The 62153-nt window shown below is 47.6% G+C and overlaps 3 protein-coding genes and 1 long non-coding RNA gene across 4 annotated transcripts; 2 read left to right on the top strand and 2 right to left on the bottom strand.

Annotated features, from left to right (window-relative positions):
- Window positions 1–2187: 2187 nt before the first annotated feature.
- On the bottom strand, window positions 2188–27192 carry SF3A3 (splicing factor 3a subunit 3). Its single transcript, XM_058718008.1, has 17 exons — window positions 26973–27192; window positions 26639–26686; window positions 24156–24208; window positions 23945–24050; window positions 21132–21204; window positions 20679–20770; window positions 19170–19252; window positions 18355–18493; window positions 17786–17854; window positions 17061–17128; window positions 16793–16900; window positions 15514–15583; window positions 13187–13351; window positions 12985–13095; window positions 11710–11800; window positions 3492–3547; window positions 2188–2482 (listed from the first exon to the last, which is right to left on the bottom strand). The coding sequence occupies exons 1-17, from the start codon at window positions 27066–27068 to the stop codon at window positions 2405–2407; spliced, it is 1506 nt and encodes a 501-aa protein (XP_058573991.1). The 5' UTR covers window positions 27069–27192; the 3' UTR covers window positions 2188–2404.
- LOC131504999 (uncharacterized) lies at window positions 4307–4888 on the top strand. The gene is made up of 2 exons (XR_009258230.1): window positions 4307–4514; window positions 4752–4888. It is a non-coding gene; the product is annotated as an uncharacterized LOC131504999 (long non-coding RNA).
- A 4706-nt stretch (window positions 27193–31898) lies between the features above and the next one.
- FHL3 (four and a half LIM domains 3) lies at window positions 31899–40322 on the bottom strand. The gene is made up of 6 exons (XM_058717997.1): window positions 40160–40322; window positions 34551–34724; window positions 34288–34462; window positions 33103–33272; window positions 32823–33009; window positions 31899–32696 (listed from the first exon to the last, which is right to left on the bottom strand). The coding sequence occupies exons 2-6, from the start codon at window positions 34704–34706 to the stop codon at window positions 32542–32544; spliced, it is 843 nt and encodes a 280-aa protein (XP_058573980.1). The 5' UTR covers window positions 34707–34724; window positions 40160–40322; the 3' UTR covers window positions 31899–32541.
- A 4812-nt stretch (window positions 40323–45134) lies between these two features.
- UTP11 (UTP11 small subunit processome component) lies at window positions 45135–56893 on the top strand. The gene is made up of 8 exons (XM_058717996.1): window positions 45135–45295; window positions 49584–49645; window positions 51092–51194; window positions 51833–51946; window positions 52434–52527; window positions 52615–52745; window positions 54792–54902; window positions 55640–56893. Exons 1-8 carry the CDS (start codon window positions 45233–45235, stop codon window positions 55721–55723), a joined length of 762 nt encoding a protein of 253 aa, XP_058573979.1. The 5' UTR covers window positions 45135–45232; the 3' UTR covers window positions 55724–56893.
- Window positions 56894–62153: the final 5260 nt, after the last annotated feature.

Raw genomic sequence — 62153 nt, 5'->3', positions numbered from 1 at the left:
AAGTTGACCCCAGCGAGAGGAACAGAAAGACAACTGGAGGAAAGGGATGGCCCGTTGGGGCTGGACACAGACCAACTGGCTTTCTTCTGAGGTGGGAGTGAGGAGACTCCTGTTTCTGGGAGTTTCATCCCAGGATCAGCCGCTAGGTTCGGCAGCACCCATCTGGGGGGCAAGCCCGGAACGAGTCTCCAGCCTGACCTTCTCTGATGAGCAGCCTCCCTCCTTAAAGAGGGAGTTGAGTCACCTGTTCTCAGCAGGAAGTACCCTGGTAGAGGTTCAGACTCCACGTCTAAGGGAGAGATTCTCCTAAGACTCGGGAACCAAGAATGGGATTCCGGGGATTCGTGAACCCTTTTACCTATGCACATGTATTTTCCTAGAGAGTCCACAGTTTTTATCTTCGTATTTCAGAAGGAATCTATGATCCTGGAAAGATTAAGGACTACTGGTGTAAGCCAAGAGGGAGCAACCACGCTCCTTCCCGAGCCTGGTCAGGGAGCTGAGATGAAGTCCAGATTCCAGGGAGTCCCCTGTGGGAGAACCACTTCTGATGGTTTGTGCTAATAGCTCTGTGCCCTCAGGGCTGGAGGTCGGCTGTAGGACTTTCTCCCTGTCCAGGAGGTTGTTATTGGGCCTCCGTACCTCTGGTTCTGGTTCTGCTCCCGTTCATGGTCTCACCTTCACCTAATTCTCAAGGTTTGTAAACCTAGCTGGGACACAGAAGGCGCTAAAAATATGTGTTTGGATGAAAGAAAAGAATCCTTTGCTGCCGTGACAGGGAAGCGGCACATTTCCGCCAAGGCCTCTCTGGTGCAATTTGCATAAGGACCGCAGTCACCTAGGCAAAGGTGATAGCAGGACTCCCCAGGACCTGGCCCCACCTCCCCCCCCCCCCCCCCCCAACGGTAAAATACAGGTTGTACTGACCCTGGAATCCAGGTACCCATTCCTAAAGAGGAGGCTCTGAGGGATGTGACAGTTGAAATGCAGCAGGTATATCCCCTGGGGGCCCCAGTGCTGCTGTCGCTCCAGCGGGAAGGCTGGAGGGACGGTCCCACCTGTTTCCCAGTGCCAAGGTTTTGTTTAACTCCCTTCCCAAACGGCAATGTCTGCTTGCACTTTGGGCCGGTTTTCAGTATTCGAGGTTTCTAGTTGCTCGATTAGGTTTAATTACCATGCATTCTGCTTCAGCAGCTCGAGCCCTGGAGAGGCTGTCTGGCTCGGGTTCTAAGCAACAAAGGAACGAACAAAGGAATGCGTGAGGACTTGCCTGAAGAGACAGTTGAACCAGGAAGGACAACACCAACCCAGAGCAACAGGTCAGGTCTCAGGGGCAGGGGCGGTGAAACCCTATTGCCATGGAGAGGACGAGGGCAACAGAGGAGTGTGACAGGAAGGGCCAGTTCTAGAGTTGGGATTTTTATAAGCAGATACATTACAGACAGACAAACTGAAGGTCTGAGTGCTGAGGGCCAAAGGAGCTCTCTGGAGAAATCCTGTTCTGCAGCTGGCTCTGGCCTTCAAACAACTGTGCCTGTGGGCAGATCATCGCCTCCTCGGCTCTCCTAGTTCTTTCCATTTGGGAAACCAGGTTCGGATCCGAGGGCGGCTGCCAAATGCCACCCAAATCTTGGCTACCTGGGGCTGGAGTCCACAAGAATATTAGCCACCTCTTAGTCAAGTAGGGATTTTGCAGAAGGAGGATCACCAAAGACTTGCTGTGAGCTGGCAAGCGGGTGAAGTCACAGCTTGTCTTAGACCCACTGTGTGCCAGGCTGCTGAGGCTTAGGGACGGGGCAGGGCTGCAGGCCCATTCCACAACAGCCCAACTTCTTCCTTTATGCAAATACAAAAGGCAAACCGTGGTTCCGCAACCTTGTCCTGAGGAGAGGCCCTGGCTCGTCTTCGCCACCTTTCCGTAGTATGTGCATAAATGGCTGACTCAACTAAGGGCAGGGCTTATCCTGCAGTAATGTGCATTTGGGGAAATGGCAGCAAACGGGAGTGGGGAAGAAGTTAGGTTAGACCTACCTAACATAATAAATGTAACATTAACCAGTGCTCATCAAACCTCAGTTGCTGCTTAAGTTGATGAGAAAGAGGTAGGGAAGTGTTAAGAACAAAAGGATTAGTTAGGTTAGTCCATAATCCTGGGCTTTAGAACAAGACACATTCGGAAGGGCTGGGTTTATTTTCTGACAGAATCTTTTAATATAAAACAAAGATAAAACACATCTTAACCCTGCAATCTGCCAGCATGCCTTGCTTTTTTTTCCCCCAAGATGCACACTAGACCTTAAGACTAAGTAGCAGAGTCTTTAGGAGCATTTGGTTGGGAGAAATAGAAAAGGCAGATTTCAGGTAAGCCTGGACAAGCCCGAAAGCCGAGATACGTCCCTGAACACTAGAGCAGTCCTTGTCTCTTCAGATCCTCATATGTCTTCTTATTCACAACATTCCCACTGGAGTCTTCATATTCTTCCTGAAAGGACAGGGGCACATTGTTAGCCATACCTCCTGGGAGAAATGCTTGGAACTAGCCTCTGGGCACCTGACCTCACCCTGGCTTGATTTCATGGCATTCAGCTGAGACGGCCTTTCTCACCTGGGGTTCTGGGGATCTGCAAGGCCACTGAACCCGACTGTCCTAAGGCTTCCATTGTGTGTCATAAACTAACACATCCTAGGTGACTAGAATGGTAGCAGTTCCCAGGGTTACCTGAGAAAATAGTTCATTCAAATCACCCTGTGTGTCTAAGATGATGAACCCTGGTTGAGAAAGGGTGACCTAAGACAACAATTCGCAAAGGATCCCCAAGAACCCTCAGTGTCTGCCCAAGAGGCCACTGGGTGGGGTGGGGGGGGGGGGGGAGGGGGGGTTGCTGAAAGGGAGGCCAAGAAGGCTGAGCTTCCTCATTTCCAGTGCAGTTCTCCTTTATTTTATCTTATGTATTGGAATTCTACGTTACAGTCTGAAGATGGCTTTGCTGCTACCAAAAAAAAAATAAAAAAAGGAATATTGGAAACCAGTGACCTCAGAGAAAGGGAACAGCTACCTCACTTCACACACACATCATTCCTCATCCCTGAACTGTGCTCTGTGGGAGGACTATCTCGAGACCAACAAGGGTGCCTCCTCACCCCGCAAGCACGAGAGAGGGTCATCTCTCATTAGATGCTTTCCTCGAAGGAGACCTAACTTACGATATGGGTTCACAACTTCTTAGCTTATGAATCTTCACAGCAGGGCAAGACATTGGGTGCTCGTGCTTGCCGCTTCAAAATTTCAGAAGCAGAATACAACCCGCCTTGGGACACACATTTAATATCACAAATAAATTAGGTTTACATATGAAGAGCCAATTTACAGATATTGGCACTTCGGGCCAATACTCGCTACTACGGTGAACCGGGGACCACCTTTCGCCTCCCTTCCACAGGGTGAGGGAGCTGTCACCTGATGCTATCCCCAATGCCACGTTAGCACCCACCTCAGTGTCAGGCTGCCATCTCTCTGATGCCTTCTGCAGTTTCAGCTTGGCCCACACTGCAGGATGAAAAATGAACAGCAATCAAGAGTGGCCTGAATATCCATCAGGCAGACAACATCATGATGCTACAAAATTCCTGTCCCCATTAAGATTCCCCTGGATGAGACTTTTTGCCTTCCCCGGACTAGAATTTCAGTTCTGGACCACCCACAGACGAAAGCTCCTCCGTGGCAAAACTTACCATGATCTTTGCTTTGCTGTAAAAGACAAGTTGGATCAAACAAAACCATAGCCCTCTTACAATAGAGAACTGATACACCCTCCAAAGAAGAAGTTAATGTGGTACAACCTATGAGAATCATCGGAGAAAGTGACCTTATGGTCTTAAAGTTCATTACAGAAGAGAAAGGGAACACCAGGCATGGTCAAGTATGTTCATTTAAAGGCTGGTTTGTAGATCCGAGAAGCTTCAGAGGAGGAAAAAAAGGTGAAATATCATGGCCAAAGAATCTGAACGATAAGATGGCTCACCAAAACTGGAGATATGAAAATAAGAATTCTGACAGTTCAAGAACAAGTTATCTTAAAGAAGATCAACAGCAGCAAACATTTCCAGAAACTATCACAGCTTCTGAGGGAGGAAGCACGCGTGTACATACAGCAGGACAGGTACTAACCCAGAAGAGAGAGCTGTAACTCTGTTAAGATTGTTGCCAGAAGGTGCCTTCTCAGAACAGAGGTCTACATGGGACAGCTAGGACAGGTCCACTGAGGGAGAGGACAAAATATTACCGAGGGGGCAGAAAAGGCACAACTATCTGATACCTGTATGCTTTCACATCTCCCAAGCAGAGCTACTCTAAAGTTGACAAGATTAAAAGAAATACCACATAGAACAAATTGAAGCCTTATATGGGGAATGAGACAGACAACAAAGGAGAAAGTGCTTAGCTCTGTGCCTGGTATACAGATACCGACCTCATCATCTTTTCCCTCCTTGCTAGTTGCTTTAAATTAACTGAAGTCTGGGGCGCCTGGGTGGCGCAGTCAGTTAAGCGTCCGACTTCAGCCAGGTCACGATCTCGCGGTCTGTGAGTTCGAGCCCCGCGTCGGGCTCTGGGCTGATGGCTCGGAGCCTGGAGCCTGTTTCCGATTCTGTGTCTCCCTCTCTCTCTGCCCCTCCCCCGTTCATGCTCTGTCTCTCTCTGTCCCAAAAATAAATAAAAAACGTTGAAAAAAAAAAATTTAAATTAACTGAAGTCTTCAGGCTCAGATAATAAGCATATCATAAATGAACAGAAAATTTATCATGTGCTACAAGGACCCAGGGCAGGGTCTTGTCAGGTTCTATTCCAGGCCATTCAGGAATCCAACCCAGAAGACAGTGAAATATTGGAGATTAGAAATGCTATGGTGATTTTTCTCTCGGCTGTCATGATTTTTTTTTTCTCGAGAAAGAAAAGAAAAATGGATGTAGGAAACTATGGAGCAGTAAGGGGGATATTACTCTTCAGAGTCTTCTAAAAACAATTAGAAAAGAATGAGGTCACCTTTCGGAACCAGTATGGATTCGCTAATAGGTGAACAAATTCAATTTCCTATTTTTGAGGACATAGCCCACTCAATAAAAAGGCAGAGACAGAATATCATGATCTAGCAAAGCAACTGCTCTCATAGGCAATGTCCACAGAGGTCATTACGGCTTTTAAATTTCTTATGCTATTACCATAAACAACATGATAACTGAACCTGATGCTGTTAGTTTCTCAGGTAGAGTTATATCCAGTGAATACTGGTCAGTGGTGACCACCCACCTAAATAATGGAGACCTCTGGGGGCAATTTGACAGGGCTCTTTCTTGGCCGTTTTTTTCTTCAACTTAAAAAACAAAAATAACTGTAATTTATTTAAAAAAATTTTTTTTTAATGTTTACTTATTTTTGAGCATGAGCAGGGGAGGGGCATGAGCAGGGGAAGGGCAGAGGAGAGAGGGAGACACAGAATCTGAAACAGGCTCCGGGCTCTGAGCTGTCAGCACAGAGCCCGACGCGGGGCTTAAACCCACGAACTGTGAGGTCATGACCTGAGCCGAAGTCGGATGCTTAACTGACTGAGCCACCCAGGTGCCCTAAAAATAACTGTAATTTAAATGACGGTGCTGAATCCCTCTCTCCTGGCTAAAAACTCCAGAAGAAAAATGTCAACAGAATGATATAAAACAAAGATCAGCAAGTGGATCCAGTGTAAAAGCTATGCCAACGGTTACTTCCCTGACCACCACCTTATTAGGGAACACATCTTCTTGGTGTATCTAACAAGTAACCACTTTTGCTAACTACCGGAGACCCAGCTGACTGGACTACAGATGGCACAAGACCCGGCTGCATCCATCTATTGTCTCTCTCCGTACTAGAAATGGGGACAATTAGACGCCGACCAAGCTGGGCGATGGCAGGCTGAAGGAGGGCATCGGAGCAAGGGCTACAGTTGCCCTCATATGAACTCAGGTTAAAAAATACAAGAAAAAGGAGAAGGTGTATGTACAGAGAAAGGCATATTCAGGGTGGGGGGCATGGAGTTCACTTTTATAGGCTCTCTTCCTTATAACCAAAAATTCCTGAAATGTCTACTTCAGAATCTTAAAAAAAAAAAGGATAACCCAGGTTTAATAAAACTGCCAGCAGGAAATGAAGAAAAACTGCAGAAACCCTACACAATAATAGAATTAACCTCAATTCAATAATTGCTTACTACTAGTGAGACACCAGAGATAAAGCCTGTCACGATCCTGTGAGAGCCAGTATGTATCCAGTCATTGATCTGTTCCTGCAAGTCTGAAAGGAAGCCAGAGAGTTAACCTGGGATACTCAAAAGAAGGAACAAATACCTGGGGGAAAAAGGAGAAGGGGAGAAGTGATGATAAATTTGTAATAAATCTATGAATGATCAACAGAGGGTGGGGGAAAAAGTGAAAAGACAGTGATATTGGGACAGAGAGAACACTATTCATGTCATACACAGAACCTAAAAATATCAAGGGAAGTCATGATGGATGGAAATGATACAACAAATCAAAGAAATGCCAGTAATAAAAACGTGTATGAGAGAAATTGAGTAAGCAGACATTTGAATAAAGAGATAAATTCTGAAAATAATTCAGGCAACGGAAGCATCATGAACCTCCCAACCATATTCTAGAAAAAAATAAATTTTTCTGAAAATCTAGTATGGCCACAGAGAGAATTCATGGCATTTCTTTCTGGAATCAACTTAATGATCAATTCTTAATTTCTAAAAAATTTTATTTATTTAAGTGATCTTTACACCCAAAATGGAGCTCGAACTCATGACCCTGAGATCAAGAGTCACATACTCTTCCAACTAAGCCAGCCAGGCGCCCCAATGATCAACTCTTTAAAAAAAAAAACCCTACTTGAAGGTGACTGGAAGGAGGCAGTTTTGGCAGTGTGGAAAGGGGGTTTGATCCCTGGCTTTTTTTCCACTTCTAAACTACGGGGCCTTGAAAAAGTTACTTAACTTTCCTCGTCTGAAAATGCGGCTGACCTACTACTTCACCGGTTGTTCTACAGATTAGGGAGTGTAAAACATCTCCCATTTACCCAGCATACAGCAAGCACTTGATAAACGGTAGTTAGCAATAGCAAAATCAAACCCTGAGTGAAAAGACGGAGGTGACTGGACCCCTCTCGTGGGACCTGCAGAGGAGCCCCCGCAAGTGGAGATGACGGGGGCGGTTTGTGCTTCCTCACTGGGTAGGCTCGGCACGGCCATCAGCCATGGTTGTAAGCACCGTACCTGTGTATCTGGCTCAACCTTCAAGACGACTCTGTCAAGTAGACATACTATTACCAGCCATGTTTTATAGATAAGGAAACTGAGGCACTGAGAGAGGTAACCTGCCCAGTGTCCCACAAGCTAGCAAGTGGCGGAGCCACGATTTGAACACTTACAGGCTGCCTTCCAGAGTCTGCATTCTTAACCACCACACAAAACTACACTAGGAATGTGGTTCTGAACCAACTTTACCCTTGAAACAGAACGTATCAAAATGTAAAGAACCTGACGGAATCCGTCAACCAAGTTCTAGGGTAAAAGATCATGACAAGAGAGGACATGAATCTGAAAGCAGAAAAGCCACTTTTTATAAATGAGGTGGTAAAAACATTGATAAACAGGGTACGATTAAGAACACAGAATATATTCTACTGACTGAATCACAGAGTAAGAAATAAGTATAACATTTTCAGTGTTTCAGGTCATCAAGATATGATCACTCCTATAATTCAACCAAATAATATATGCTAATAATAGCTAATAAAAATAATAGAAATAAACTTAGTTGAAACCTGAAAGTTAGAAATATTAGAAGAATATGTATCTAAAAGGAATAGATATAAGTCTACTATTTAATCCACGTAAATGAGAAATCTAACAAAAAAACAAGGTAACCTTTCCAGCAAAGGACCTAAGTACAAACAGATCAATTAATACAATGAAGCATAAAAGACTTAATATTCCTATGCCTATACAATGATGAGTATTGGTGACTAGGGTAAAAAATGGCCCACATTTGCTGCTAAAATTCTGATAACTGGGAAATGGTCTAAGTCCATCACAAAAGAACAAAGAAGCCATCAGATAAAGGGAATTTCCAGAAAAAAAAAAAAAAAGAGAGAAGTAATCAGTAAAGTTATAATACAATTTGAGTTTATGTGGCTCAAACAACATAAAATACATACAAAATCGGTATAAATGCAGGAGACAAATTTAATTATAACTGAGAATGTCAACATATCCCTATCAGAATGTGAAATAAATACAATTATGAAATTTAAGGACCTGAACATTGCAAGATTAAACAGCCTACAGATGGAGAGAAGCATTTCTTGGGTCTATAGAAATCTTTAACAAATCAGACTACACACTTGAACACAAAAATACAATACATTCTAATGGCAGAAATTCTCTATCTTACTGCATGGGCCAGGAAATACAGGAATAAATAAAAGGGAGTTAAAAGGTACTCAATCAAATACAATTAAAAATACTCTAATCAGAAATTACAACTTCAAAAAATAAAAACAAGCAAACGTATCATTAATGGATATTCCTAATGGATTCCTAAAAGAACGACATCGAGTTCTAAATGCCTGTTTGAGAAAGAATAAAGAAACAAAGAGAAGAAAATTCTTGTCTAAAGACTTAAAACAATAAAAAATATATGTAACATTACCGAAAAGTATTGGCAGGAAAAAGAAAATAAAACAGAAGAGAAATAAAGCACTTGTTTTCCACTCTGTCATAATAAATCAAGGAGTTGTACAGGTTATTAACTGAAGAATCTTCTCTGGCTGCCCCTTTGTATGAAGAAGTAACCTCTATTTAAGTATAAAGTTTCAAATGACAAGAGAATGTAGTGTGTAATCCCACCCACTTTATGTTACAAATACAGTTTTGATCCCTGAATCTGACAAGTGATTCAAAGGAAAACAAGAAGCACATCTTTTACTGAACGTAAATACAAAACTTCTAAACAGAATCCTAACAGGATAAATAAGTGTATTACAAGAATATCCACCACCAGTATGAAATAATCCAGGAATGTGGTTTAATCCAATGCCCATAAAAGAAAAAGTGGGAAAAATGTTGTCATCTTTCTTTTGCGGAATGTGGTAATAAAACCATGAGCCAATCTTAAAAATCAGTGTGGATGTGCAGCATCATTTCCTTTAAAAACAGCAACCAGTTATGAGCACCTAGGTGGCTCAGTCAGTTGAGTGAGCATCCCACTTGGGCTCACATCATGATCTCACGGTTCAGGGGGGCTCCCTGGGTCAGGCTCCACGCTGACAGTGTGGAGCCAGTTTGGGATTCTCCCTCCCTTCTATTTCTGCCCCTTCCCTCTCGTGCTTTCTTACTCTCAAAATAAATAAAAACTTACAAAAAAACACAACAGCCAGCAGGTAAGAATGGCTTATCACCTTTTTAAAAAAAATTTTTTTTAATGTTTTTTAAATGTTTACCTATTAATTTTTAAAAAATGTTTATTTACTTTTCAGAGACACAGCATGAGCGGGGGAGGGGCAGAGAGAGAGGGAGACAGAATCTGAAGCAGGTTCCAGGCTCCTCAAGAGGTCAGCACAGAGCCCGATGCGGGGCTCGAACTCACGAACCCCATGAGATCATGACCTGAACCTAGTCGAGATGCTTAACTGACTGAGCTACCCAGGCACCCCTCACCTACTTCTATTTAACATAAGACTTGAAGAGATTGCTTAGGATACATACTATCTGTGACACAAACAAACATGGAACAAAATAAAAGTCTCACTTTTGTTTTAGCAGTTCGTATGAACCTAAGCTTAAATAATGTCAATGTCAATCTCAAGGTATCAGAAATAATAGATTAACTCAGGCAAATTAAGGGACATAAAATACACAGGGGCACCCTGGGGGGCTCAGTCAGTTAAGTGTCCGACTTCGGCTCAGGTCATGAACTCGTGGTTCGTGAGTTTGAGCCCTGCATCAGGTTCTCTGCCGTCAGCATGGAGCCACCTCTTCCCCCTCCATCCCATCCTCCCCCACTTATGCTCTCTCTCTCTCAAAAATAAACATTAAAAAAAATACACAAAAAATTAACTGTGATGTATTTATTAGTGGTGCACAGCCAAAAAATACATCTAAAAATGAGACTGCATTCAAAATGCAGTTGTAATTCTATGAGATTCTGTTACTATTTTAATTTCATCCCAACAAAGTAAAGGGCAAAAATGAAAAGCAAATTAGAAGCTAATGTGATGATCTGCTAATGAGGCACTTCATAATTCTGGAGAGACTGTATGATCCTGACTTGTAAACGAATAAGGAAAAATGAGACAGTGAGAAGTCCCCAAAGCTGACTGCACATAAAACACTAAACAAAAAAGTCCCCAGAATCTACAGGCTAGGCAGGATCAGGGAGGGTTTTGGGGTTTTTTTTGTACTACTGAAATATAATTGTATAATTGATATACGACGTTCTATTAGTTTCAGGTGTACAAAATACGTTTTTGACAATTATATTTGTCCTTCAATGCTCACTGGGGGTAAGTGCAGTCGCCACTGTTCAGGGAGCTCTTTAGAAGGTCATTTCTATTTTTTTTTTTTTTTTAATGTTTATTTTTGATAGAGACAGCGAGTAAGCATGCATGAGGGCATGAGCGGGGAGGGGGCAGAGAGAGGGGAACAGACGATCTGAAGTGGGCTCTGCTTTAACAGCAGAGAGCCCAACGTGGGGCCCGAACTCACAAACTGTGAGATCATGACCTGAACCAAAGTTGAATGGATGCTTAACTGACTGAGTCACCCAGGTACCTCTAGAAGGTCATTTCTAATGTGTCTCTGCAGTGGATGTGAACAACTCCAGGTATGCGGCCAAAGGAGTCAGCTGGCCAAGCAGCTGAGTGGTGTGACGTGATCCTGAGGGGGACTACCAGAACTTTCAGAGTGGAGGGGGAGTACCCCTTCCTTTGTGAGTGATGCTAATGGCAGGAAAAGATACCACTGCCAGGCAAAGCAAGGAGCATGACTAAGGTTAACAGCACATCTCCTGACATGCACTTTACTCCATTCTTTCTGCAAAAGGTATTTTGCTACCACTTTTCTGTGTATCTGCCCTGTCACCTCAGGAATACGCTGGGACCATTTCTATTTGTCTTTCATATCTGTAGTTTTTTTTTTTTTTTTTTTTTTTTTTTTTAATTTTTTTTTCAACGTTTTTTATTTATTTTTGGGACAGAGAGAGACATAGCATGAACGGGGGAGGGGCAGAGAGAGAGGGAGACACAGAACCGGAAACAGGCTCCAGGCTCCGAGCCATCAGCCCAGAGCCCGACGCGGGGCTCGAACTCACGGACCGCGAGATCGTGACCTGGCTGAAGTCGGACGCTTAACCGACTGCGCCACCCAGGCGCCCCCATATCTGTAGTTTTCAACACATTAAAACGAATTCAGAAAAAGATACATACCCATTCACTCATATTACATACAGAGGAGTTCAAAGGCCACAGTCAAAAATGTAGCTATTGTGTCACTGTAGGAACTTCTCCATGTCCACAAGCTGTTAACCTTAGACCTGGACACACCAGGTACTGGGGCAGGGAAGTGGAGGGGTGGCCACTTGGTGTGGCCTAGGGAACAGTCAATAAAGCATACTCACAGGAGACAGCATCTTCAATCTGTGTCACGTTAGCAAAGTGGGCAGTGTTTGGGATGCCCAGACACCTCATGCCATGAGCGTGACGCCACTCCTGGGAGAAGAGAGAAGTGGAAGGACAATGTGAAATGGGAATAAATGAACACAGAATACAAACTCCATTCTATTCAGAAGCCCCAACGTGACCCCATGTAAAAGACTCCACGTAATGGCAGCACTCCTTCTGCAGTTTGCGTTTGTAAACAGCTGCCTATGACTGAGAAGAGGAAGTTATTTCAAAGCAGCATTGCATTGTTTTCCCCACGGGGTTGATATATAAAACCGACATTCTAGATCCAGATCCAATAGTAGTCCAGATAAAACCTGTGTCAAGACCACAGAGAACAGCACAACTCTAATTAACCAGCCATCTCCCACACACTCCCACCACCAGCATGAGTAAGCGTTACTGATGGCGGGTCAGCGTCACCTTTGTAAGCAAAGAAGGCTGCTTACCAGGAGTAAGCAAGGATGTGAAGGAGAACAGGGAGAGACGATGACAATTTGGGCTCGGGGACAGCAAATGGCACGGGCTTTATCCTGGGTGTCAATTCCAACGCATTGAAGGTAATATTGAGAAAGACTCAGAGACTACTCGGGCTCAACAGAAAAGACCCAGGATCAATTAGTATGGATGTCTGAGGGAGGGAGAGAGGAGTTCATATGAATTCTCTAACCTTGGCCTAGCAAATCTTTTCCATTTATAAGATTTCCTTCCAAGTACTAGAAACCAAAGACAGAAACAAAACAAGGGTGAATCCACTCACTGGAGTACCATCCAGATAATGCCCTGTCTCAAAACTTGCTTGATAAATGTTATCCTCTTAGTTCTTGTTTTTCAAAGACGCAAAAGCCCATTTAAGACACAAAAAAGGAGGCGGTCAGTCCTTTCTCTGGTTTTGTATACTAGCAGTGGGTAGAGAAATGACCAAAGAGTCAGAGGATGGCCTAAGGTGCTGGCAGAAAGATATGAGGAGAGAAGTATAAGAAACAGCAAGGGAAAATGGAAATGAGGTTCAAAGAGCAGAGTGGCAGAATGCCTCCAGAAACCATCTGAGGTGTAATGCTAGGCTAGTGTGGTGCCAAAGGTCAAATGCCACACGCTTGACTTTAGATCCACTCCTTCTTGCTTCCCTTAAGCTCTGGATGCTAATGCTTCTCTCCGGCTGTTCCTATCCTCTTTGAAAGTTGCATATTTCATACTTCAATTTCCAGGAGAAACGGCTCTGAATTCCTTACAGCAAAGTGTCGCTGGAAGGCCTTGGGACCTCGGTAGGTGTAATTTCCACATATCTCGCAGTTATAGTTGATGTTTAGACCGTGAAGCTTATACAACCAGTAGGGAATGGGCTGAAAGAGACCAGATAAGAATCAGTATTAGACTAGTGTCTGCGTCTGCTTCCCGAATGGGCAACAGGAAGGGGGTAGTGCCGGAACTTACTTTGCCATCCCAGCCCAGGGGCAGGTTTTTAGGGTTGTAAATGATCTCATTCTCTTCATCCTCACTTTCACTCTCACTGATCTGCTCTTCCTCTTCTTCTTCTCGCTCTTCTCCTGTCCTTGCCTGCTTGCGCTGCACATTTTCATGAGTAAGATGTCGCTGTTCCTAAGTCAGGTCCAGAAATGAAGAGGGAAGTGAGAGAAAAGTAGTGCAGAACAAGAAGGGCAATTTCCTAATTTCCTACAACCTTGTTGATCCCTCACATCCAAGGATACGGTTTTCTTGCTCGTACAATAACGGGCAAGTCCTGCCTTCAGATCAGAACTCTTTACCAATAGGCTCTCCTGATCCTGAAGGAAAAAGTCAAAGGTCTTATGTCACTTGCCTCAGCTACTCAATGCGGCCACAGCTGATCACAGAACAGAAAGAGAAGTCTTTTCTATATCTAAAAATATTACCTTACCCAGTCTTTTCTTCTCCTTCCTCATCAAGATGACAACCTTCTAACTTGCCCTCTCTCCTCATTCCAGTCCAAATTCCATTTGTTCCCAGATTTTTGTGCTTAAAAAACAAAACCAAAACCAAAAACACCTGGGGTGCTTGGGGGGCTCAGTCGGTTAAGCGTTGGACTTCGGTTCAGGTCATGATCTCACCGTTTGTGAGTTCGAGCCCCTGTCAGACTCTGCTGTCAGCATGAAGCCTGCTTCGGATCCTCTGATCCCCTTTCTCCCTGCCCCTCCCCTGTTCACACTCCCCCTCTCTCAAAAATAAACAAACGTTAAAAAAAGAACCTAATGGTACACTCTGCTTAAAAAAAACTTTTACTGGCTTCTTACTGTTTAAAGAACAAAGTCCAAATTTCCAACATAACTCTCCAAATTATTCCCTGACCACTCCCTCCCTTATAAGGCACACTCCATGCACACTGATTTTCTCATTATTTCTTAGCATCTAGTTCCTCTTTGTGATATTTTACCTTCATCCTTACTGTTTCCTCTTCCTAGAACATTTTTTCTCTTTCTAATCAGAAAATGCAGTCTCAATGTGTTGCAGCACACATCACATCACGCTGCAGTTACTCGTCTCCCCCAAGCACAAAGTGGGCTTTTCAAGGTCAAGAAGCCATGTCATATTCACTATTGTACGCACGGATTTAGTACAATGTCTGGAAACCAACAAGTATCGATAAATGCTGAGATAACTGTAAAAATCATACCACTACATACTGAGAGCAACTTCTGAAAACCATTCTGACTGGAAGTCTAGAGAGTGGTGCCATCTGCCGGCAGGGAAACCAAAGTGCTCTCAAAGGAGGGAGAAAGTGAAAGTCGTGTGTACACCTTATGTCATGGGTACAAATTAGCCTCCCAATCATCTTCGGAGGACTGGCAACCCAGACCGCTGACCATACTAGCACAGCCCAAGTTCACTGCGGGGAATAGCAGTGTCCCAGGCTCCAAGACCTAGCCACCCTTTTACTGAAAGCGGCTGAGAACCAACAGGTGACTCTAGTTTTACAGCTATTACATGCAAGGTCCTCAAACAAGAGCATAATGAAAACATCCATGGCAACAAAGACATATAAACAAGCTACTGAGTCAGAGCCACCTGTTCAAAAGGCGATCTGAGCATCTGTATAGGGAAATGCTCTGAGAGCAGCTGAAAATTATACAAAGCAGACACTATCCAAAAGGCTGGTCTTCTGCAGGACTCCCAGAGATCCTGACCTTCTCTGGATGAGTGCTGCCCTTTTGTCTACCTTCTCTTCTCTGAAAGAGTCATTTCCCTTCTCCTCCTTTCTGAGAAAAGCATTCTGGGTTTGATTAGGGCTTTTTCTACTCCAACTCACCCTTCAGCCCTTTCTTGAAAGAATATTCAAGACGCAGTTCACAGCCAGCTTTGTACCACTAACATTCTAACCCTAGCAAATTCCTTATAATCTTCTAAATATGTAAGTAACGCCTTTTCATAGTAAAATCATACCTAAACTGCTATAAATAGATTTTTCTCCTACTTGCGTTCTGTTTCCTGGGTCATCTTCTAGGTATATTCTGGAATGCAGGCAAAGAACCTGCAACATTCTAGATACTATACTGAGGGGGAGTCTCTTCTCTCTGCTTGGCCTTGGAAATAGCACTTAACAAAAGGCACTTAAGAACAGAGGGGACTTCAGTAAAGGCCCAAGTACCCTGAGAGAACCCTATTTTCTGCTGAAGTAGTTTAACATCTACCCTTTTCTCTTTCGATCCTAAAAAAACAACTAAGAATTCACATTTCTGACTGCTATATCTTGTATCTTATAGCTCTCAGCAGAGTCCATTACTTACCCCAAGAATCTCTACATATTCGTAGATCTGGGCTTCTAGGAAGGCAATGTCTTTGTTCCTCTCAGTGTCGCTGGAAACAAGAAACAAGCCATATCACTCAAGGGTTCTTTTGCCCAATGCCTTATCCCCTGTATCTGGGAACATTTATTCCAAGGGTGCATTAAAAACTACAAGCATGTGACAAATGTCATGCTGTGAAAGCAAATGTTCTATTCAACTTAGGACTTGCTGACAGAAGTATTAAGGTTCTTTCTTGGAATGCTCAGAAGCTTCCTCTTTGACCTCATTCTAGAAGGTAAAAAACACATGGAGACATTTAAATTTCCATCATCATAATCTACAAAAGAAATGTGGTGTAGGAGGCAAGCTCTGGGATTGGCAGACTTGGGCCCAAATCCTGACCCTGCTACTTAGTAACTGTGAGATAGTGGGCACATTCCATTACTTTTCTGAGTCCTTATCTGCAAAAAATCGGGATAACTACTTTTCAGAGTTGTTGTAAGCATTACGAAAAACTCATTATTTAAAAAATACCCTGTACAAGCATGTGGCTCGAGAATAGATTCAACTACAGGAATGAAAGGTACAGCATAAGGAATATAGTCAGTGGCATCGCAACAGCGTTGTAACGTGACAGACAGTAGGTACGCTTGTGGGAAGCATGGCATAGAGCAGAGAGCTGTCGGGGCGCCTGAGTGGCTCAGTTGGTTAAGCGTTGGACTTCAGCTCAGGTCATGACCTCACAGTTTGTGGGTTCAAGCCACACGTTGGGCTCTGTGCTGATGGCTCAGAGCCTGGAGCCTGCTTCGGATTCTGTGTCTCCCTCTCTCTCTTGTGTGTCTCCCCCTGCTTATGCTCTCTCTCTCTCTCAAAAATAAATAAACATTAAAAAAAAAAATTAAAAAAAAAGCAGAGAGCTGTCAGATCACTAGGTTGCACATCTCAGACTAATGTAACATAGGGTCAACTATACTTCAATTCAAAGAAAAAGATTCAATTGTCAAGAGCCAAAATAAACTTAGAAGAGTATTTCCCGACCCTGTTCAGCCTCCATCTCCTCCTGAGGTGACAAAAAGTACTGAGAACGGTTTCACCTACTCTCAATCAGTGGAGTACGGACTGTCCTTGGTTTACAATGACAGCACTGCCGTTTGCAGGGAAAAAAGGGCAAACTAGACCTCTCTGAATCAATAATGGTGATAAAACAGGCTGCTGTGGTAAAAATTCTGCATGGGAAAATTTTAAAACTATCCACCGAGGTGCCACACCAGCTACTTACCGCTTGGTGCCTTTTGACTTGGGGTTTTTGGCAAACAGGGAGGTGTCGAGTGACTCCAGGGACTTTCCTTTGGTGCTGAAGAGCCTCTGGGCTCGCTCTTCTAGGGTCCTAAGGAGACGGGAGGAGCAAAAGATTTCAGAGTTCTTTTATCATATAGGCCTGCATATTTCTGCAGTGCGCGGTGACAGGAAAGAATGGAATCAGAGCCAGTTATTATGCAAACACACAGTAAAATGAGACAGTTCTGATAGAAAAAGCAGTTTCTTACCCACCGCACTTCAAGCCTAAAGCTAAGAGTGCAGATTTCAATCTGTCCAGACCCAGGGAGGCCAACTCCTACATAAAAAAGAGACAAGTTACAATTTTATATAAATAGATTCTGAGAAACGACAAAAGGCTCAAACTTAGATGTTTGCAGGCTCGTGTGCGGGTGTTCTTGAAGCTGTGGCAAAACCACACATTCCATAGCCAAAACCTAGCAGTAAGTTCAAATTCTCCAAAGGACTGAGTCTGTGGTCAAGTTCATATGTAATCATATTGGTAGTGATTACCTCCGCTATAGTTTAATATAGTTAGAATTATTTTATTTTACACTTTCAAAGTCATTGCCTTAATTTTTTTTCTTTCTATCGTTATCTTTCCACATTCTTCGTAGATGCCTGGTTCCAGGAACTGGTGTCTTATCATAATAGGTTCATGGCATTAGAGAAGACGACTGAGTGGCTCTTCTGAGGAGTGAACAGGCGAGACCAGTACAGTTGCTAAAGAAAACAGGGGCGCCTGGGTGGCACAAGTGGTTAAGTGTCCAACTCTTGATCTTGGCTCAGGTCATGATCTTGCAGTTGGGGAGTTTGAGCCCCACACTGGGCTCTGTGATGATGGTGCAGAGCCTGCTTGGGATTATCTCATTCTCTCTGCCCCTCCCCCATTTGTGCATGCTCTCTCTCCAAATAAATAAACAAACTTAAAAAAAAAAATAAAAAGAAAACATACTTCCCAGGAGGAGAATGCAGACAGGTCAAGATGGGCTCCAGCATGGGTCAGGGCACTGCTGGTCTCTTTCTAGCAAGAAGAACAGGAAGATCCACGTTTAGAATGAAGGCAAGGGAGACACCTATCTAAATTACCAGGTGGTGGATGGTCCCCTCCTTGTACACATGTGTGACTAAGAATCAAATTTCCATAAGAGCAGAGTCAAAGAAAGATGGTCATTCTCTCCCTGAGAGTTCAGGAAAACTCAAGTTTATCATCAGGAGTGAAAATACATGGTACAGACTTCTAGCATATAATCTTTTCAGTTTCTGGGCAACAGGAGCCACCCAGCAGTAATGACATAGTTGGTGAAAATCCTGAGCTCAGCCAATGGCAAGGAGGCCCTGACAAATCTCATTCCCAAAGTATGCATGGAAAGAAAACCTGACATAACTGGCAAAGGACACCTCATAGTTACAACTGATCCTGAGGGATCGGTATCTAATGCCCTAAGATAGAGGCTCAATATTAAAGTATAATAATTAATTCAATGCCTGCGCCTGTCCTCTCCCAACCCCACTGAAGCTCACCGGCCATCCAGGAAAGGTACCATTCTCCCACTTCTTCTCAAACTCGTTCTGAATCTTTCCAAAAAGTTCATTTTGATCTTGCAGGGGCTTCACTCGATCTGTGTAATCTTGAAGGTATTCAAGCAGCATCTCCAGGTATCTACAGAGGAACAAGCAATACAGAGAAAGCAGTGAGAGTTTTTATGTTTTGCATAGATTTTTTATGTCCTGTAAAATACAATCATAATTCTAGTAACACCAGTTTTTAAAAACAATAATACTAAATTTTAGAAGGGGCTTGCAATGGACTTTTTTCCTGTAATCTTGATTCTGACTTTTCTGACCTCATTTCATTCTCATGATATAATTTCAAACACTAAAATCTTAACTCACAAAAGATTTCAGGTAAAAAGAAAAGAACAAGAGAGGAAGGAGTACAGACCACTAACCCGGGGCATAAAACCACAAACAAAATTTTCCATCTATACATCAGAACCAGGCACCTCACTTCAGTCACAATGAGAAATTCTCATCTTTTTCTTATTAAACTCCAAAGACCCAGATCCCTGAATGATACTTCCTTCCACAATGAAACAAATTTAAGAACAGCATGGGCATAAGATCCCAGATGTGCCAACAAATGCATCTTTTTCTAGAGCCAGAGTATGACAAATGCTTAAAAAACTATGTCATTCAAAATCCATATCCTCCAATAAACCTGGAAGTCGTTTGTGTCCTTGTTCCAGGCAATAAAATGCAAAACTCTGCCATCCAATCTTTACATGAAATAACCTCCTAATCAAACCCAGTAGAGCCTAGCAGCTGGCAAAGCCCACCTTTTATATTCGGCATTCTTCCTTTCTTTAGGAATGTCAAATAATTGGTCAAAGATGGATAGATATGTGATATAATCCAGTTTCTGAAAGGAGAAATGACAAGAGATTCAGTTAGGTATCTGCACCAAGTTATGCTATAGTCTCCAATAAATGAAGATCAAAACTGAGTGCTAACAAAGTAACAAGGCCCGGCTCATCTTTGTCTTTTTCCTCCCCATCATTTAATTCCTGCACTAGTGGGCTGTTAATTCCACAGCACTGAGTAGACTACCAGACACGAAATGAACTCTGCAAAATAAAGATCAAATCAACAAACAGTAAACTAAAGAAACATTTGTCAAACACTAACTATATGTGAGGCACTTGAAAACTGACACCCACTACAGCCTCAACTAAGGTCCTGAAGGTGACATTTGTGCATTCATACAGTCACTTATTAAGCATCTTTGGACCAAATACATGGATACAAATGAGAACAAGATAGGCACAGGACCTGCCCTCACGGAGCTTAAAGTACAGTCCCTGAACTTTTGGGACATTTCCTCACAACCCCATGAGGAACTTAATCATATGCTTCCTTGTGAACGTTCTGAGATTGTCACATTCAGTCTCAACTCTTGTGATAAAAGACACTAAGTAACCTTTTACTGGCACAGATTATGTTTTTATATTTTTCATATACCTAGTACTATGTGCATCTAACACAGGAGCTCAGTATGTGTTTGAGGGTTTTTTTTTTAATGTTCATTTTAGAGAGAGTCTGTGTAAAGAGGAGAGGGCAAGAGCGAGAGGGAGAGAGAGAATCCCAAGCAGGCTCCACACTCAGCATGGCGCCCAATGTGGAGCTTGATCTCATGACCCTGAGATCGTGACCTGAGTGGAAATCAAGAGTCAGACGCTTAGCCGACTGAGCCACCCAGGCACCCCTGTTTCAGTTTTTTAAAAAAATATATTTTAAGGGTGCCTGGGTGGCTCAGTCAGTTAAGCATCTGACTCTTGGTTTCGGCTCAGGTCATGACTTCACAATCATGATCTCATGCTGGGTGTGAAGCCTGCCTAAGTGTCTCTCTCTCCCTCCCCAACTCACAAACGCATGCATGCGTGCTCCCTCAAAAAGTTTTTTTTTTTTATATTTACAAAAGCAAAACATGCTTATATTAAGCAATAAAATTCATTAATAAAATACTATGCTTGGGGCGCCTGACTGGCTCAGTTGGTAGAGCACGCGTCTCTTATTTCAGGGTCATGAGTTCAAGCCCCAAGTTGAGTGTAGGGCGTACTTAAATAAAAATAAATAAAAATAAAATAAAATGCTCGTTGTTTTCACTATAGAAACTTTTCATTTTGAATACTATTTCATTCCAAGAAAGCACATCACCTCTTTAAGATTTAATGGTTACAAAACACAAGGCAGATAATCTAATTGCTTTCTGTCCAGGAGCCCCAGCCTGATGTCCTGACTCCCCCCTAGAATCAGAACCACTCTCCCTGTAACCCCCCAGGTCCTACCTCTGAGGCCTTCAGGTTAATGTATTTGAGGTAACAGTCATGGAGGTCAAGGTAACGACCATATCCCTCTTCATCTGTGAACTCCACCAAATCTGAAAGCATCAAAGATACCAGTGATTCAGACATTAAAGACCACTTTCTTGGACCTGGTTTTTCACACGGACTGCTAGTTCTTTGTTTCATGACACAGCCCTTCACCCAAATGTCCTCCCTATACTCATGAAGTGAACAAACTTCAATTTTCCAGGTCAGCGAATCTGAGCTAGGGTAGCGCAAAATCAGTATTTTCTCCAAGGCCAATTCAGGATGCTAGTACAGCTCAGAAACCAGCAAAGAGAAAACCGGCAAGAGAACCTGGCTATAAATTTCTCTGGGGCTTTGGGTGAAAATCTGAGCTCTGTCATTAACCTGCACTTTTGTTAGTGCTAGAGGGAAAGGGTAAATCCTACTTACTTTGTGCCTCTTCACTTGGATTCTCTCGAGCCTTCAGAAGCTCTTCAAATTCCACTGACATTGGCACACAGATCTGAGGGGAGAAAAGAGAAAAATTCACGTGGATTTTTCAACAAAAAAACTGCAACGTCACAGAAATGGGCTGTACAGAAAGTTGGACTTCTTACACTTTAGACTTGAGTTTTCATTATGTGTCTACTACTATTCTCCAATTACCTTGCTTTGTCTTTTGTTTGACTAAAAACTGCTAAAGTAACACTTGCTCACAAAAAATCAAAATGAAGGGGTGCCTGGGTGGCTCAGTTGGTTAAGTGTCCAACTTCGATGCAGGTCATGATCCCACAGTTTGAGTTCGAGCTCCGTGTTGGGCTCTGTGCTGAAAGCTCAGAGCCTGGAGCCTGCTTCAAATTCTGTTATCTCTCTGTGTGCCCCTCCCCCGCTTATTCTCTGTCTCTGTCTCTCTCTCTGAAAAATAAACATTAAAAAAAAAAAAAATGAAAACCCCAAATCCCCCTTTAATTCTGCTGAAAATAGGTAAGCACTATTAAGAGATGTTTCCTTTTTTTTTTTTTTTTTAAACGTTTATTTATTTTGAAAGACAGCGAGTGAGGGAGGGAGGGGCAGAGAGAAAGACAGAGAATCCCAAGCAGGCTGCACACTGTTAGTGTGGAGTCTGACATAGGGCACGAACTCATGAACCGTGAGATCATGACCTTAGCAGATATCAAAAGCTGGATGCTTAACCCACTGAGCCCCCCAGGAACCCCAAGAGACCTTTTTCTTTTTTACTGTTTATTCATTTTTAAGAGAGAGATAGAGCACGAACGGGGGAGGGGAAAAGAGAAGAAAGGGAGACACAGGATCCAAAGCAGGCTCCAGGCTCTGAGCGGTCAGCACAGAGTCTGACTTGGGGCTCGAGCTCACAAACCGTGAGATCACGACCTGAGCTGAAGTCTGCCGTCCAACCGACTGAGCCACTGGGGAGTCCCTCCCAAGAGGCCTTTTTATAGGTTTCCAAACTTTGCTGAACATTTAGGATCACCTGGGGAGTGGTTTAAAAAAATCTTGATGCCCCTGACACCAATTAAATCAGAAGGGTGGGGAAGGTAGCAACACTTTTTCAAGATCCCCAGAGGATTCAAATATATCCACCAAAATTTGGAAATCCCTGTTCCATATATTTAAATATACACATTTGTACAAGCACACACAGGCGTGTGCAAGGTTTGTTTTTCACATAATTGGACCTTTTCTCCCTCCACTTAGTGTATCTTGGGCATCCTTCCGACATTTTTTGAAACTATGTATTCCTTATCATCTTTCTACCAGGGCTGGAATAAGGTTGATACATCAGAATGGTACTCGTGTCTTGTCTCTTGGATGGCAAAACACTTTACATCCTATACTTCAAAAGGGTGGGAAGACATATGTTGGTGTGAGAAAGCACCTTCATCTCCTACCCCTGAACTTCAATGTCTTCTTTCTGGTACTTTCGGTCTTCTCCTTGCTCTACCTGCTCCTTTAAAACATGCACGTCTTCCTTATGACCCTCCTGTCTCTCCTCTTTTTTTCTGTCAGTCTTTTAAATGCTTGTTCCCCAATCCATACTTCTGCTTCTCCGTGATCCACTTTTGGCCCCTGTGACCAGATATCCATTCCCACTACTTCGAAGAAGCAGCAATCCTGGCACTTACCGGTCAACAACAAGTGATGCCAGTGGCCTCCTTTCTGAAAGTCTTTTGCTTAGCTTTTCAGTAAGACACACTACCTAGAGCTGTTGTTTGACCTCTGTGATAGAAGTGTTCCCAGATACGGTTCATTTAGGTACCTTATTGTCATCGGTATGCCCTCAAGGCACGTGGAAAAGCTTGGCCTCTACCTTCACACTGTGTCTCTTTCTCAGAACTCTATGATTCATGGCTTCAACCATCATATCTAAGATAATTCTCAGATCTAAATCACAAGCTTTTATCTCTTGCCTAAGCCCCAGTCACCTAACTTCTACTACTCACGGAACACTCCTACCTATATACACTATCACCTGAAAAGCTACATATACGAAAACCCATTTTCTACTGCATATGAGTTACCTCTTTCTTCTTTATTTCCATCAAGGGAACAAACAACTTAACTGACTGAGCCACCCAGGCACTGCCCCCCCACCCCCCGTTCTTAAACAAAACAAGGGGCGCCTGGGTGGCGCAGTCGGTTAAGCGTCCGACTTCAGCCAGGTCACGATCTCGCGGTCCGTGAGTTCGAGCCCCGCGTCAGGCTCTGGGCTGATAGCTCAGAGCCTGGAGCCTGTTTCCGATTCTGTGTCTCCCTCTCTCTCTGCCCCTCCCCCGTTCATGCTCTGTCTCTCTCTGTCCCAAAAATAAAATTAAAAAAAAAAAAACAAAAAAAACAAAAACAAAAAACAAAAAAAACAAAACAAAACAAAGCATGATTGGGCAGGGAGAGCCTACACCGTGATTGAGACAGGACAAAGTCTTTAACCTCCCAATGGGGAGCTGTGGAGCAAAGACTACTCATTCCAAGAGTTTCTCAGTGGATGGAAATAGCCAGGCCACAGTACCCTCACTGTGCTCAGTCACTGGCTGGGGCTATCCAGGAAGAGTATGGCTTTGGTCTAAAGATGAGGGGGAGACTGAAAGCACTGGAGTTGTAGGATGTCAGCTAAATATCTGCTTGCAGCTAAATGGCAGGTTCTTTTTTGAAGGGACATCTAAATGGCACATCGCTATTCTCTTTACACCTTGCCTTTAGTGTGCTTTTCGGGCAGGTTTGGAAAAAATACTTTCTAAGTACCATACCTCGTTTGGGTGTTTACGATGGAATTCTTTTATTTGCTTGAGTCTGTTATAAAATTCGGCAAATTCATTGGGTCCTGAAATGGCATTGAGTTCCTCCTTCCGTAACCTACAATTTCAGGAAAAATCCAAAGAGCATAGTACACAAAATCAGTCCTTTAATCGTGGCTCCTCAGAGGCATGAACTTCTGGACTAGCTGGGACTAGCACTTACCCATCCTTATCATCGTATAAATCCCGCAGGTTCCCACTGACTTCCATATACCTCTGAAAGGCAAACACAAAACCCATCAGAACAAAGTAATCTGGAAATATAGGGCTCAGCAACCAACAGGGCCCACTAGTCAAAGGTCAGGGAAACCTTGAGAGATGTGGTGTTAAAAGTTCCTGCGCTTTCTGGTACCCTTAACTGACAGCGCTGTGAAGTCTTCAAGGTGAAGACTACCTAAGTGACACGTTTTGAAGGGTGGAATGTTCCTATATTTACATCCGACTGATACTTAACTTTCCCTGGAAGAGTCAGAGAATCACATAAGAGAGTCACCCTCTAAACAGCAGTTCCCACCCTCAAAAATAAAAGTTCCCTACCTCTTGAGAGTAGCTCAAGAGGACTTTCACTACTTGACAAAGCTTGACTGAGTGCACAGGCTAAATAAAAATCTCACAGCTTACTTTGGATTCAAACTCAAGATAGCACAGTTCCCTCTTCAAAACTTTTGGGACCAGATTTCACTTCAGAATTTGGAAATTTTAAGTTGGAAAATGATTATATATTATGCAACATCCCTACTGGCATCTGGAACACATATTAGTAATCCCGCAATGAAAATGATGCATTATTTACTAAGTGATAAAGGCCATAAAAAGCCTTTTATCTGTTCAGGTCAGATTTTGCCACCAAGTAATTAAAAAACAAACAAACAAAAAAATACTGTCCCCATCCCCACCCAAAAAACATAGAAACTCTTTTGTTTTCACAGTATTTTTTGTAAAGTTTATTTTCTTTTTTTTTTAACGTTTTATTTATTTTTGAGACAGAGAGAGACAGAGCATGAACGGGGGAGGGTCAGAGAGAGGGAGACACAGAATCTGAAACAGGCTCCAGGCTCTGAGCGGTCAGCACAGAGCCCGGCGCGGGGCTCGAACTCACTGACTGCGAGATCGTGACCTGAGCCGAAGTCGGCCGCTTAACCGACTGAGCCACCCAGGCGCCCCAAGTTTATTTATTTTCAAAGGGAGAGGGAGAGGCAGGGAGAAAACCAAGCAGGCTCCATGCTATCAGCGCAGAGCCCTACGAGGGGCTCGACCCCATGAATTGTGAGATAATGCCTGAACCAAAAGCAAGACTTGGACACTTAAACTGACTGAGCCACCCAGGCGCCCCCATTTTCACAGTATTTTTGATTTGAGAATTTAGATAAGGAACTAAGAGCTAATAATACTAATCATTTCCTGCACTGAGAAACTCTGATTAGGTCTTTCAATCTTTTTTTTTTTAAGTATTTATTTAGCGGCACCTCGGTGGCTCAGTCAGTTGAGCATCCGACTGCAGTTCAGGTCATGGTCTCACAGTTCGAGCCCCCATTGGGCTCTGTGTTAACAGCTCAGAGCCTGGAGCCTGCTTCAGGTTCTGTATCTCTGTCTCTCTCTCTCTCCCCCCCCTCCCCTGCTCGTGCTCTGCCTCTCAAAAATAAATAAATGTTCACACACAAAAAAATGTTTTAAGTATTTAAAATTATTTAATTTTTTTTTTTTTTAATTTACTTTTGAGAGAGAGAGAGAGACAGAACACAAGCAGGGGAGAGGCAGAGAGAGAGGGAGACACAGAATCCGAAGCAGGCTCCAGGCTCTGAGCTGTCAGCACAGGGCCCTACGTGGGGCTAGAACTCACGGACCGTGAGATCATGACCTGAGCCAAAGTCGGACGCTTAACTGACTGAGCTACCCAGGCGCCCCATAAAAAAAAAATGTATTCATTTAGAGAGCAAAAGAGTACAAGTTGGGGTGCAGGGGGAGAGGAGAGAATCCCAAGCGGGCTCTGCGTTGTCAGTGCTGAGCCCTATGCAGGGTGTGAACTCATGAACCAAACCGTGAAATCATGATCTGAGCAGAAGTCAGATGCTCAACCTACAGAGCCACCCAGGCGCCCCAGGTCTTTCAATCGTTTCTAAACAGATTTCAAATACATGCAAGAGAAGAAAGCACAGTATAATGAACCTTCATTTACCTATCACTCAGCATTAAAGGAGCAACTAAGTTGCATTAAGTTAATCAACATTTTGATTTTGATCCACTTTCTAAAAGTAAGAAACTGAACGAAGTAAATGCAATCTGATAGGGAAAAACACTTCAAATACTTCAAAACAATACCTTGAGGGGAAAACACTAACATTGAGGATTCTTTTGGGGGGAGAAGGGATAGTACCTTTTGTGCCTGGGCCACTGACTTAACTATTCTTTGCACATCATGGGACACGGGATGCTATGAATAAAAGGTCCCCATTCACAGAAGTGAGGAAGCGCAGTTCAGTATCCTCGGGTTTGGCAGCCGCGAGGACATCTCCAGACAGACAACCCACGACCGGTCAGTCTGGTGGTTACCTTCGGCCAAGGTTCATGTTGGGACCCCGCACCCCGCCTCCCCTCTCTCTTCCAGCTCATCGCGACCCAAAGAGAAGCGAACAACGCAGTACTCACATCTTGCATGGCCCGCGTGCGGTGGTCGGAATTGATCTGGTCCCGGAGCTGAAGAAAAGCAAACGGTGACACAGATGCCGTTAGTCGGAATTCTGAAGGTGGAAAGGCCGCCGGAGGGCGGAGCTTACCCGCCCAGGTCCCAGCGGCTGCAGCCCAGGCCTCGGGGAGCGCGGCGCCTCCGGGGGCGGTAACCATGGCGGAGCTTGGAGAGGGAGCCCCGGAGGGAGCAGGAGGCCCGGAGCGGGAAGGGTCTGAGGGCCAAAGAAAGCTCCCCGAGGTTAAACACCGGAACGGGGCCCAGCCTCGACGTAGCCCTTGCCCAGGCCCCACTCACCGTGGACTTCTTAGTGAGCATCTCTTTGGCCATGACATCCATGAGCCGTTCCTTTTCCTCATGATACCGCCGCTGCTGCTCTAGAATTGTCTCCATTTTTCCTCCGCCGCTGCACCTCGATTCACACCACCGACACGGCCGGAAACGACTCCCGCCGCTTTGCGCGCCCGCGCCCCGCGCTGAGCGTCCGGCTGCACCAAAGTTCCGCGGGTGCCGGAAGTGCCTCTGGGACTCGAAGAAAAGGGAGCCTCACAAGGAGAGCACCGTGCTTTCGAGATCGCCGCAGTGCCCCCTGCTGGCCGGAGGTGTGGCGGAGCGAGGCCGAGCGGTTTGCAGGTGCCTCTAGAGGGCGTCCAGAAATTCAGGAATCTGAGGTTAAGAGGCCGGCTTTCTGGGCTTTTATGAGGCGGGCAGGGCAGGCAGGGACATGGTGGACTGAGTAGTTGAAGAACGTGGATGGGAGCTGGGAGACCGGAACTTGAGTCTTTAGCTTTCATCGTGACCTCTGACAACGTTTTTCCCTTCAATGGACCTCAGTGTCCTTGTCAGTAAATTTTTTTTTTTTTTAAGAAATTCGCATGTGGAGGACACCTAATTGTCTGTAAGCAGGGGGCTCGTAAAAGAAAATACGGTGGGGCGCCTGGGTGGCTCAACTGGTTAAGCCTTTGACTCTTGATTTCGGCTCAGGTCCTGATCTGGGATGGAGACCCACCCGTGGGGCTTCCTGCTAACAGCAGGGAGCCTGCTTGAGATTCTCTCTCTCCCTCTCTCTTCCCCTACCCCCTGCACACATATGCTCTCTCTCTCAAAAATAAATAAACATTTAAAAAGTAATTGTCAAAAAAATTGAATTTATAAAAAAATAAAATATGGTACATCCGAGCAGTGAAATGCTATACAGCTTCATAAAAAAAGAATGAAGCAAATTTCTAGGTATGGAAATTAAGACATATTCCCATAGAGTCAGACGTTCATAGCAGCATTATTTATAATCAACAAAAACTGGTTGCAGCCCCAACATCCATTAACTGGTGAATGGTAAACAAAATATGGGACATTATTCAGCAGTAAAGGAATGCTACAATATGAACGAACCATGAAAATATCACATTCACTAAAAGAAGCCATATACAAAAAATGTCATAGGGTATATGCAGATGAAATGTCCAGAAAGGCAAGTCTATGGAGATGCGTGGTTGTCGCTGGAGGTGAGAGCGGAGTGACAGTAAATTTGGTGGCGATAGAAATGTTCTCAAATTGGATTATGGCAATGGTTGTTCCACAACTGTATTAAATTTGCTCAAGGTAATTGAACTGTACACTCAAAGTGGGTGAATTTTATGGTATGTAACTTATCCCTCAATCAAGCTGTTAAGGGGATGCCTGGGTGGCTCAGTCGGTTAAGCATCTGATTTTGGCTCACGTCATGAGCTTGCAGTTCATGGGTTCCACACGCACATCGGGCTCTGGGCTGACAGCTCAGAGCCTGGACCCTGCTTCAGATTCTGTGTCTCCCTCGCTTTGTGCCCCTCCCCTACTCATGCTCTCTCTCTCTCTCTCCCTCTCTCTCTCAAAAATAAATAAATATTAAAAAATAAAAAATAAATAAATCTATTAAAAGAATCTAGGGGCGCCTGGGTGGCGCAGTCGGTTAAGCGTCCGACTTCAGCCAGGTCACGATCTCACGGTCCGTGAGTTCGAGCCCCGCGTCAGGCTCTGGGCCGATGGCTCGGAGCCTGGAGCCTGTTTCCGATTCTGTGTCTCCCTCTCTCTCTGCCCCTCCCCCGTTCATGCTCTGTCTCTCTCTGTCCCAAAAATAAATAAAAAACGTTGAAAAAAAATTTAAGAAAAAAAAAAAAAAGAATCTATATGAACTCAATGAAGTTCAACACTAATTGTTAATGAGGAGACAGCCTGGAAGATCTGATACAGGAGGGAAATTTTTCTTTGTATATACCCAGCATGAAAAGTTTTTTTTCTTAACTTATACATGCATTATTTTTTCAAATTAAAAAATAAACTAAAAACTAAAAATGGAGAGGGGTGCCTACGTGGCTCAGTCAGTTGAGTGTCCAACTCTTGGTTTTGGCTCAGGTCATGATCTCTCAGTTTCATGGGTTTGAGACCTGCATCGGGCTCTGAGCTAACAGTGTGGAGCCTGCTTGGGATTTTTGCCTTCCTCTCTTTCTGTTCCTCCCTGACCTGCATTTTCTCTGTCTCTTAAAATAAATAAATAAACTTAAAAAAAAAAAACAACCTAAAAATTAAGGGACGCCTAGGTGGCTAGGGTGATTAGGTGTCCAACTTCAGCTCAGGTCACGATCTGAAGATTTGTGGGTTTGAGCTCTGCATTGGGCTCTCCACTCTCAACTCAGAGCCTGCTTCAGATCCTCTGTCTCCCTCTCTCTCTCTGTCCCTCCCCCACTCTTCCTTTCTCTCTCAAAAATAAACATTTTTAAAAAGTCTAAAAATGGGATACCCAGGTAGCTCACTCGGTTAAACATCTGATTTTGGCTCACATTATGATCTCACAGTTCGTGGGTTCCAGACCCGTGTCGGGTTCTGGGCTGACAGCTCAGAGCCTGGAGCCTGCTTCAGATTCTGTGTCTCCCTCTTTCTCTGCCCGCCCCCCTACTCATGCTCTGTCTCTCGAAAATAAATAAAACGTTAAGATAAATAAATAAATAAATAAATAAATAAATAAATAAATAAAATAAAATTTAAAAAGCCCTAAAAATTAAGACACACATATGTACATGCATGCTTAACAAAAAAGGAACTAGGAAGTTATAATATCTCCAGCAATTTTTAGTGATTTGCCTCTTCTCTTTACTTTTAGGAATTCTCCAATTTTTCTACAATGAGAACGTGTTGCTTTATGTTTTTCGAAGTTTGAAAAATAACGCAGGCATAATGACTCTCATCTTGCCTGCTGATGGGGTGTTGTGAGGGTTATATGTCTAAAAATTTAAACAAGATCTAAACCGCAGGGAGAGCACTCCAGGCAAAAGTCCTCACCAGAGGCTTTTCTTGCGCCTCTAGAAAAGAGGTGGGAAATCTCCATTCAAGATTGGAGAGACTGTGTTGGGGGGCGGGGGGGGGGAGGATTTGGGATCTATGATATATCATCATATATAAGATGTCATCAAATGTTAACTCCATCATTATGTTCCACTAAGAAAGAAGAAAAAATTGTCCATCTATGTCACATCTACCCATTATACAATGCATCTGGCTTTCTGGGATGTTAAAGACGAAAAATATTTATCTTGAGATCAATGACACAGTACCTGTACATCTCTTTCTCTGAGGTGGGTGGACCACTTAAGCAAAACCATTCACCTTCCGTCCCCTAAAACCTCCTTCTCCGGTCTGTCAAACCAGTCACCGAGTCCTGTCTTTTCCACTCCTGATGCTACCTGCCTCTTTATCTCTCACCTGGACCAGTGCACTAGCTTCCTACAGAGCCTGCTCATCTTACCCCTTCAATCCATTATTCATGCTGCAGTCAGAGTGATCATCTTATGCCCCTGCTGAAACATTTCCACTGGCTGCTTACCCGCAGGGTGAGGTCTGTTTAACTTGGCATTCGATTTTTTGTGACCTGGCTTCTGCCTGCCATTTTAGTCTCTTGGCACTTCCTCCAAATGAAATTACTCGCTGCTTCCCCAAAGCGCCATATGTTTTTTCAAGCCTCCCGTTCTTTGCACCAGCTGTTTTCTATGCTTGGACTACTCTTCCTCCACAAGTATTTATTGAACAAGTAGTAAGTGCCGGGAGTTGAAAATAGAAGGGTGAGCAAGGCAGGCACGAGCCCAGCCTTCACAGAAGCCGTTGGGAGAAAGAGACAAAAAGGTAAACATATAATTAATTATCAGTTGTAAGGACACATGTTGGGTATTTGTAAAGGTTTGTTGAAAAATGGCAACCACAGTCTCAGAAAGTTTAGGATTTGCATCGGGCCCGGGAGGCAGTCTGAAAATAATCCACCTGTGATTACCTAGGTGACTTTGGGGAACTGGCAAGCGGAGTCCGCACCTCTGTGAAATGGAAAAATGCCCGCCTCATAGGATTTCTGGGAGGATTTAGTATGAGATACATATGATCGCGTGGTTCTGCTGGACCGGAGGGCCCCTCCCCCACGAGACCCTAAGGTCCACTCGCTCTGCAGCTCGGGTCCCCACCCCAAGAGGCGGCGGGCAGGACAAGGAGTGCCCCAAGCCGCGCGTGCCGGGAGCGCGCCCCCGACCGTCGGGGGGCCGAGGGCGGGGCAGGGGCCGCGGGCGACCGACACCCGGGGTGGGGAGCAGCGCTCCGCCCCATCTCCCCACTTTGGGGGACAACCCCCCTCGCTCACTCCCGCCTCCGCCCCTGAATCACGGGGGGGCGGGGCCGTGACCCATTCATGCCGGGAATCGGATCCAGATGTTCCCGCGGCGCGTGCAGCTGCATCCTTGCCTTTTTTGGCAAAAAACGTGCGGCCCCGAGCGGATCCCGGGCCGCCTCCGCTAATCCTCGGGAAGAGGGGGAAGGGGGCTGAGGGTCTGGGCCCAGACTGGGAATCCGCACCGGGTGCTCAGCGGGATTTGGGAAGAGCTGCCAGTGGAGGGGGGCGGTTTGTACTGGATGGGGAACCCACTGCCGACTCCGCTCCCGTCCGGGACCTCCCCCAAGCCCCCTCCCTTCCCCACCCGGAGGAAAAAGTCCTTCGCCAGCAGAGGGGAGGTTGGCGGAGCCTGAGATGGACAGTAGCAGCGACGGGATCCCCGTTCTCCGGAGGTTTCCCATCCCAGCAGCTTCCTCCTCCGCCCTGCACGGAGGTCTGGAAAAGCCTCAGAGCCTCCCTGTCTGCCAGGGAACCTTCCTCCCCCGCCCCCTCCCCCCCCACCCCCCGCCAAACCCAGACAAACACACAGAGGCCTTCGCTTCCTCACACTGCTTTATTGCAGAATCTGGAAGGGCGGGGTGAGCCAGTCCCACCCCCTCTGCCCACCTCCGGGCAGAATGGAGCTCAAATGAAAGGAGAGAAAACAGTCGACAGATACCGGATGGGCAAAACCCTGTGCTCTAGGACCCCTTTAAAGTGTGAACGCTGGTTTTGCTGTTCAGAGAGCCCCAGCCCCGAGGCTAGATTGGGATGACGGTGGGGAGGGTCAAACCTGAATATAGCCCACTTTTGAGGACTTCTCAGGCACCCACAGAGGACCCAACGTCTCAGGAAAGAAGTCTAGATCAAAGGGGGCCTGGGCCCCAGAGTCCAGGTTTAGACGGCTGGGTCTAGAGCCCTGATTTGGGGAGAGGGCTTGGGATCTGGGAACCCAGACTGTAGGGGGAGTCTAGGTTGGCAGAGGGGATTTGAATCATGGAGGCTCCATAAGAGCCCAGGTTTGGGAGCCCTGGGTCAGGGAGTACCAGTTTGGGATGTGGGAGCAGGGAGGCTGAATCCTGGAGCCCAGGAGGAGCCCCAATTTGGGGGTGGGGGGTGGGGCTGGGTCCCAAAGGTGGTTTGGAAAAGGAGCCTTAGTCCTGGATCCCTGGTTTGGGAGGCCCTGGGCCCAGGAGTCCTGGCTCAGGGCCCTGCCTGGCTGCAGCCCTGGCACAGTACTTGGTCTCCATCCGGCACGAAGCCTTGACCCACCAGGGAGGTGGAGCAGCGGGCACAGGAGAAGCAGCTGTGGTGCCAGTGGCGGTCTTCAAAGGACACATACTTGCCTCCACCGAGTCCTGGGGGGAGGCCGGAGGTTAGCTCTGCGGATCCGGAGCGCGGTCCTGTCCCTCAGCCTCACCCGACACCAGATCCCATTCCCTTGCTTGCACCCTACCCGCTCTGTCCTTTGACCTCTGTCCCACCTGTGATGGGGCGCTTGCAGCTGCTGCACTTGGGTGCAAAGAGTTCTCCAAAACAGGCCACGCAGTATGGATCGTCGTCCCGGGAGGTGAACTGTTGCCCTGCCAGGGGCGTCTGGCACCCTGTGCAGACCAGGCATTCTCGATGCCAGGGCTGGTCACGGTATGTCACGCCACCCTGTGTCAGCGTCTACGGGGGCAGCATCTGTCAGTGGGAGGGAGTGGCAGTTCCCACCCCACAACAGGGCCTGGCTCGCCCCCACCCCACTGGCCCAGCCCCCACCTTGCTGCAGCGGGCGCAGCGAGGCGCAAACTTGTTCTCATAGCAGGGCACGCAGTAGTGAGCACCCTTGTCGGGCACAAAGGAACGGGAGCCCAGCGGCTGCTCACAGCCACTGCACAGGAAGCAGTGCTCGTGCCACGTCTGGCCTCCATATTCCAGCTTCCGGGACCCTGTGGGGAACAGGGGTCCCACTCAGAGGCTGTGTCCTAAGCTCCTGAGTGCCACCCTCTGCTACCCTCCCAAGGAGGGTCCCCGCTGTTCCCACAGCCTAAGCAGGGTGGCATCCATGCACATGCAGCAGGACCCTGGCCCCATATACGGCACATGCTACCCTCCCCCGAACACTGCACAGACTCGCTGGGCACATGCTAGGCTCCCAGAAACTAGACACGAGGAGTTGGCACATGCGAAGTCCCCATGTGTAGCAGATATGACTGTCTCAGCATACGCCAGGCCTCCGTGTCACAGGCACGATGACTTGGTACACGCTAAGCCCTTATATGCCAGACATGATGGTTTGAGCACACCACAACGATCCTACATATACTAGCCAAGCAAGTCTTTGCCCACACAGAATTCTAATGCCCCGGACGTGATCGATCCAGTACACGCTAAGCCTTGACATGTCCTAACGATGTCATTCTCCACACGTCCTCAAGCCTCACGTAACTATGAGGCATGCGGGTCACCACACACGTGAGCCCTCTGTTTATCTGCTTCTGCACACACCAAGCCCCAATGCACCAAGCACGATGGTCTCCTTGCACTTCTCGCTTCTGCATGTACCACACGTGCAGGCGCTCATACGTGCTAAGCGCCCCGGCGTGTACCGAGCCTGTCCGTCTGCCCATACACGGTCAACTCACAGGCGCGTAGCAGGCCTGCTGGTGCGGCACACGCCAAACCCTCAGGAATGTACCAAGCTTGTCCGTTCTTGTACATGCTCCGCTTTCATGTGTACAGCTGGGTGTGCCAGTCCCCGTGCATGCTAATCTCCCGGGAGCACACGGGCACGACCCATCCTGTATACCCCGAATTTCCAGAAAGATGCTGTGTGTGCAGGTGTTAAGCATAGTCACCCTCCGCATACGCACCATACATGCGCCAGTCCCTTGTGTGTGCAAGAACCCTACCCAGATGCAGGCACCCGGTCCCACACACGGCGAGCCCCCCGGGGGGACGTACCAGGCATGACGGGCTCCCCGCAGGCGGAGCACTGCGACGAGAAGGCGCTGCAGTAGCAGTCATTGCAGAGCAGCTCCCCGTCCTGGCAAGTGAAGGGCTCATCGGCCAGTGAGCGCTGGCAGCGGCAGCAGCGGAAGCAGCCCTCGTGGAAGTGGCGGTCTTCGTAGAACAGCTCCTGCGGGGCGTGTGGCAAGGGACACTGGCACCTTTGCCCCCTCCGCCAGCCTCCACCCACTCCTTGCCCTGTCAGGTCCAGTCCTTACCCTTGAGTCATGCCCGATAAGCTGCTGGCACTCAGCACACGTGTTAGCGAAGGTATTGTCATAGCAGGGCACACAGTAGGGGCCGTCGTCCGTCTGGATGTATTTGCGGCCATACAGGGACTCGCTGCATTTCGCACAGTCAAAGGACTCGCTCATGGTGGCTATGAGTGCGCCCTGCCAGGGGCAAAAGGTGGGGCGCGGGTCACCCAGAGGGGCTGTGACTCAGCCCCTTGTAAAAGCCTTTTGCAAGAGACCAGGCATAAGAAATACCAGGTCAGAACAGGTGGTGAAGAGGAAGGGCTGCTTCTGGAAACCGAGGAGTCTGGCACATTTGTTCTCTTTCTTTTTTGTTTTTAACGTTTATTTTTTTGAGGGAGAGAAAGCGTGCAGGTGTGCACGCATGCGCACACACGCACACACGCACGAGCAGAGGAGGGGCACAGAGAGGGAGACACAAAATCCAAAGCAGGCTCCAGGCTGAACTGTCAGCACAGAACCCGACGTGGGGCTCGAACCCATGAACTGCGAGATCATGACCTGAGTCAAAGTCTGACGCTCAACCAACAGAGCCACCCAGGCATCCCTCTTTTTTTTTTTTTTTTTATACCAATTAGTTAATTATTTGAGAGAGAGAGAGCGAGAGAGCACTCACAGGAGCGGGGATGGGGGGAGAAGGGCAGAGGGATATAGACAATCTCAAGCAGGTTCCACACTCAGCGAGGAGCCAGATGCGGGGCTCGATCCCATGATCCCGTGATCAGGGATCAAAATAAAGAGTAGGACACTCAACTGACTGAGCTACCCAGGCACCCCCTGCATGTTTATTTCTGCATTTAATGGGGGTTCGGGGCGGGGCGGGGGAGGAGGGAGAGAAGGGGTCAGGAAAAAAAATCAGGAAGCAGAAGTTGTTTTCTTATCTGGGCCCTGGCAGATCTGGGGGGGAGGGGGCTTTTCCTGGGTCAGTGACTCATTTCCTGCCCCAGCCTGAGTGTAGCTTCCACTGTTCCTACTGTCCCTGAGGGGACAACAGCAGGGGCAGGGAGCCACCCCACTCTATGTCCCATATAAACAGCACCCCCACCCTCTCTTGACTCCCAGGAAGGAGCCCTAGCGACATGGAAAAAGGAACCTCTAGCCAGAGCTCCGGAGTGAGGAGCATAGGGACATGAATGGGGTGTGTAGAAGGATGTTGGGTCGCGAATGGCGGAGGTGGAAGTCACCTCGGGCCTCCCTCCTGCAGAATCAGCCCAAGCAAGGACTTGAGAGGCTCAGCCTAGGTTTAAGCAGGAAGGAAGTCCTGCAAGCTGGACACAGCCAAGCTTCCCCAGCTGGACCCTCTGCCCTCACCCCCCCTCCGGCCCCTGCGGGGTCTCTGGTCACACCAGCCTGGGCAGCCTTGGCCTGCAACATATGCAGCAGCTGTGGCAGCGCAGATGGCCAGATATCAGGTTTGACCAACAACAGGGGAGAGAAGAAGGAATGGAGATACCAGGGGAGGGAGAGATAAACTAAAGATGGAGATTATGCAGCGTGCCCCCTGCCATCTCCAACGACGGGGATCCGCTCCTGGCAGTTCTTTCCATCCCCTGGGGTCATTACTTCCCACCCCCTGCCTCTGGGAGAAACAGCCTCTCCCCAGCTTTTCTGGTTTCTAAGGGTTTGGGGCAGGGGGAGTGGAGGGTGAGAGTGGGAGCCACAGGAGACACTTTCTCCCCAATCAGGCCCCCTCTCGGGTGGGGAGTCAGGCAGGGGGGAGCCCTGAGAGCTGCTGTTGCAGACACCCAGCCCCCACCAAACCTCAGACACTTTCCATTTTCTCAGGAACAAAGCATGTTTGTGGGATGAGGTCATACACACAGCTGCCTCTGGAACAGGAGCATGGGGAGTGTAGGGGGGGGGTAGGGAAGTGGGGTTCTCAGTCCCTTCTGCTGCCCCTGACTCGTCTCAAGCCCCAGATTCGGAGCTCCCCACCCCCAGCCTCCTCCATCATGAAGTCTGCTCTCTAAGGGCTTGGATCCTAGGGTGGGTGGAGAGGAACTACCAGGACTCAGAGGAAGGGGATGTTCCCACAGCTTCAGAGGAGCCTGGGGAGGACAAAGGAACCCACCAAACCCACTACCCCCTCCCCCCATTCACCCCAGTAACTGGCAGTCCCCAGAGCCTGCCCAGGCTCAAGTGGAGGGAAAGACCTCCTCTTCTCAGCCACCCCCAGTGGGAAATTCTGGCCAAGAAGCATTACTCTGGCTTGGAGTTCAGACTCCAGGCGCCAGCAAATGCCCCAAGCCTGGAGGGCCTGGCTCTTGAAGGGATGGTTTGTGAACTCAAAACTGCCCTTCTGTACAATGGGGGGGGGAGGGGGGCACAAAGTTCGTACCCAGGGCCAGGCCATGAGGCCTCCAGGGGCTGGGGTCTTCAGAGAGGTGACTTCTGGGGCAGAGTTGTGCTGTAGGGTAGAGCATAGCCCTCTTTCTCAGTCCGCTCCCTACCAGTCGGGCCTGGGTTTCCTCTGGCCCAACATCTGAGTGTCATCTGGGCTGTCAGCCACTGGGCAGCAGGGGGCCACACAGGTGGAGTGTGGCTACGGTCTGTCCAGGGGTGCCCTGGGTCTTTTCCTTCCTTCCTGGCTTGGCCCACAGCAGCCATCACCTTCCCAGGCCCAGGCTAGCTCTGGGGCCATCCCCTGGGATGCAGTCACCACTCTGAGACAGGGGCACCCCAAATAGGGTATGAGCATGGCTTCTGTTTCCTTCCCAGAATTCCCTAGTCCCTAGTCCGTCCAGCTGGGCTTTAATGAGGACAGTGAAGGGCACTATCAAGGCCCACCTGTCCCTGCCCATCCCCCTTCCTCCCCATCTCCCTCCCACTTTCCCTGGCAGGGCTAACGGAGCTTAGCCCTTAGGAAGAGAGCCAATCTTATTTTCCTTCATGGCTAGTGTGTGTGTGTGTGTGTGTGTGTGTGTGCGCGCGCGCGCGTGTGCACGCTCGAGCACAGGGTAGACTGCTCAGTCTGCCAGAAGGCTCTCAGCCCCTGCTCCCACCAATATGCACATGCGCACACACACACACACACACACACACACACACTTCACTCCTACACCTGACCCAGACACACACGTCTGGCACCTCCCAGAGCTCAGAATGGCTGTGGCACGTAGTGATAGAGGCCCAAATGTGGCATGTGGATCTGAATCCTGACTTGTTGTTCACTTACTATTTGGGTGATCTTGGGCAAGTCACTGAAGCTCCTGGGCCTATTTTCTTATCTAAGACTACCTCCTACTCCTGGGGTTGTCGTTAGGCTTAAATGTTGGTGCTTGGAAAGCACCTGGCAAAAAGTGAATAGTCGGTAAATGGTAGCCATCGGTGTCTCACTCACACTGGGGTCAGTCAAGTTTCTAAGCCAGGCCTGGGTCAGGGAGCTGGCCTGGGTTTTGATCTGGACATTCCCAGGGTAAACCCAGGGAGAGAACAAAGAGGGACCCCCCCCCCCGCCCCAACCAACTTCCAGTTCTGCTGGGGGAAGCAAAGAGGCCCAGGTTATGGGGCTGGCTGAGGAGGTCAGTGGGGCCAGCCTGATCCCAGTGAGCGTAACTCTGAGACCCCTCACACAGGTACGCAGGTGTTCACACAAAGTGTGGCCTCTCACAAAGTGCAACCCCAGCCACCATTTCACTGGATCTCACAAAAGGCAGGCAGGCTAGGGTACCATCCCCAACTTACAGTTGAGTACAGAAACCGGCGACAAGCCAGGCCCAAGGTCACTCAGGTCTCACAGAGGCCAGGTTCCCTGCTTTCCAGCCTGGAGCCCTTTCCTGTTTGTCTCTCTAAAAATGCTGCACTAGGGGCGCCTGGGTGGCGCAGTCGGTTAAGCGTCCGACTTCAGCCAGGTCACGATCTCGCGGTCCGTGAGTTCGAGCCCCGTGTCGGGCTCTGTGCTGACGGCTCGGAGCCTGGAGCCTGTTTCCGATTCTGTGTCTCCCTCTCTCTCTGCCCCTCCCCCGTTCATGCTCTGTCTCTCTCTGTCCCAAAAATAAATAAAAAACGTTGGAAAAAAAATTTAAAAAAAATAAAAAATAAAAAAAAATAAAAATAAAAATGCTGCACTGGTGGTAAAGAGGGTGGTCAACATTAAGAGCAGGGACACAGGAGACACTTGGTGACATCACTAGCACAGGAGCCTGACTCTTCTTCCCAGCTGCTAACCCCGCGATTGGAAGACAACCAGAAGCCCTTCCAACTACCCATGCCAACCCCTCAACTCTCCCCCGCCCCCACCTCCACCCTATACTGTCCAGGAGGACCCTGGCGAGGCCCCGCAGCTGTGAGTCAGGATCAGCTCAGACCCCTCCCCCCCCCCCCCCCCCACCAAGTCCCAGGAACTGACAGGAGATTTAAGGGGAGAAACCTAACTCTCCTCACCCCCCACATCCTGCTATCAGGCACCAACCCCAAACTCTCCCTTCTCCCCTCCCCTCCCCCCATGGGGCCTGGGAGTCAGAGCAGTTTAGGGGAAGGGGGGGGGGTGGGAAGCAGGATCCAGCAGCTGCTCTGGGGACGGGAGAGGAACAGTTCATTCACCCCGGATCCCCCAGGGCTGAAGCAGTGCGTCCAAGATTTGAGTTTAAAAATAAGTTGGGGCTGTCTTGGTGTATGCCTGGGGCTCCTTTTTGATCTCAGTCTGTCTCAGGTCCTCTGCCTCACAGGGGCTTGGCTGGCCCAGAGTTTCTGTTTCTCCACATCCTTGCTTCCCAGTCTTTTCAGGCCTGAGTCTCTCCAGGTCTGACCCAAGCTGTCAGTGCACCTCCGTCAGAGCCAGCTCTGCCCCACTCAGCATGTCTGTGTCTCTGCACACTTCAGCTGTCTTTATGTTTTGGGTGGGCTAGTCATCTCGCAAGGGCCCGGCTCTGCGGATTTCTACCTCTGTACACCCAAGTCTTGGTATCTGAGGGTCTCCTAGGGGTTCCCACCACCCCTTCTCTCTCTTAACATCTCTGTTCCTGAGCGTCTCTGTCTCCAGTTTCTGGACTTCTCCATAGGCCTCACAGAGGCTGATCTACCACAAGGCTAAAGAAGCTTAGGCTTCAAGGGCCCCTTACTTGTCCAGGACCCCGCAAGGCCCTGGGAAGGGCGCTACAGCGTGTTCACTGGGATCACCGTATGCTTCTCCTTCAAATGCTCCGTTCCACAAAATCTGGGTCCCTCCCTATGCCTCCGGTCGGCTCTCGGTGACTCTACGCCCAAGTCTCTGTCCCTGCTTCGGGCATCCCTGAGCCTCCCCCTATCTAAGCCTATCGCTCGTATCCCTGTCTCGCTCTCGCTCCACCGGCCTTTCTGGGAGCCTCAGTTTCTCGAACCCTCTCGGTCCCTCGCTCGACTCTGGCTTCTCCGTTTCAAACTTGGCCCCCTCCCCCCGCCAAGTCTCGAAGCAGCCCCCGCCCGGCCGCCGGGCGGCCGGGATCCGTGCGATCCGGGGGGCGCCCTCCGGGGCTCAGCGCCCCCGCGCCTCCCGCTCCAAGCGCGTCCGCAGGTTATCGCGGCCGGACCCGGGCGGGGGGCGGGGGCCGGGGCCCAGAGCGGGGATTCGGCGCCGGGTACGGCGGGGAGCTCACCTCGAAGCGGGCGGCGGGAGCGGGGAAGCCGGGCCGCGCGTCCCTCGGCGGCGGCTCGTACCTGCGGGCCGGGCCGAGCGGGGGCCGAGCGCGCCGCCGGTGAGGGTGCCGGCTGCACACGGACTGTGTGGGCGAGTGGGAGCTCGGCCCCAACCCCTCCCCGAGGAAGTGCGCGCGGGGCCCGCCCCGCCCGGACCCCGCCTCCGGCCGCCCCTGCCCGCAGAGTGCGGACCCCGCCCCGGCCCCGCATCCCGCAGGCTGGGGGCCAGACCCCGCCCACACCTCCTCTTTGGGCCAGATCCCGCCCCAGGGCCCCTCGGCCCGCCCAGTCTAACCTGGCTCTCCCTACCTCCCCGGGCCGCCAGGACCCCGCCCCCGTCCCCTCCCTGCTTTCTCTGTCCTCACTCCCAGCCTCCTCCACGCCTCCCACCAGCAGCCAGCGGGAGACGGCTGTACTCGGTCTCAGGCGAGGGGTACGGGACCCAGCCGAACAAGGTCCACTGGGGGACCAAGAGTCCACCTGCCATCTTCATGTCCCCCCCCCCCCCCCAGCTTACCCCCAGGGGTCACACGTAGCCCGAGTTTGTAAAAGAGGACTTCAGCCCGCAAGAGCGGGTGCTTTTGACTGCTGTCATGGCTCTTATTAGGGGGAACCAAGGTGTTCTCAGGAAACAAGGAGTGAAGAGAGGACCCCCAACCCTGGTCAGAGCCTGGACCTTCAAAGGGCTTGATTTCACAACTCTGGGGGCCAAAAACAGAGGTCACCACCTCCTCACCTCCAGCTGTACCCTGGGACAGATGAGCTCGGCCTTGGGTTCCACAATGCCCAGGAATAGTTTTGACCTTTGAGGCCCAGGGGAGTCCCTAGTCCTTGGCCCCACGATTTTTGGGTTTCTCAGGGAGGGGTGTGAGGAATGTGCAGGGATGGGGCACTGCAGGCGGCAGTGTGGAGGGAAGTGGAGGGAACCACCCAGTGTGGAGGGAAGTGGAGGGAACTGTAGAGGTGGGGAGGAGGACTCCTCACCTCTACAGTTTCCAATCCTCTGGCTTCCTCCCTGTGCCTGGGAGGGAGGACTGGCGGCTGCCAGGGACACAAGGCCCCTCCAGGTCCTTGAGGCCACCCCCCCTGGGATCCTCAGGCTTGTCACTAGGCATAAATAGCCTCGATCTGGTAGGATGGGGGAGGGAGGAGGAGGTTCTGCTGTGCTGTTTGGAAAACAAGAGACAACAAACCAACCCTAGAAATAACCTCAGCCTCTAGAGTAAGAGATGCCCACAGAGGCTCTCCCATCCCCCAGGCTGGATCCAGCCAAGCTTTCAGAGCACAGACTCATTCCCTCCCAGGCTGGGGCTCCTGAGTACCTTCCTCTCCCATCTCTGAATCATATGCCTGCCTTCCTGGGTACCAAGTCACCCCTGAGGCCAGGTTTCCTTCCAAAATTAAACCAATTGTTTGTGTATTATTGTATCTGATGCCTAGACTGTAAGTTGCATGAGGGCAGGGACAGGTTTCTTCTTACTCACTCTTGTATTCCCCGTACCTGCTCCAAGGTCTGGCACATAATTAACACCTGATGAATGAAGGAATGACAGATGCTGCTTCAGTTTCAACTCTCCTCCACCCCAGTTTGGATCACAGTTACCTGCTATCTGGAGTCCAGAGGGTGAACAGCCAGCCCATGGGTGCGCCCTTTCTCTGGGCTTTGTCTTGAAGATGTAGAAGACTCCTGGCCCTGGGGAGGGCAGGGAAGATTGCCAGGTTGGAGAGATGACAAGAAGGGGTCTGCTCTGGGGTGAAGGGAGGCAAAGATGAGTAGCCTTCAGAGAGGGAGGGGTTATGACTAAGGAAGGTGCTGGATCAAAAGTAGAGTTGGGGGTCTCTGGTATTTACTCATGGCTTGAATCTCTGCTGAACAGCCTTTATAAGAGCCAGTAATTCCTGAGATCTTTGCACCGATCTCTGCCTAAGCACTTTGCATATATTAGTGTACTTGATTTTCCAACAACGGTATGCAATATATATATTTTTAATATATTTTTAAATATTTATTTTTGAGAGAGACAGAGAGGCAGAATCTGAAGCAGGCTCCAGGCTTTGAACTGTCAACACAGAGCCCGACATGGGGCCTGAACTCACGAACTGCAAGGCTCATGACTGAGCCTACGTCAGAGGTTCAGCTGACTGAGCCACCCAGGTGCCGCATGAAATATGTATTGTTATACCCATTTTAAGGATGAGAAGATGGAGGAACAGAGAGAGTGAGTTAACTTGCCAAGGACAACACAGCTACTAACGGCAAAGCCTGGATTCATATCCAGTCAAATGTCAAAGCTCCTTATGCCAAAAGAGCTTAACTGTCAGGCCCTGCAGCCTCTTAAGTCATTCAACCGTATTAAGCCTCAGTCTGCTCATCTGTTAAGAGTAGTGGACTCCCCTGTCTCACAGCATTCTTGTGAGTCTTGAAGGAAGGTCACAGTAGGTATTGAAGAGGTGGGAGTCCCGCCCTGCCCAACATATACCTTCTCATGGTCAGTTGTTAAGTTTCTGCTGCTGGGGCCAGGAATCTGGAAGCCAGAGAAAATTAGATTTCTGACTTGGCTCAGCCTGGGGGAGGGACGCTGGTGTAGGGCAGGGGCTTTGTCCTTTCCCCTCCCCATTTCTAGCTCCCGAGTGGGCTCACATTTCTGTTGGTCCAGGAGGACAGCGTGCCCCAGGAAGGTCTAGGGATCAGCCACATGGACTCCTTGTTCCCGTTTCCCATCAGTCCACCCCCACCCTCCCTGTAGGGAACAGGTGTATTTGAGCAGAGGCTGGGAGCAGAGCCTTGGGTGAGTGGGAGCTGGTTGTCTCTTCACCCACCAAGGAGGCCCCCACACACCCTTTCTTATCTTGTGGTGGAAGGGGGCTTGTTCAGGGTCTCCCAGCCATCTTTCACCTTGGAATTGTTTTTAAGACAAGGCGACAGGCTGACAACTGATAACTGACAGGTTTCTCATGGTTTCCTCTGGGTGCTGAATCACTCCTTGATGCTTGTGATCACAAGCCCTCCTTCCCCCAGTGAGAAAACTTCCTTCCTTCTCTGGGCGTATTGCCTGCTCTTACCCATTGGGCTGCCTGGAGCCCCTGCCAGACCTCATGGCTTAGCAGACAGCGTCTTTTAGATTGCCCAGAAACAGTCTTCTCATGCCCCCAAACCTGGTGATGCTCTGTGGGTGCAGAGGGTGAAATGAATATGTGTGTGTAGGTGGGTGGGGGAGTGGGTTGAGGGAGAGCTAACATGTTAAATACTGACTATATGCAGGGCACCATGCTAAGTGCTAGTCGTTGCCTCCTTGGGTTCTCACAAAAGCCACAGGAGTCGGTTATATTATTATTGCTATTTGATAGAGTAGGACACGGGGCTCAGAGAATTTGACGATGTGGCCCTAAATCCAAGCTGATAGGTTGTGGGTATGCAATTCAATTCCAGGGCTGATTCTTGGGTCCACTTAATTGAGCTGAGACTGGGAAGGTGGGCTAAATCATGAAGGACCTTGTGTTTCAATGGTTAAGTCACAAATGAGGTGGAGGTTTGTTAACATATGTGCCTGCGTTGGGCAAGGCTTGGACGGACAGGCAGGGAAAAACTTGTCACGTGGCCGATCTCAGCTACTTTCAGCTTTGTCGTACCCACCCGTCTACTAGACTCGCGCTTCCTGGGACTGAGGAGAGGATTTCCTCAGAGTGCCTCAGCTGGAGGAGTGAGCTCTGTCATGACAAATGGGTGCTATTATAGGACTCGCTGAGGGTTAGCTTCGTGTATTGGAAAAGAAACCAAATGCCTCTGAAGAGCTCTGCTGTGCCCAACCCTCTCTCTATCCTTATGGGTAGGTTTAGTAACAATAGTAACAACAACAACAACATCCATTGCTCCCATTGACTGTGAGGTTTTTTTTTTTTTAATGTTTATTTTTTTCAGAGAGGGGGGAGGGGCAGAGAGCGAGAGGGAGACAGAATCGGAAGCAGGCTCCAGGCTCTGAGCTTTCGGGGCAGAGCCAGACATGGGGCTCGAATCCACGAACCCTGAGATCATGACCTGAGCCGAAGTTGGACGCCTAACCGCCTGAGCCACCCAGGCGTCCCGACTGTGAACTTGTTAAGAGGTGAACGCGGCAGCAAACACCTTAGACATACCATTTCATTTCATCCTTGCAACAATTCTGTAGGTAGTAGTATTATTACCACCATTTTACAGATGGGGAGACAGAGGCTAAATGAAGCTAATTTTGTCTTGGCTGGTGGCAGTCAGCATCAGATCACACCTGTATGGTTTATGGTCCTAATCATTACATGGTGCTGCCTCTGATACCCGTCCTGTCAGCCAGCCGTCATGTCCCAGAGGGTGTGAGGGACTCCAACTTTACAACTACTGTAAGGGATAGAACTCCTCCATTCAACTGTGAGTCTCTTGACGGCCCTGTGAAGCGAGCGGTGCACGCTATTATTATCCTTGTTTTATGGAGGAAGGAAAATGATGCTCATTAAAGTCAAGAGACCTGTCAAAAGTCACAGCTGCTGGTAAGTGGCAGAGCCAAACCTGGTTTTAAGGTCTCCTGTCTCTAGAACGCTCTTTTCCTGTGCACGTTAAAATTCACACGGTTCCTGCCTCTAAACACACCGTGTAAATAGGGCAAGTGGAGCAGAGCTGTTTGGTGACTGCACATGCGCACACTCCAAGCACGGCTCAGCCCCAGGGCAGTGTCAGCCACGTGTTCCCAGGTGACCACGCGGAGCGGAGCGCGAAAACGAGAGATCTGGGTACACGTGCACAAGCTCTGGCGAATGAGAACTTAGTCTTGCAGGGTCACGAGACTAGACCTAGGAAACTACACTTCCCAGAAGCAGCTCGCGCTGGACGCCTTTGCTAGATGACGTAGTTCCGGAAAGGCACGGGTCGGATAGGCTCCGGGGAGGAAGTGGGCGGTTCTAAGCGTCTGGCGCCCTGGCCTACTTCCGGCAGGATCGGGGTACTAGGCGGCTGAGGCGGTGCGGGGCTGGCGTTGTCTCCTGAGCTTTTCCAGGCGTGAGTAGCGATGGCAGCGGCTTTTCGGAAGGCGGCTAAGTCCCGGCAGCGAGAACACCGAGAGCGAAGCCAGGTAGGACCGCACAGGTCCCACGAGCGCTGGCCCGTGGCCCCGTGTGCTTCCCTCACCCCTTTCTTCTCCTCACCTGCGGGACCAGGTCCCTTTGGCGCGTCGCTGGGGCACGTAAATAAATGCAAATTATGCTAACGATGCCGGCGTGCCTGGGGCGGAGCCTCGAAGCCTGGGGAGGAGGGGGCGGGGGTCGTCGTTCCCGTTCCCTGCCCTACTCCCGACCGGTTCTTTGGGTATAGTCAAAGCTGTCTTGGGGAATTTCAGTGCGGAGGTAGTTGGGTGAGACGCCGTGTGTAAAATGCTTGACCTGGGAGGAAGGTGAGGCCAAAGCGCATACCGGCTGGAACTGAAACCCCCATCTAAGGGTGCAGAGCCCTGCCCACTGCGTAGGGGGGCGGGGGTCAGTAACCCAAGAGATTGGTGCTGATAATGTAACACCGACCGGCGTGGGTCGGTGTTAGCGCAGAATCTTATGAAGGTCTGCCGCATACGCTTTTTATGTCTCAGGCCATAATGTTTTCCATCCCCATTGTACAGGTGAACAAACTGAGGCCCAGAGAGCAGAAGTGAGCTGCCGAGTCCTAAACCCCAAATTCAGGTGGATAAACAGTTGTAGGACTTCTGTGGAGGGTGTGTCTGTGTTGGGGAGGTTGAGTAGAAACTAGTTTAATATATGCGGAACCAACGCATCCATTTGACTGTGCTTAAAAACCACATATACAACCTAGTTATCTGGTCCAACTTCATTTTGCAGGTGGGGAAGAGAGGGAGAAAGACGTGTCCAAAGTTGTGTTGCTCACTGATGGGGGGGAACTAAGGCCTCCTAACCAGAGTCAGTCTTCCTCCTTAATAGCATTTATCAGATATTTATTGTGCACTTACTGTGTGCTCAGTCGTGTGCTAGGAGCAATAGTGCAGTTTGCCACCTAATTGTGGTACCTGTTTGAACCTATTTGTGGGCCTATCTAAAAGTAATGATAGGGGCACCTGGGTGGCTCAGTCCTTGAGCGTGACTCTTGACTTCTGCTCAGGTCACGATCCCAGGGTCATGAGATTGAGCTGGGCTCTGCCCTGACAGAGTGGAGCCTGCTTGGGATTCTCTCTCTTCCCCTCTCTCTGCCCCACCCCACTTGCTTGCTTGCTCGCTCAAAATAAATAAAAATAAAAAAGAAAAGTAACGATAGCAGTGTTTGTTGTGTGCCAGAGCCAAAAGTGCAGAATGCTTTACTCGTTATCTCATTTAACTGTTGACACTGTGTGGAGGTAGGTACCGTTATTTTCTCACATTTGCAGATGGGGAAACTAAGACTCAGATAGGTTAAGTAATTTGCCTAAAGACATACAGCTGTAGTTGGCAACTGGCAAAGCCAGAAATCAGACCAGGAATCCAGAGGCCACTAAAAGATGAATAAAGAGGCACCTGTATAAGGGGAGCCTGGGTGGCTCAGTCAGATGGGTCTCCGACCTTAGCTCAGGTCATGATCTCATGGTTCTTGAGTTCGAGCCCCGCTTCTGGCTCTGTGCTGGCAGCTCAGAGCCTGGCGCTTGCTTTAGATTCTGTGTCTCCCTCTCTCTGCCCCTCCCCTGTTCACACTCCATGTCTCTCTCTCTCTCTCAAAAATAAATATATATATATATAAAAAGAGGCACCTGTATAAGAGATAGCACAGGAACACTGCCAAATGAGGAATTTGAATGGGAAAAGTAGAGATGATGAGGGAGCTTCCGGGTGAAACTTGCTGAACTTTGAAGGGAATGATAATAGCTGTCACTTTTTGAGCATTGATTGTATGTTAGGTACAGCCCAACATGCTGTACAAGGATGATCTCATTTAAATCTACAGTGTGTCTATGAGGTGGATGTTATCCGTATTTTCCATATGAGGACTCTAATGCTTAAAGAGGTTGGATAGTGTATCCAAAATATCAGTTGTAAGTAGTTGGTTTGGATTAACAGAGAAGGGGAGGGGCAGGAGAGAATTCCAAGCAAGCCGGACGCAGGGCTCAAACTTGTGGAGCTGGAACTCACGAACCATGGGACCATGACCTGAGCCGAAACCAAGAGTCGGACACTTAACTGACTGAGCCACCGGCACTCCAGAAGACAGAGGGCTTCTAAGGCTGGACATAAGCATGACACGGTCATGTTTGAGTAGGAATAGAGGATCTTTGTGGGAGAGGTAAGAAGAAGGCCATGCTGGAAAGATGGGTAAACATGTTGACCAGGGTACTCTATGTCTGGGTAAAGTTTGGACTTTATGCCATAGGTTCTTCACTGAGGTGGTGGGCCAGCTACTGAAGATGTTTTGTATGGAGGGAGTAGGTATAATTAGGTGAGCTACTTCAGATGCAATGGCCAGTCTTCTTCTATAACTCAGATCCCTTTGAATTAGCGTTTTTGTAATTTTTGGGTAGATAGCCAGTATCTATGATTCCTGGATCGTAGAGTATTTCTGTTTTGAATTTTTTTTTTTTTTTTTTTTTAGTTTTAGAGAGAGTGAGTGAGAGCGTGCGTGGGAGAGAGGGACAGCAAGAGAGGGAGAGAGAGAATCTTAAGCAGGCTTCATGCTCAGTGTGAAGCCGGACACAGGGGCTCAGTCCCATGATCTGAGCTGAAGGCAAGAATCGGACGCTCCACTGACTGAGCCACCCAGGCCACTCTCTAGTTTCAAAAAAAAAAAAAAATTCTTTTTTTTTTTTTTTTTACATTTATTTATTTTTGAGAAACAGTGAGACAAAGCATGAGCAGGGGAGTGGCAGAGAGAGGAGACACAGAATCTGAAGCAGGCTCCAAGCAAGCGGTCAGCACAGAGCCTGATGAGGGGCTTGAACGCACAAACTGTGAGATCATGACCTGAGTTGACCTGAGGTCAGTCGGACGCTCAACCGACTGAGCCACCTAGGTGCCCGGGCCACCCTCTGGTTTTAATTTTTGAGGAACCTCCATACTGTTTTCCACAGTGGCTGCATCCATTTTCATTCCCACCAATAGTGCATGAGGGTTCCTTCTTCTTCACATCCTCGCCAACACCTGTTTCTTGTGTTTGTTGTGTTTTTGATTTCAGTTTGGCTGTTATTTTAATTATTGAATTATTTGTTGCATCATTTCAAGGATAAAAATTGAGAAAGGTAACTTAAAAATTTCATCTATTAATATTATACAAGTTTAAACTCGTGTGTAGTATTGTGTTAGAAGTGTATGTACCTCCTCAAAAATTGAGATTATTCAGAGCGGGAGAAGATGCGGTCTCTTGTGGGAAAGAGCACAGACTCTGGCCTCACATAGAGTGGGTTCTGGTTCTAGCTTTGCCATTTATTCTGTGTTCTTGGGCAAGTCATTCTCTAAACTTTATTCCCCTTTTGGAAAATTGGGATAACAATCGTATGTTTTATCTACTTCTCCTGTTTGTTGTGGGGATTAAGAGATTGTGTGTAACGAGCACAGCAGATTGCTTTGTAACAGAGTAAGTGCTTAATAAATGTGGCCTGTTATGATGATGTGGGCAGAAACATCTACCACAGATACTGACATATATTAATTGCTCAATAAATAGCTTGTAGAAAGATAATACCAAGATATAATCCTTGTGCCTTCCATGCTATCCAAGTTCTGTGTCAGAAGGGTATTCTGTGTCACACTCGGTTTTCTCTCTTACTTCTTACCAAAGGAATAATAATAACAGTAAACATGTGGTGGGTACTTGCCTTGTGCCAGGCCAGGTGCCAGCACTGCCCCTTACAGAGGCTCATTTAATCCTAATGATAACCAGGGGAAGCAGGTATTGTTATTCTCGTTTTAAAGTTAGGAAACAGCAGCTCAGAGAAGTGAAGTGACTTGCATAAGGTCACAGGTTGTTAAGAGGTAACGCTTGGATTTGAACCCAGTTCTTGGGCTCTAAATTTAGAGCCCTTACCACAGTTGCCTCCCTGTTATTATATTTTCCCTTCATAGTATTTTTTAAACCCTTGGATTAAGGCTGTAGTAATTTTAGTACAGCTGGCAACTGCTTGCTTAGTGCCGAGTCATTGTTGCCTCTCTCTGTCCTTAATAGGCCAGGAAACCTACTATGGCAGTGCTTATGACCTCTCTGGCGTCCGTATAGTACCTCTCATCCTTGGGCAGAGCCCAGTGGGGGAGGGAAGGGAACAGGGTAGCAAGTTGGCTCCAAGGACATGGATTTACTGAGCACTCCAGAGACTCTTGTTCTTGTGAGGTGTCATGTTGATTTGGGCATGTGTTTGCTGGGGGAACTAAGCACTTTCTTTTTTTTTCCCTTTTGTCTTCTAGCCTGGCTTTCGAAAACATCTGGGCCTGCTGGAAAAAAAGAAAGATTACAAACTTCGCGCAGAGTGAGTTCGGTTTCCCGGTGGAGGTGCTGCCAAGAAGGTTGACCACTTCCCTGCACGGCAGCTGGATTGCCCAAGTGTCTGACGGGGGATAATTTCCTGCCATTGATAAAATGGCTAAAACTCTGGCAACCCGTCAGATACTTGTTTGTGACCCTAAACTTCTCTCTTTGTTTGGGCAGAGCGTTATTTATTTAACTACAGTTGCACTGCGAATTTTTTCTAATTCTGTTGTTCCAGATAGTTTGCTCATAGTGGCTTTGATTTGCCCCTGCCTTGGTGTTTGAGCCAGAAGCAGAATCTCTTTTTTTCTCTCCCTTCTCTTGAAATGCAAGATAGAATCTAAAATTCCAGTTGTCGAGTCTCTTACATCACCCCGTGTGTGGTGTGGAATGAAGAGATATGAAAGATGGATTCATAAGACTGAGCGTGGGTGATAATGAACTCTGAAAACATTTCATAAAACAATTACCTCTATTTTTCTTCTTTGGCACTTTATTTGGAGAATAAATTATAATTATTTGTTAACTATGCATGTCAGCTGAGGTCCTTTTGTGCTCCTGGTACAGATGGTGATGGATTAAGTGGATTGCTCTGGGTCTCAGAGTTAAGGCTAATAATGATAACTGAGTGCTATTATTGGATTAGGTAGTGTTTTGGGAGACTTGCAATATTTACACTTATTTATTCCTCCCAACAACCTTCTGGGATACTATTATCATCATACCCATTCTACAGATTAAATTAAGATGCAGATTGGTTAGCTAAATTATCCAGGATTACTTAGCTAGAAGTGGTGGAGTTAAGGTTTTAATCCAGATAGTCTGGCTTCAGAGTCCACGATTCTAGTCAGTATGCTATTCTGTGCTGTGTAGTTTTGGAACCTTATTTGGTCAGTTGGTGCCCAAGCTTGCATCAGAACCCTTTCTTTTTTTTAAACGTTTATTTTTGAAGGGGAGAGAGAGCGTGAGTGGGGGAGGGGCAGAAAGACAGGGAGACACAGTATCTGAAGCAGGCTGCAGGCTCTGAGCCATCAGCACAGAGCCCTATGCGGGGCTCAAACCCACGAGCTGTGAGATCATGACCTAGGCCGAAGTCAGACGCTTTACCAACTGAGCCCCCCGGGCGCCCTGATCAGAACCCTTTCTAATGAGCTTTAATATGTGCTTTCTTTGGTGTTTCCCTCTAAAGATGTAAATAGCGCTAAAACATGTGAGATGGGGACAGTTTCAGGTGAATTTTGGGATAAGAGAGTAGCCTACAGTGACGGGATCTCAACATTAGTGACAGTGGAGTCTGGATCAAATCTAGTCATTGCTCTGGCTTTTTTGAGTTTCATTTTGTATGAACTTTAGATGCTTATAAAGTGTGCTCTTGTGGGTTTTTTTGTTTGTGCTTTTTTGTTTTTGGATTTTTTTTGTTATGAACTTCATTTAAACTGCCTTTTAGTGACTACCGGAAAAAGCAAGAGTACCTCAGAGCTCTCCGGAAGAAGGCTCTTGAAAAAAATCCAGATGAATTCTACTATAAAATGACTCGGGTTAAACTCCAGGTGGGTACCTAATGGATCAGTTGGTATTCTGAGCTCCAACTCAATAAAGAAAATAAGATGGGGGAAGAGATGGAGAGGAAGGAGCCTTGGCCTTTATTTAGCCCTTCTCCACTTGGTCCAAATGCTCTTGGTCAGTATCCAAGGCAAACTGTCCCTTCATGAACAGCATGCATTTCTACTCCTGAATCTGAGTTGTCTTATGACTGGAGCTTTTCTTTCTTTTTTTTCTTTAATTTTTTTTTTTGTTTTTTTTTGTTTTAATGTTAATTTTTGAGAGAGAGAGTGCAAGTGGGGGCGGGGGGCAGAGAGGGAGAGAGAGAGAGACAGAATCCGAAGCAGGCTCTAGTCTCTGAGCTGTCAGCATAGAGCCCGACGCAGGGCTTGAACTCACAAACTGTGAGATCATGACCTGAGCCGAAGTCAGACTTAACTGACTGAGCCACCCAGCCACCTCTGCCTGGAGCTGTTCTAAGAGTAGATGATGAGGTGCTAAATTGAACATGCATCTAGGGGCTTAGTGCATTGGACTGCTGTTGCAAATGGCATTCAGTTGTCTTTGTTCCAGTCATAAGCTATGCTGACAGCTTATCAGTGATTTTAATCTAAGAGGGACTGTATCTTTTAAATTTGGATTTTAGGATGGAGTTCACGTTATTAAGGAGACTAAGGAAGAAGTAACTCCAGAACAGCTGAAACTGATGAAAACCCAGGATGTCAAATACATAGAAATGAAAAGGGTTGCAGAAGCTAAGGTAACAACTGAAGCCCTTTGTTCTGTTGTATTTTTGTTAAGGAAAGAAATGCGGATTCAGTGACTTCAAATTATAAGTTGATTTCTTCTTGAAGTACTTGTGTATGTATGGTATAATGATTTAGAAGTGTAGTCAGTGTGGTAGAGTGGAAAGAGTTCAGATTTGGAAATGAGACAGACTTAGGCTTGAATTCTGGCTCTGCCATTTATTAGCTCCATGATTATGGACAAATTAACATCCTTGAGAGATTGGTTCCTCATTTCTATTTCATGGGATTGTTGTAAGGATTAAATGAGTTTTGTGGAATGTGTAGCCCAGTCACTTAACTGTGGTTGGTGCTTGATAGATGTTTAGCCGTTCTTTAAAAGAATGAAGCACATTTTTTGTTGGCTCGTGATAATGATGTGAAATGGTTTACACTTTTGACATTCATCTCTGATACCCTGGAAGAACCCAGTGTAAAATGAGATCCTGTTCTGTATTCTAGAAAATTGAAAGACTGAAATCAGAGCTCCATCTGCTGGATTTCCAGGGGAAGCAACAGAATAAGCATGTGTTTTTTTTTGACACCAAAAAGGAAGGTATGAAATGTTTGAGGGTTTCTGGGATAGTCTAGCATGTTGGTGTATGTTTGGTGTTAGTGCCTTAAGAATTGTGTTGACTTTCAGTTGAACAGTTTGATATTGCCACTCACCTGCGAACAGCCCCGGAACTTGTTGACAGAGTCTTTAATAGACCCACAATAGAGACCTTGCAGAAGGAGAAAGTGAAGGGGATTACCCAGCAGACTCGACTTAAGGTAATTTTCTCCGTTGTTTTCAGGTCTGAGCTTAGGAGAATCTAGGATTTCCACCCCCCCCTCCCCCCGCATTTACTATAATTAAGGAAAGCTCATTAAGTTCCCTTAGAAAAGTGGAAGGAAGATTTGATGATGGGATGGGAATGGACAAAGGTTCCTTGGTTTTTAAGATTGGGGGGTGTGTGGCATAGTGTGGCTTAGTGGTTGGAAGCTTAAGGGTTTGGCTTTATTTTTTTTTAATTAAAAAAATTGTTTTAAATGTTTTATTTATTTTTGAGTGTGAGTAGGGGAGAGACAGAGAGGGGAACAGAAAATCCTAAATGGGCTCTGTGCTGATAGCAGCAAGCCCAGTGAAAGGCTCAAACTCAAAGTGAGATTATGACCCAAACTGATGTCAATCAGCTGAGCCACCTAGGTGCCCCTGGTCTGGCTTTTAGATTTGCATTTGAATCCCACCTCTCCCTCTGGGCTTTGTGCCTTTAAGACTTGTGACTGATGCCTACCTTGTAAAATGCAGAGAGAGGAGGAGACACTGAAGATTTAGGGATTTGGTATATTCTGATATTGAACCTTCAGCAGCAAATACACATCTCAAAAAGTCTTTACATATTATACATTTGTAACCAGAATTTTGTATTGACTTTTCCTTATGGTGCTTTCCATCACTGTAACTGGGTTTGTGCAGAAGACATGCTTTTTCTCAGAGCCTTCTGGAGTTGAACTCTCACTTCTGACTGATTCATTAAAAAAAAAATGCTGTCAATGTGTTTCAAGCAGACAGCTGTTCTGTTTTGATTTGAATCATTTACACCGCATCAGCTTTGCTTCCAATGTTTAATTTCACAGCAGTTTCTCTAGCTCAGAGGCAGCTAAACTTGCGTTGGTAATATAAATACCCCTAATTAGTTTGACTATATTGGGTAATCCCATAAGTTTGACAGTCTGTGTAATAAAGTGAAAACAAAAGCTGTCTGAAACCACTGCTGCGAGACTATGCTAGAATTGGTGAATTGTTTAAATCTGAAGCCCAGTGATGGTCCCCCCCCTTGTAGATAACACTTCCAGCTGAGGAGCCGGCTGACTAGTATTCTCGTGATAACCCTGTTTGTCAATTAGTTGTATTTTCAATTAGCTGTGTCACTAACACTTCTCAAGTGTTATGGTGGTCCCTAAAGACATTAGTGCTCCCAACAGAATAGTTCACAGACATGCCTTGTAAGTTGGAAAGATTTGGATCTTGCTGTTCTTGTCCAGTGGTGTTGTTTCTTCTGGTTGTTTTGTATAAAGCAAAAATATTTTCATTAAGAGACTGATGGTGAGTGGATTGTAAGGGAATTTTTAATCTCTCTGTAACTTGGAGGGGTGGGCAGCCCATGGATGAGCTGTAGGAAGTCTGTGAACATTCTCATTCCACACAGACATTTTGTGCAGATAGGGATATGCGTTTGCACAAATTTGCACCAACACACATACACATTTATTTCAGGAAAGAATCCACAGCTTTCATCAGTTTCTCAGGGGTTCATGATTCCCCCAAATTGAAGGGCCACTGGCCTTTGAGGGGATATTTCAGCAGTGAGAATTCTCAGGTCAGCTTCTGCTGAAAAAGTCCTGCTCTCTGAGTTCTGTGGTTCTCAGACACCTGCACACTGTCCATTAGCCTTTCTATTCTCTGTTCACTTTGTGTAGGGTTTCCAGGATTGGCTCATTCCTGCATTGCCTTAGGTAACCGGGACGCTCACACAAAGGTCAAACAGCTTAGTGTAGTAGTGGAAAGATTCCTGGGACCCGTGAGACTCGTGGGACAGTCCTGACTCTGTTCCAGGTGAACCTTGTGTCCCTGGGCAAGTCTCCAACGTTCTGTTAGCTCTAGAATCTGGTGTTCCTAAAATGGGCAATTTTATGGTCCCTTGTGTTGATTCTGAGTAAGGAGGAGGGAGTTGATGAAACCATTTATGCATTTGGACTTGAGTGGATTAAAAGCAGTTTTTAATTCATTTTTATCTTGTTAATTTTATTGAAAACGGGTGTGTATTTCTTCCACAGCGGATAGCTAAAGAAAGGCAAAAGCAGTATAACTGCCTGACGCAGCGGATTGAACGCGAGAAGAAATTGTTTGTTATTGCACAGAAAATTCAAACACGCAAAGATCTTCTGGTAAGGAGAGAGAGCCTTAGGCCCTTCCTTTTATTTTATTTTTTTTTCCTTTCTCTCTTGTAAAGGTTTTAACTTAGACTGGATTTCAGCTGTGTGTAAATCAACCCCAGTGAAAATGTCTGCTCCTCAGGGGCAGTGGTTTGAGCCAGTGTCTGTTACTCTGACAGTGTTGAAATGTTCCTTGATTAAGAAGGTAATAAGGGGCTTATTAGTCAGTGCTTTGGAACAGCAAAGGGTAGGATCAGGTAGCATATGAACTTTATAGCTTATGAGCAGCTATGTGTAACATTTAAGCAGGTTAACAAAGCAGTGTGTGTCACTCATTGGTGTTTAAAAATAGACAACATTGTGTTGTTAAATAGCACAGCTAAGGATTATGTGATGCCCCTTTCATATTAGTACCATTCCTCTAAATGTCAAATTCTTCAGCTTTGTAGATCGTTCAGATCTGCCTTTCTCAACTAGGGTTCCGTGTGAGAATAAGCCCTACAGAAAAATGATTTGACTCCCTGTCTTCTCAGTTTTTCTGGAAACTTCAACATAGTAGTAGCATTATAGATTCCCAGGGGAGAACATGGTTCACTGCATCTGGGGATACTTGAGGGTAGTAGGGCTTTGTCCTTCCCGTACTTTGAGAAGGACTGAATTAGGGGCTTGCCAATAGGTAGTTTATTAACCTTCCTGTTTTACAAAATGCTATCCTACCATTTACTGGTAACCTTTTTAATCTTTTGTAGGACAAAACTCAGAAGGTGAAGGTGAAGAAAGAAACAGTGAACTCCCCAGCTATTTACAAATTTCAGAGTCGTCGAAAACGTTGAAGTGGTACAGATGAGCTTTGTCATTCCATGCAGAAGAGAATTCCCTTTTTTTTCCCTGAGTAACTTCACATTCCATTAGCCTGAATGACATGATTTTTCCTGTTTGTAATTTTATTACAGATCTGACATGTGGTATTTTTCTGTGGACACCATTAAAGCCCCTTCCCATGTCTTACTGTTTTGAGGGTTGTGAAATCAGCCTTAGTTTTATATTCCTGTATATTTTTTTCATTATGAAAGTTATATAATCTCATTACCGCAAATTTGGAAAATAGATGAATTCTTCCCTAATCCCAGTACTAATTGAGGAACAATAAATAGTTATTAGTGCTAGCAGCTAGGGCAATGAAAGTGAACAAAACTGTGAGCATTCTGGTTTATTTCCTCCATTCCTTTTTTTTTTTTTTTTTTTTTTTTAAGTTTACTTATTTATTTTGAGAGAGCATGAGCAGGGGCAGGAGAGAGGGAGAGAGAGAATCCCAAGCAGGCTCTGTGCTGACAGCAAACTGTGAGATCATGAGCTGAGATCAAGAGTTGGATGCTCAACTGGCTGAGCCACCTAGGTGCCCCTATTTCCTCCATTCTATAAAGGTGTGTACTGGTTTTTAATTATGTTTTTGTGTTTTGTAGTTGTAATTACAGTAAACAATTTTACATCTTTTTTCACTTCATTTCTTCCATTTCGTTACATCACTTAATTTTTTATTTTTTAAAGTTGACTTTGAGAGAGAGCATGTGCATACATGCAAATGGGGGGGGGGTGGAGAGAGAGAGGAAGAGAGAGAGAATCCCAAGTTCGGGGCTCGAACTCATGAGCCGGGGGATCATGAGCTGAGCTGAAATCAAGAGCCGGATCCTCAGGGCACCTGGATGGCTGAGTTGGTTAAGCATCAGACTTCGGCTCAGGTCATGATCCATGGGTTCGAGCCCTGCATCGGGCTCTGTGCTGACAGCTTGGAGCCTGCTTCTGATTCTGTGTCTCCCTCTCTCTGCCCCTCCCCTGCTCATACTCTGTCTCTTTCTGTCTCTCAAAAATGAATAAACTTTAAAAAAAAAATTAAAAGTCGGATGCTCAACCAACTGAGCCATCCAGGTGCCACACATCATTAATTTTTTAAAAGTAGTGTATGCTCATAGTAGAAATTAAAATAAATATTTTTAATGCTTGCATGTTTGATTTAGTGGGCAGACTGATTTTACCTTCCTTCCTTCTGTGTTTATTGGATATTCTGATGGCTTCATAAAGTAGCCAAGGAGGAATTTTTTTTCTCTTACGCTTTATAGCTACAGATAGAAACCCTTGGAACTAGGAACCCATGGTGGCACCTCCTTATTGATGAAGCTCATATCGGACAGATCTGGCTCTGTTCCTGCCCTCTGCACTTCTGGCCAGCTCCTGATTCCAAGGCTGTAGATGGCTTGGTACAGGCCTGTGCCCTGGAGGTGGGGACTGCAGAGCATGTGTAGCAGCTCCTTTGTCTTCCCAGAGTCTCACTCTTCCTGTCTATGTCGGGGTGGTAAGCTGAGGCTGGTCAAGACAGGACTGAGCATGCTTGGAGCAAATGTGGGAGGAGCAGAGTTCTGGGAGGTGTGCTTACACCTCACCCCTGGAGGAGGAACAGCTGTGCCTGGATTTTAAAGAGAAAAAAAATCATCGTTAAAACTTAATAAGTTTCTATGACTGCTAGGCTCCTATATAAAGCCTAAAATGAAAGCATGTTTCCTCAGGGTGTACCCAGTGGGATTTAGATTTGGGAGCCCTGGAAAGTAGGAAGAAGGGCCAGGGAATAGAAGTTAGTAGCTTTTGCCTTAAGGAAGGAAATGCTTCACAGTCTCTGTGTGAACTTCCTTTTGGGGAGGTGGTGAGCTAAGTAAATGTTAATGGTCTTATGACATAGAGGTCTGAGTCCTGAGCCAGGGAAGGGATTTATCCTGTGGATGTTGGGCAGAGGAGTGGGCAGAGTCTGTTCCTGGGATAAACCAGCTTGGTGCTGCTACTCGGACTCGTATCCCTTGTCTCTGCTGGGTAGGAAGGTGGGAGGCAGGGAAGGGATATACCTAATGCCTTCTCTTGAAGCTTACGCTTACACAAAGGTACACACACTTCATGAGTTCTCACTTTATATTTACTTATTTATTTTTAACGTTTGTTTATTTTTGGGAGATAGCATGAATGGGGGAGGGGCAGAGAGACAGAATCTGAAGCAGGCTCCAGGCTCTGAGCTGTCAGCACAGAGCCTGAAGTGGGGTTTGAACCCACAGACCGTGAGATCATGACCTGAGCCGAAGTCGGATGCTTAACTGACCGAGCCACCCAGGTGCCCTGGCTCTCACTTTAATAGACTCTCAGGGTACTACCCCTCGGGCCTCATGCACACACGTATGCGCACACCTATATATCCTCTGGTATACGAACGTGCCACCAGGGTTTCACATCTGCTGGTTACGTGCTAAGTAAGTCCTCAAGTGTTCTGTAGGTATACAGCGATGCTTCATTGAAGAGGCATGTGTGTAGGCAGGAACGTCTATCCTCTCGGACTACCGTAAGTTCCAGATTGGAGGTAGAGAACTATAAGGAGATAAAACCAGGTGTCCCGAATTGCTGTTAACACTGAGGGCTGTCTCTGAGGCCCAAGGAGAGCTTGCCTGCCCCTTGTGATGAACCCAAGACAGATGCCCCAGCCTCCTGGGTGCTGAAAATAGGCCAGGACCTTATGCTTTGGCACTCAGTGGGACCTCGGACTCCTGGCTCGTTGCTTGGGAAGGGGAGAGACTGTTGTTTCCTTAGGATCCACACGTCCAGGCCCCAGACACCTCTGGTTTAGGCTCTTGGTGGCGTCCTGCTCTGGCTGTGCCAAGGGGAATGCGGGCAGCGTAGGGAGGTGGAAGGCATTGCTCTGAGTCAGAACCTGTGTGGTTCAGGTCTCGTACAAATGAGGTCCCCAGAGTGTCGGCTACAATAGCTGACATGGAACATCGAGGTTTCTCGGGCAGGGAACCAACTATCCTGCCTGAGTCCTACTCCACTGCCTCTTAGAGCCCTTCTGACTCCAGCAGTAGAGTGTCAGGCCTTAGCTTTATTTTCGGATTAAATCTTTTTCTAACTCTAAAGGGAACGGATTCCTGGCAACAGGGTAGGAAAGGGCCCAGTAGATGGAGCTGCTGCCCCTTCTCTGGGTGCTGGTGTCTACTCTTTTAGCGCTCTTGGCTTCTGTTGGAAGCATCCTGTACTACGTAGGTGCTTAGTTCCTATTTATTGAATTCAGTGCCTTAGAGGAGAACTCTTAGGAAAAAAGGTTTTCTCCACCCCTACTCCTGCAGTTTGAGGTAAGTGTGGTCCCAAAACAAGGAAGGGGCAGGAGAGGGCTTTTCCCCTCACGTTTCTAGTAAGGCCCATGCAAGGAAGCCTGTTGAGTCCCACATAGAGAGGGTGGTTCCACCAGGAAATGGTAGGGGGTCTCCCCGTGAGCAGTTGTGAGGGTTTATGTCTAGCTCGCTGTCTCTCCCCCGCTGCTGGTTGTGGGGCAGTGAACAATTAGAGCTGCACATCCTCCAGCAGGGAAGGCAGCCAGCAGACGCAGACTTGCTCTGCCTGCCTGTGGAGGCCGGTGAGGCCAGGGCCTGTTGGGACCTGAACCAGTGAGGCAAGTGGGTATGCGGTGCCGGCCTCCCTCCTAGAGCTCTCCCCGTGTGTCCGTTCACAGCCTTGTGCACAGGGTGTTGGGAGAGGGCGGGCCGAAGCTTGGGTGGGAGTCTTGGCCCAAAGCCCCCGGCGAGTGGAGGAATTGGGGGTGGACCCGAAATACTATTGGGGCTGAGCTGGCGGTTTCTTGGGCTCTGGCGGCTGCCTCCTGGGGTCAGAGGGTACATGCTCTCTTGCCCAGCAGGTCACCGGGCCTCCCTCCTGGCGGGGCTCCCACCCAGCTCCATGGGTTTGTCTCAGCAAAAAGTGCAGGGGAGGAGTGGAGATGAAGCTACGAAACCCCGAGAGGCAGAGCTGGCTTTCCCAAGTCCACCCCTTAGAGTTTGGAAGCTTAAGAGGCTGGCTGGGTCATGCTTCTGCTTGTTCTTGCCTACACCGCTCTGGTCGGAGAGCAAAAAAATCTCTCTTGTTTCTTCAGACTCCCTGTACGGAATCTGCGTGTTCCTCATTCCTAGACCCATCATTGTTGCATGTGGAGAGTTCTGTCTCCTCTGTATCTGTCCAACCAAAGTTTGTACCTAGTTCTCTCTGTCTGGTCTTGCGTGCTTCACTTGATAGCCCTCGTCATGAGAGTAACCGTTTCCTCTCACATCTGGGGAGCAAACTGCTTGGTGCTGGGGCTGTGGTGCAGTCCTGAGTCCCCGGCTTTGGTGGTTGTAGACGTTGGTCCAGAACAGACCCCAGGACCTAGCTCTTTCTAGGCAAGAGGAGCTTATGTGGGGACTGCTATGTTTGGGGTTAAGGGTGGGAAGGAAGCCCTTTCCATTCCTCTTGTTGTCTGTCACCTGATGGCCTTGCTCACATCATAAGTGTTAATTGAAATTGTGGTGCCCCGGAGGCAGCTGGGCAGCCCCCCCCCCCCCCCCCCCCCCCGCCACCCGCCCTGAATCAGCCTGACTCATTTACAGCTTTCTCCGAGTTACCCCAAAGGCTTCTCTTTTGAGGTGACAAATGTGGGGTTGGTTTCAGGTTTCATGTTTTTACATTACTAGGTGGAAAAAAAACCTTTCCAAACCAAAAAAACCAGCTTTTACAGCAGAAACAACATGTCCCGAGAGCTCTGGAAATTTCCCCTGTCCTCTCTCTGCTGCTCAGCCACAGAGACCAGTGACGGACGGAGGGGTTAAGAGGAGGGGGTTGGAGCTGAGGCAAGTGGAGCGTTGGGGACAGCCCCTTTGGAGGTGGCAGCATCTGCTTTCCTGCTTAAAGGCAGGGGAGAGCCTTTGCAGGGCCCTGTGGTCTCTAGTAGCCAGCGGTAGATTGCCAAGGGACAGGGGTGGTCAGCTCAGGATAGACAGGGGCTGGGGAAGGGAACCACCTCACATCTCTCGCTAATTTGATCCCTGGAGATCGGGGGCAGGTCCCTCAGAGAGGGCTCTTTAGGTGGTGCAGTAGGTGGGAAGCTGCAGGATCCATCTGGCACATGGAGACTGGGAGACCACCCCTTCCTGTTACTGGCTGGTAGCATAAACTGCTCCCCGCCTGCCCCCCAGTGGGGGCAGATGGCCTCCATGGCAGATGGAGACCAGGCCAGCAATGGCTGGGTGAGCTTTCCGGTCCCAGCCTGGCCTCCCTGGCTAATAAGACAATTGAGAGGGGCAGTGACAGGGTGTGGTGTGTGCGTGTGTTTAGTAGGAGACAGAGTCCTGGCCTTCTTGGGCCATTGTGGAGGAGAGGTAAAGAGGGAACCCCACATGAAGTCTGGATCTTGGGGGCATGCCCAGGTTTTCTGTGTAGAGGTGGCAGGTGCTCAGGACCCTGACGCTGCCCACCTACCCAGGCTCCCAGAACCCCCAGTTCTCGAGCAAAGGGGATGGTCCCCGGGGTGGGAGTCTCTGTTGCAGCTGGAGCCTGGTGGGCTTGATGCAGACCCCCTGCTAGGTCCCCAGAGCTGGGCCTGGGCAGCAGCTCCTCCCAGAGGACGTGCCCGTTTATTATGCGCTTGGGCTCCCTCACTGCGCAGGCAGGCAGCGGCCTTCATTAGCGGAGGAGCTGGGGTCTGTTTTGGCTGCCTCATCAGCATCAGTGAACTGCGTCCCTGCGAGATTTGATACAATTTAATTAACCTAATTAAAAGCTCTGATTGCAGAGATGATTGGGGTAGCGCCAGCAGCGACTGCATATTTATAATGAGCTGCAAGGTGTGGGACCGCAGCCAAACGCCACGCATCCTAATGAGCGGGAGCTGAGAGCCAGGGAGCGGGAGAGGGAACGTTTATTTTTGGCAACAATGCCCAGTTCCTCCCTGCCAGGGAGTCAGAGACCCAGGGAGTGAAGACCATCCTGCCCACTGAGCTCCTCTGAGCAAGGTAGGAGCAGGAGCATGTGCTCCCCACGCGTTCTTGTGCCTTTGGACGCCCACGTGAACGCACAGTGCCTGTGTTTGCCGCTTACGGAGTGGGGGGCTGGGACCCCAGCAGTGCACTTTCCCTGCCTCTCTCCATCTCTGGGAATCGGGCTGCCTTCTGAACCATGAGCCCTGGTTGGAGGAAATGGCTCAGTAGAACCACCTGGATTTTAGGACTTCGGGATCCCTGGGCTGTTCTCTCCGACTTGCCAAGGCAGATCCAGGCTGTGACGGGATTAGGCTGAGAGGCTGGGTGGGCATCGGAAAGGGGGTCTGGATGCCCGGGAGACCCAGGTGAGGATTTTGGGGTCTGGAGCAGACCGGAGAAACAGCAGAAATGGACTTCCAGCTCCTCTCAGTGCCCCAACTCACTGTCTTCT

The sequence above is a fragment of the Neofelis nebulosa genome, chromosome 2 (genome assembly GCF_028018385.1).
Source record: "Neofelis nebulosa isolate mNeoNeb1 chromosome 2, mNeoNeb1.pri, whole genome shotgun sequence".
NCBI lineage: Eukaryota > Metazoa > Chordata > Mammalia > Carnivora > Felidae > Neofelis > Neofelis nebulosa.
This window is presented reverse-complemented; position numbering and strand designations above follow the sequence as displayed.

What these genes read in the sequence shown, in the direction of transcription:
- SF3A3 (XM_058718008.1), bottom strand. Translation starts at nt 27,068, where the DNA reads ATGGAGACAATTCTAGAGCAGCAGCGGCGGTATCATGAGGAAAAGGAA. An exon ending in TCCAAGTGAAGAGGCACAAA is followed by an intron (nt 20,771 to 21,131) that starts GTAAGTAGGATT and finishes TGATGCTTTCAG; the next exon opens with ATTTGGTGGAGTTCACAGAT. An exon ending in CCTTCCAGCGACACTTTGCT is followed by an intron (nt 11,801 to 12,984) that starts GTAAGGAATTCA and finishes CTCTTCTCCCAG; the next exon opens with GAGTGGCGTCACGCTCATGG.
- FHL3 (XM_058717997.1), bottom strand. Translation starts at nt 34,706, where the DNA reads ATGAGCGAGTCCTTTGACTGTGCGAAATGCAGCGAGTCCCTGTATGGC. An exon ending in CGGGGAGCCCGTCATGCCTG is followed by an intron (nt 33,273 to 34,287) that starts GTACGTCCCCCC and finishes TGTTCCCCACAG; the next exon opens with GGTCCCGGAAGCTGGAATAT. An exon ending in GCTGCGCCCGCTGCAGCAAG is followed by an intron (nt 33,010 to 33,102) that starts GTGGGGGCTGGG and finishes CTGCCCCCGTAG; the next exon opens with ACGCTGACACAGGGTGGCGT.
- UTP11 (XM_058717996.1), top strand. Translation starts at nt 45,233, where the DNA reads ATGGCAGCGGCTTTTCGGAAGGCGGCTAAGTCCCGGCAGCGAGAACAC. An exon ending in AACACCGAGAGCGAAGCCAG is followed by an intron (nt 45,296 to 49,583) that starts GTAGGACCGCAC and finishes TTTGTCTTCTAG; the next exon opens with CCTGGCTTTCGAAAACATCT. An exon ending in TTTTGACACCAAAAAGGAAG is followed by an intron (nt 52,528 to 52,614) that starts GTATGAAATGTT and finishes GTTGACTTTCAG; the next exon opens with TTGAACAGTTTGATATTGCC.